The sequence below is a fragment of the Oncorhynchus mykiss genome, chromosome 16, assembly GCF_057628025.1.
Source record: "Oncorhynchus mykiss isolate SJ-2025 chromosome 16, ASM5762802v1, whole genome shotgun sequence".
Lineage (NCBI taxonomy): Eukaryota > Metazoa > Chordata > Actinopteri > Salmoniformes > Salmonidae > Oncorhynchus > Oncorhynchus mykiss.
Window position 1 is genome coordinate 10916543 of NC_143037.1, and position 72089 is coordinate 10988631.

The following is a 72089-nucleotide window of genomic DNA, read 5'->3' on the forward strand; positions in this document are numbered from 1 at the left end:
TGGTACCGAACTACATAATCTACAGATGGTACCACAATCCATAATCTACATATGGTCCAACACTCCATAATCTACAGATGGTCCAACACTCCATAATCTACAGATGGTACCGAACTCCATAATCTACAGATGGTACCGAACTCCATAATCTACTTATGGTACCACACTCCATAATCTACAGATGGTACCACACTCCATAATCTACAGATGGTACCGAACTCCATAATCTACAGATGGTCCAACACTCCATAATCTACAGATGGTACCGAACTCCATAATCTACAGATGGTACCGAACTCCATAATCTACAGATGGTACCGAACTCCATAATCTACAGATGGTACCACAATCCATAATCTACATATGGTCCAACACTCCATAATCTACAGATGGTCCAAGACTCCATAATCTACAGATGGTACCACACTACATAATCTACAGATGGTACCACACTCCATAATCTACAGATGGTCCAACACTCCATAATCTACATATGGTCCAACACTCCATAATCTACAGATGGTACCACACTCCATAATCTACAGATGGTACCACAATCCATAATCTACATATGGTCCAACACTCCATAATCTACAGATGGTACCACACTCCATAATCTACAGATGGTACCGAACTCCATAATCTACAGATGGTACCGAACTCCATAATCTACAGATGGTACCACAATCCATAATCTACACATGGTCCAACACTCCATAATCTACAGATGGTCCAAGACTCCATAATCTACAGATGGTACCACACTCCATAATCTACAGATGGTACCACACTCCATAATTTAAAGGGCAACACACTGTTATCTCAGTTGCCTGCAGTCATGGTAAATGTCTCCATCTGCCTGGATGTAATGCTTGAGCATAGTTCTAACAGGGTTGCATAATTATTATCAACATTAAAAAGACAAATGTTGAAGGAGGAAGGAGAAATCTCACAAACACTAAACATCACCAGGGAATGTATGAATCATCTCTGATAGATTACTTGCTGCTCTATTCAAGGGACAGATTTTGTGTGTTTTAAATTAATTAATCCTGTCTGTGTACACATACACAGATTCCCCAACAGCGTCGGAGATCTTGTCCCACGAGACCAGAGTAAAAGAAGAAACACTGCTCTTCAGGACTGCCTGTTTGTAAACTCATAAACTACGACTTCCCACTCTGTAAGAAAATGTACTTAAATTTCTCTCTCGGAGAGATGACTGAGGAAATACTGGTATCATTTCACCTGGAATCCTCCTCCGTCTATCCTTGAGTGGCTTGGGTCAGGAAACGAGGAAGAAGCCTTCCATCACTCCGCACTGTTGTTATTTTTCTATTTTTCTTCTATTGGTTTCTATCATTTGCTAGTATTGCTGTCGTTAGTTTATATACTGTGGACCCCTGTCCGGGCTGAATGTGATATTTCAGAAAATGCTCCTTGCTGACAACATGATGGCGGTATTGATCACAGTTAGCGGGCTGTAACATGCAAAGGCAATTACAGAGTCAAACAATTTCATTTGAAAAAGAAAATGTCAACCTGATAACTGGGGTGCTTTGTGGATTTGCTGACCATGCAAAGCGCTGGCTTGCAGTATGAAGACAATCTAAGTGGTTTCTATTTTGAAAGAGCATTTCCTCAATGTAATTTAAAGGTAGCTGTGAAAGGCTCCACAGGGAACTATTGAATGCATCAAACATATAGTAAGGTAATGGAGAAATAAAAGTGTCATTTCCGATTAGTTTCACATCCGATTTCATAAAGGGATACAGGCCCGCTTTCACAGTATTGGTGGCCTCAGATATTACTGGTAAACTCATTCGATTTCATTCAATCACATTTGATTAGAATTGTTGCTTTTGTTTGCTGCATTTCTTGTCAGATGTATTACTGTAACGAATTAAGAAGTTTAAATGAACTTGGTCGTTCCGTGTGTGGTAGCGGACTTGCATAAACTACACAAGGGAGACCTGTTAATGGGTGTTACCTTGAGCCTACCGGGTCCTGTAGGGCTCAGAAAGCCAGTTGTGTAATAAGAGAATGCGGAGGGCTCACACTTTGCTTGGGGATCGGCTTGACAAATATCACACCTTAGTGTCGTGTTAAATCTGAGATTTACCTCTGATTAAACCCCATAAACCCCAAATGCCTTTCTGGTCTCTCCTTAATATAAAAGACGATCAATAATGTCTGAGCTGTTGTCAAAGAAAAGCACTGGCACAGTCAGTACAGTACCGAGCAAATGGATGAAACGACTGGGGAAGACATATGCAAGACGTATCAGAAGTTCTGTAAAAGCCTAGAACCCGTTTTTAAATCTCCTCTGACAAGGACGAAGGCCATGCAGCCGAAACCCGTCAGAGTTTTGAAATCTTTGTTCCATTGAACATGTCACACAAATAAAAGATGACCAATTTACCCCTTTTACCAAAGAGCACCAATCTACAAAGACTTACTAATGAACCCAGCAGCGCTTCCCTTCCTTCTTTTAGTCCACCCCTCTGACAATCGACAGATACAAGTATAGTGTATGCACAAGACAGGCAATTGCAAGTGTCGAGGAGACCAGAGTTGATTTATATCAGCATTACCACTGTGGGAGTGAGAGTAATCCTGCAGATGCTGTCGGAGATGTTTACCTGTTTTGGAGAAGAGAAAACAGCGGCAGGTGAGAGAGAACACAGCTCCTATGTTCTTCCCTAAAGACTCAGCTTAGAGAAGTGCTGGGTAATAGTTTATTTGTGTCATCTAGTGTCACACAAGCAACAATTTAGTCCCTTTTGTCGCTTTGGACAACGTCGGGAAGCTCTGTAATATTTTGAAACACGTTGGTGTATCTTGTTTTTCAAAGTGTCTCCCTGTTAGATCTGATTTTGTGTTCCAGCTTTCACAGTACTACTCCATGGATCTTCTGCTGAGCGGCATGAACAAACGCAGGTGGCATGTAATTGGACATCTCTGCGTCCCATATTTGAACCATCTTACAAGATAATAAAGGATATATTTGTACCTCTGTACTTTTCCTTGCCGTTCCAAAAGAAGGCTCTTAGAAAACAAGTGAAGGCGAGGCATGCCTTGGGTTGAACATGACTGTTCCGCAAGTGTCACGTATACTGCAGTCTGTTAATAAAACTGCAAACATCCCTGTATTATTTGAGACCACGTAGGTTTAATACACTTTACAGTGAGTATAAGAGATATATCTCTCCATTGAAACTCCAAGGCCTATCCTTATTCCCCGCTGTCCCTGATACTGTACCTAGGAAGGGGGCCTATTATAATGCCCTTATGCGTCAGTCTGCTAACACAGCAGCCAACCCTGAGAGGGTGAGGTCAATGGAAGTCACTTCCCCATACACCTCCTGTTGATGCTGGATCAGTCAGAGAGGTCAGAGTTCAGACACCAGTGGAGGTCCTTCCTGTGTGCAGACAGGACCGGGGTTACCATGGAAACAGCTTTAAGAAGCAGGACTACTATTGATGAGACTGAGAAGCAGGAGAGGTCAGGGTGTTGTTATGGAATGGGATGGTATAGCAGTGTTATTAAATGTGAGTAGTTATTTAAAAACAATCATTGAGAGGTTCTTTGTATGTTTTCTACGTATTTTTTACATTTGAAGACAGCACCAGCTGTTCCGGGTGTCTGATCACGCTCTCCGTAGCTGATCTGAATAAGATCTTGAAACAGGTTAACATTCACAAGGCCGCAGGGCCAGACGGATTACCAGGACATGTACACAGAGCATGCGATGACCAGCTAGCAAGTGTCTTCGGTGACATTTTCAAACTCTCCCTGACCCAGTCTGTAATACCTACATGTTTCAACCAGACCACCCTAGTCCCTGTGCCCAAGAGTGACAAGATAACCTTCCTAAATGACTATCGTCCCGTAGCACTCACATCTGTAGCCATGAAAGACTGCTCATGGCTCACATCAACACCATCATCCCAGACACCCTGGACCCACTCCAATTCACATACCGCCCCAACAGATCCGCAGATGATGAAATCTCTATTGCACGCCACACTGCCCTTTCCCACCTGGACAAAAGGAACACATACATGAGAATGCTATTCATTGTCTACAGCTCAGTATTCTACACCATAGTGTCCTCCAAGCTCAACACTAAGCCAAGGACCCTGGGATAAAACACCTCTGTATGCAATTGGATACTGGACTTTCTGACGGGCCACCCCCAGGTGGTGAGGGTGGGCAAAAATACATCTGCCATGCTGACCCTCAACACTGGGGGTGTGTTTAGCCCAATTAAATTAGCTGACGACAGGACGTTGGTCGACCTGTTCATCATGACGATGAGACAGCCTACAGCGAGGAGGTCAGGGACCTGGCAGTGTGGTACCAGGACAACAACCTCTCCCTCAACATCAGCAAGACAAAGGAGCTGATCGTGGACTACAGATAACGGAGGCCCGAGCACGCCCCCATGCACATCGACAGGGCTGTAGTGGAAACGGTTGAGAGCTTCAAGTTCCTCTGTGTCCACATCACTAATGACCTATCATGGTCCAAACACACCAACACAGTCGTGAACACGGCATGACAACGCCTCTTCCCCCTCAGGAGGCTAAAAGGATTTGGTATGGACCCTCAGTTCCTCACAAAGCACTACAGCTGCACCATTGAGAGCATCTTGACTGGCTGCATCAGCGCTTGGTAATACAACTGCTCAACATTCGACCACAACGCGCTATAGAGGTTAATGCATACAGCCTAGTACATCACTGGGCCCGAGCTCCCTGCCATTCAGGACCTCTATACCAAGTGGTGTGAGAGGAAGGCCTTAAAATTGTCTAAGACTCCAGCCACCCAAGTCAGAGTGTGTTCTCTCTGCTACCGCACTGCAATCGGTACCGGAGCACCAAGTCTGGGACCAAAAGGCTCCTGAACAGCTTCTACGGCAGTAAGACTGCTGAACAGTTATTTATACGGCTACCCAGACGTTCTACTTTTCACCCTCTACCTACATGTATATAGTACTTCAATCAATCACCTAACCAAACCTACATGTACATATTACCTCAATCAATCACCTAACCAAACCTACATGTACATGTTACCTCAATCAATCACCTAAGCAAACCTACATGTACATATTACCTCAATCAATCACCTAAACAAACCTACATGTACATATTACCTCAATCAATCACCTAAACAAACCTACATGTACATATTACCTCAATCAATCACCTAACCAAACCTACGTGTACATATTACCTCAATCAATCACCTAACCAAACCTACATGTACATATTACCTCAATCAATCAATCACCTAACCAAACCTACATGTACATATTACCTCAATCAATCAATCAATCACCTAACCAAACCTACATGTACATATTACCTCAATCAATCACCTAATCAAACCTACATGTACATATTACCTCAATCAATCACCTAACCAAACCTACATGTACATATTACCTCAATCAATCACCTAATCAAACCTACATGTACATATTACCTCAATCAATCACCTAAGCAAACCTACATGTACATATTACATCAATCAATCACCTAATCAAACCTACATGTACATATTACCTCAATCAATCACCTAACCAAACCTACATGTACATATTACCTCAATCAATCACCTAACCAAACCTACATGTACATATTACCTCAATCAATCACCTAACCAAACCTACATGTACATATTACCTCAATCAATCACCTAAACAAACCTACATGTACATATTACCTCAATCAATCACCTAACCAAACCTACATGTACATATTACCTCAATCAATCACCTAAGCAAACCTACATGTACATATTACCTCAATCAATCACCTAAACAAACCTACATGTACATATTACCTCAATCAATCAATCAATCACCTAACCAAACCTACATGTACATATTACCTCAATCAATCACCTAAGCCAACCTACATGTACATATTACCTCAATCAATCACCTAAGCAAACCTACATGTACATATTACCTCAATCAATCACCTAATCAAACCTACATGTACATATTACCTCAATCAATCGCCGCAACTACCTGGTACTCCAGTACAACGTTGCCTTATATAGCCTCGTTGTTGTTATTTAATTGTGTTATTTTACTGTGTTACTATTTTAATTTTTTACTTTTTAACTGCTTTGTTGGGAAAGGGCGTTTCATGGTCAAGTCAACACTTGTTGTATTCGGCACATGTGAATAACAACATTTGATTTGATTTGAATAAAGTTTGATTTGAAGATATAAAAGTCTATGTTTAATGATAAGGGACATCATTATTGTGACTTAACAACTCGTGGAGCAAGGTAACCTTTCGTCCACGTGGTTTTATCTGCAGTACGCCACCTTGAACCATGAAGGGGAATCTCTATAGGCAGTGAACTGGAGGGATTGACGTAGGGAGGAAAGGAGGGGGGGGGGGGGGGTGGAGGGGGGAGGGATGGAGGGAAAGGAGGTGGGGAGGGAAAACGTAGTGATTAAAACAGGAGGTCTCTCCAGGAGAAACACTCACTGAAACAGTGTCAAAATCCTACAGAGACACACACACACACACACACACACACACACACACACACACACACACACACACACACACACACACACACACACACACACACACACACACACACACAGACACACACACAGACACACACACACAGACACACACACACACTTGCACCAGCTGACAGCTGAAACAAACCATAATTGGCCATTTCAAAAAAACATATTAAACATAGTTTCCACCCCAAAAGAAGAGATAATATGAAGCAGATCTTTTAAAAAACGGAAGTGAAAACCAATTTTTCCTGTTTGTATATAGGGAGCAGAGAGGAGGGGATAAGAGAAAGTCTCCATCATTGTTGTTATTCAGACTAGGCTGAACCGTTGGAGGAGAGGGAGAGCGACGATTATGGGTTGTTGCCATACATCACAGCCCCATGCATCTCTGGGTGGAAATTAGGGTGAGGAGGTCTATGCTACACTGTCATAACAACGTCAACATAACAACGTCATAACAACATCTATGTATGACAGCATCTATGTATGACATGCTACACTGTCATAACAACATCTATGTAGGCGTTGCTAGGGGAGTTGTTGATGTCGTTGTGACATTTCTGTGACTGCATGGATATGGAATTTCCTTATCGGAATAGGACTACACCAATGACTACTCCTATTGAAAACTATGTTGCTTGTTTTGATGCAGGAACATTATAAAGTCAGAATTATTATTTTTTTTTTATCCTAAAATGACCAAACAGATTAGTCGCATTAGGCCAAAAATGACACACCTCATCTACAGGTCCTACTAACTTTCAATGACAGTTGACAGCATACTGTAGCTAGTTGTTAGTACATGAAAAACGAACGTATCCCTTGGTTGTTTGGCTCAGATATGATGAGAGGGTACCTACAAAGGCTTGCTAACTCACTGACCGATGCCAAACCAAATTCACAACGTCGAGGCGAGGTCATTGATCCTTGTCCATTGAATTATTGAATAAACATGATGAGGAAAGAACTGCAGTGCTGTCGGTTGCCATAGTAACTGGCTAAGTGTGCGTTTGACTGAGGTCTTTTGGGTATGAACTCTCCCGGATCACAAGCAAGTCAAAGTAGCATACCGTATGGTAAACACTGTAACATTTCAAACAATGTCATGATTCATGTTTGATTAATTCATCAATGCATCAGTCAGTCACGATTCTCTGCCTTGCAATCTGATTTTATATTTATTTTTTCTATTGAATTTGTGCTTCAGGACCAGTAATGCGAAAGCATCTGTACATGTGATATACATGATGCCTGTTTGACTTTATTATATAACTCTTAGATACAGCCAGAATTCGACCCAACCTGGTGCCAAACGTCAGTGCTGTGCTACGCAGCGTACACAGTGATTTCTCAATTCATCCAGGCCAGTCAGTCAAGGTTCAAAGGGAATGGATGATCACCCCCAGCAGGCCTGGATGATCGCCCCCAGCAGGCCTGGATGATCAGAATGGATGATCACACCCATCAGGCCTGGATGATCGCCCCCAGCAGACCTGGATGATCAGAATGGATGATCACCCCCAGCAGGCCTGGATGATCACCCCCAGCAGGCCTGGATGGTCAGACTGGATGATCACCCCCAGCAGGCCTGGATGATCGGAATGGGTGATCACTCCCAGCAGGCCTGGATGATCACCCCCAGCAGGCCTGGATGATCGGAATGGATGATCAAACCCAGCAGGCCTGGATGATCACCCCCAGCAGGCCTGGATGATCACCCCCAGCAGGCCTGGATGATCAGAATGGATGATCACACCCAGCAGGCCTGGATGATCACCCCCAGCAGGCCTGGGTGATCAGAATGGATGATCACACCCAGGAGGAATGGATGATCACCCCCAGCAGGAATGGATAATCACCCCCAGCAGGAATGGATGATCACTCCCAGCAGGCCTGGATGATCACCCCCAGCAGGCCTGGATGATCAGAATGGATGATCACCCCAGCATGAATGGACGATCACCCCCAGCAGGAATGGATGATCACCCCCAGCAGGAATGGATGATCACCCCCAGCAGGAATGGATGATCACCCCCAGCAGGAATGGATGATCACCCCCAGCAGGCCTGGATGATCAGAATGAATGATCACCCCAGCATGAATGGACGATCACCCCCAGCAGGAATGGATGATTACCCCCAGCAGGAAAGGATGATCAACCCCAGCAGGAATGGATGATCTACCGGCACTCAGCTAAAGAGAATAGTCTATTGATTTAGTTTTTTTCTTGTCTCAACGAAAATGTGATTGGCAGCATGTTGATGGACATCTTGAGGACATGATGAGCAGCACATTTCCGAACACCTTGAGAAGGTGATAAGAAGCACATTGCCGAACAAATTGAGAAGGTGATAAGAAGCACATTGACGAACATCTTGAGAAGGTGATAAGAAGCACATTGACGAACATCTTGAGTATGTAATGAGCAGCATGTTGATGGACATCTTGAGGACATGATGAGCAGCACGTTGATGGACACCTTGAGGACGTGATGAGCAGCATGTTGATGGACATCTTGAGGACATGAGGTGTGTGTGTGTGTGTGTTTCTACGGTATTTTCTCTTCTTCTTTCCAAGGGAAGGGAGTGAATGAATTGTGATATTTATCCATAGATTTCTTGCGTAACACAGAATGCTTCCCGACCTCTGTTGACACGCCACCCAACACACAGCTCTGCTTCATACTGTACAACAGCCAACCTGCAAGGAAGTAGGGAAACCAATTATTAACATTTCTCTATATAATACCCAAAGACCAGTGCAGCCTCAGTAAAGGTGTCAGTCATATACCCATCAACTTTTCAGAATGACAAGCATATGTCTAGTTGACGTGTAGTTGCCATACGTATGTGAGATCGCTTCACAACTGATGATGTAGCTCCACTTCATGTGTAGGAGGTGTCAAACCTTTTGTTGTGGGCTTCATCTACTTGTGACAGGCATGTTGTTCTTAGTGGCAGCATCACCCTCTTATCCATAACCAATCACTGTTCAGCATGTATTAGATGAGATGTGTTTGCTTCCAGACAAGCTAAACACCTTCTTCGCCCGCTTTGAGGATAACACAGTGCCACCGACACAGCCCGCTACCTAGGACTTAGGGCTCTACTTCTCCGTGGCCGACGTGAGTAAGACGTTTAAGTGTGCTAACCCTCGAATGGCTGCCGGCCCAGACGGCATCCTTAGCCGCGCCCTCAGAGCATACCCAGACCAGCTGGCCGGAGTGTTTATATTGACATATTCAATCTCTCCCTATCCCAGTCTGCTGTCCCCACTTGCTTCAAGATGTCCACCATTGTTCCTGTAACCAAGTAAGCAAAGGTAACTGAACTAAATGACTATCACCCCGTAGCACTCACTTCTGTCATCGCACTGCATTCCGCCCTATACCATCTCGATAAGAAAAATACCTATGTAACAATGCTGTTCATTGACTACAGCTCAGCATTCAACACCATAGTACCCTCCAAGCTCATCATTAACCTTGGGGCCCTGGGCCTGAACCTCGCCCTGTGCAACTGGATTTTGGACTTCCTGACGGGCTGCCCCCAGGTGGTGAAGGTAGGAAACAACACCTCCACTTCGATGATTCTCAACATAGGGGCCCCACAAGGGTGTGTGCTCAGCACCCTCCTGTACTGCCTGTTCACCCATGACTGCGTGGCAGCGCATGCCTCAAACTCAATCATCAAGTTTACAGGCTACACAACAGTAGTAGGCCTGATTACCAACAATGCCTAGACACCCTACAAAAAGGAGGTGAGGGCCCTGGGAGAGTGGTGCCAGGAAAATAACCTCTCACTCAAGATCAACAAAACAAAGGATCTGATCGTGGACTTCAGGAAAGAGCAGAGGGAGCACGCCCCTATCCACATCGACGGGATCGCAGTGGAGAAGGTGGAAATGCCAGCCGATGTCACAGGAAGGCCAAAAAGTACATCAAGGACATGAACCACCAGATCCACTGCCTGTTCACCCCGCTATCATCCAGAAGCCTTGGTCAGTACAGGTGCGTCAAAGCTGGGACCAAGAGACTGAGGAACAGCTTCTAACAGGCCATAAGACTGTTAAATATCTGACTTCCACCTGGTTACGCAACCCTGCATCTTAGAGGCTGCCCTATGTATATAGACTTGGAATCACTGGCCACTTTAATAATGTTTAAAAAAGGTTTACATACTGATTTACTCATCTCATATGTATATACTGTATTCTATTCTACTATATTTTAGCCAATACCACTCCGACATTGCTGAAACTAATATTTATGTTTTCCATTATTTTACTTTTAGATTTGTGTGTATTGTTGTGAATCGGAACTAGGAACACAAGCATTTTGCTGTACCCGCAATAACATCTGATAAATATGTGTATGTGACCAATTACATCTGATAAATATGGGTATGTGACCAATAATATCTGATAAATATGGGTATGTGACCAATAATATCTGATAAATATGTGTATGTGACCCATAACATCTGATAAATATGTGTATGTGACCAATAACATCTGATAAATATGGGTATGGGACCAATAATATCTGATAAATATGGGTATGGGACCAATAATATCTGATAAATATGGGTATGTGACCAATAACATCTGATAAATATGGGTATGTGACCAATAACATCTGATAAATATGGGTATGTGACCAATAATATCTGATAAATATGGGTATGTGACCAATAATATCTGATAAATATGGGTATGTGACCAATAACATCTGATAAATATGTGTATCTGACCAATAATATCTGATAAATATGGGTATGTGACCAATAATATCTGATAAATATGGGTATGTAACCAATAACATCTGATAAATATGGGTATGGGACCAATAATATCTGATAAATATGTGTATGTGACCCATAACATCTGATAAATATGTGTATGTGACCAATAACATCTGTTAAATATGGACCAATAACATCTGATAAATATGGGTATGTGACCAATAATATCTGATAAATATGGGTATGTGACCAATAATATCTGATAAATATGGGTATGTTACCAATAACATCTGATAAATATGTGTATGGGACCAATAACATCTGATAAATATGTGTATCTGACCAATAATATCTGATAAATATGGGTATGTGACCAATAACATCTGATAAATATGTGTATCTGACCAATAACATCTGATAAATATGTGTATGTGACCAATACAATTTGATTTGATAACGAAGTGTAGTAGTGACATGAACCATGGAGGAGAGCCAGTCAAACGACATTTGTTTTGAAGGCCCACTTCTCCATCTCTCTCTCTCTCTCTCTCTCTCTCTCTCTCTCTCTCTCTGTCTCTCTCACATACCCTATCACTTTCCAACCTTCACTTTCACAAGCTCACTTGCTCCCTCCCTCTCCTCTCTCCTCGCCCCTCGTTCTTGTTTCTCATCCTTCTGCCATGAAGAGATTAATATCCAAGGCTGCAGTGTGCCCCAATTGGGAGATTATTATGCAAAACAATCTCTCAACTGCTGATCTGGCAGTTGGATGTGATTGGATATTCATGTATAAACATGGGCATATGCTTACCTTTATTGGCTTCACTTCTGCAATTACTCTTGTCCAATAGATTTTATTCTGCCTTAGAAAATGACATGGTAGTGCTTGTAACCTGAAGTATCACTAATGCTGAAGACCCTCAATGGGGATCTAGCTAATCAATATGACTAGGACAGTTTGATAGCTGCATCTTGACTCACCGCTGGTACCTAAATCAACTCAAATACACACACACACACATACACACACACACACACACACACACACACACACACACACACACACACACACACACACACACACACACACACACACACACACACACACACACACACACACACACACACACACTCTCTGAATTGCTCACGTACTATACCGGTCTTCGGAAGACCATACTGAGGCTGCAGTTCAAGTTCCACAGGTAGAAAAACCTTACTTTAGCGTGTTGCCTGTCATTGCATCACTGTTGCTTTCCGGTGCACAGTCTCATCACACTTTAATCCATAGATCAATAGGATCTTATGTGCCAGGTAATTAGCTCAGTCAGACATTAGAAACAGAAGAAGCTAAAGATAACGCATTGGGAATATACAGGGCACGCATGTTGAAGTGAATTTCTGGAGCATTATGCCACTGTGTTCATCGATATGGTGAAGCACATGTCATTAGTTGTTAGTGCCCCGTTAGGTAAACATGCTATGACCGATGTTAAGATGACCTAGTGCACATGCCCAGTAACCATGATGATGTTGACCCTGATATAAGCTACTCCTCCTTTCTCCTCCTCAGAGTAAGTATGCAAAGCTGCAGCTCATCCATAACTGTCCCACAAGGACAAATAAAGTTGCATTTTATTCAGTATTCATGCAAAGTGTGTCGCTCGGTAGTGAAACACTCTGTATTCCACTCGTAGCCTGAATTACGTGCGTGCTGTGTAGTGCGCAGTGCCCCCGAGCAGCCATACTCTATTGATAAGATTACTCATCATCTTTGGACGGCTTTTGTATTTGAAATGCCAGCGGTGATCCTAGTGTTGAGCAATGGTGACGATGCAGTAAGTCATAAACTTGAGAGTCCTTAATCCTACCTGCCAGTTTATCTGAGAGAGAAGCCAGCAGCACCTAGGCTCTGGCAGATCGGGACACTTTCCATTTTCTCTGCATAACTACCTGTGATCCTCTTGTCCTGCTGCTCAATTGCCTTATTGGAAATTGTCCTCTGACATTATTTTATATCAGAGGCGACAGTACTTTTACTGACATGGGCCCTTGTCTTTAAGCATTGAAAAAACAAGGCAACACTTATGCAGGGACACATTAGTTTAATAACCTTTTATTGCAGTGAGTTGAAATTGTATTACATTTTGAGATTGCATCCCAATATTACACTTGATATACATCACAGATGACTGAAATATAAAAATACTGTTTGACATAGAAACACTGGATTTTCTTAGGTAAAAAAAAAACAACATCTTTATTGATGATTAAGTATAGACAACTATTAATAACATTCCACCCATGAGGCCAAAGAGGCTTTTTGTCATTGACAGCGGGAAATGGCTACGCATTTACAGGAAACACGCCCAGTTTAGATAATAGATACCAAATAATGAGGGAGGTCTTGACTGGGGAGCTTCAGACGGACTGTTTCTATGCTTGTGTGCTTTGGTATCATTGTGCATTCACATCAGACACCACGTCTGAATCCCAAACAGATTGTTCACATCAGTCACCACGTCTGAATCCCAAACAGATTGTTCACATCAGTCACCACGTCTGAATCCCAAACAGATTGTTCACATCAGTCAGCGTGTCTGAATCCCAAACAGATTGTTCACATCAGTCACCGTGTCTGAATCACAACACAGATTGTTCACATCAGTCATCGTGTCTGAATCACAACACAGATCATTCACATCAGCCACCCCGTCTGAATCACAACACAGATCATTCACATCAGCCACCCCGTCTGAATCACAACTCAGATCATTCACATCAGCCACCCCGTCTGAATCACAACACAGATCGTCCTTTCACATTACAGGGAAACACTTAGAGGCACCACTATTATGTACTGGGGAATGAAGGATGGAAAGATGTGTGTGTGTGTGTGTCTGTGTGTGTGTGTGTGTGTGTGTGTGTGTGTGTGTGTGTCTGTGTGTGTGTGTGTATGTGTGTCTGTGTGTGTGTGTGTCTGTGTGTCTGTGTGTGTGTGTGTGTGTGTGTGTGTGTGTGTGTGTGTGTGTGTATGTGTGTGTGTGTGTTTTGAACACTGCATCTGCTCTCTGCTGGTCTCTGGGTCTTCAGCTTCAAAAGGAGAAGATAACAAAAACCTGAAAGATCAACATACACCCACATCGTCCGTCCGTGAAGAGCACTTATCCTTCATTAGAATCAGAAAAACAGCTGTCATCCAAACTCAGTCTAATCCGGCCAAAGAGCCAGCGAGGAGCCCACGGCAACGGCGGAATGCCTCGTCACCGTGGAAACCGATGCCAGATGTTCCAGGAGAGTTCAGAGGAGGGGAGCCATTTAACTGAGAGTCTTTGATGGTCTCCCCCATAGAATTAGGAATTAGAATACAGATTAATTGAATTAATAATAACTAATTAAATGTAATACTAAGTAATTTAATAGGATGTCTGTGTTCTCGTCCCTCTTCTCTTCCTGTCTGGCAGACAGGAGGCCATCCTCTTCCTGATTGGATCGCCGGTGTCCTGCTAAGTAATTACCTCTCCAATCACAGCCGGAGATCAGACAGCCTGGTAGAGTTTATAATCAGATCTTGTAGATTGTTGAAGTACTCAAGTCAAGGGCTCTCCAGGAACAGTCATTGAACTATTTTAGATTTTATAGGCAAACACACCCATCCTCTTGGTGCACTTACAGCTGTCAGAAGAAAGTTATTCAAAACACTTCAAAATACTTTCTGAAACAGCAAAAGTGCAGCAAGACTGGGAACTAGTTTATAGGTAGAGGTGGTACAACTGTTTTTGACCAATTATGATGTGTCATTGTTGACTCTATCACTAACTCTCAAGTCATTCCTCTGTGTGCATTTAAAGAGGTCTGAATTCTCATTCTGGTCATCCACACAGCTTTCATTTACAATTGCTGTCCCTGCTAATGCCTTTTTGACGGGTTTCCGTGGGAATGGCCCTGATTGCATAATTCCTGATTAGCTCACGCTGTCGCCTTCTCCACTCCAACTAGTCCAGGTTGAAAATTACAGGAAGCACAGCGTGTCACTGAGAGATCAAAACAACACGACCTTCTGACAAAGGGACTCTGATGAGCCTCTGTGTGCATACATCAGATGGATAGACATCTGTTTTATAGTGCTGCTATAACTATAGTGATACCATCTCTGTGTTCTGAGTTTTCCCTGGGGGAAAAAAGTAGACTTTTCCTTAAAGGTAAACTAAAATTGCATTGATTGTTGTCACCTGGAATAGCAGCAAGCTGAATGGTTGCGATCAGATAGGTCAGAAATGTTCCTTCCTGTCAATGAATTAGCTATCCTTTTACTTGTTGACAGAGTTGAAGCTACAGTTTGCAGCATTTTGGGAAATAATCTATACAACACCTGAATACTCAGAACAACGGGGTAGATGTTCTGCCAAGAAATAACTAGACACCCATACAAAACCTGAAGATACACAGTCAACAAGGTAAGTTTGGTGCCAACTGTCTGTTCCAAGTTTTATGTTGTGTCTACTCTCTGACTGGCCTAGTTGGCAATACTTGTCTGACAGAAACAGAGTATTTGTCAGGTGTCAGTGTGCAGAGGTGAGGACGGAGTCAGGGGCAGGACACAGAACTGAGTAAAATAATGTACTTTACTCGAAAAATAAACAACTACAAATTCCACGCAGGGAAAAGTTGTGACAGTACCCCACCTGACGCGCGGCTCCAGCTGCGCATCGACACCGGCCTCGGGTACGACCCGGAGGACGAAGGGCAGGGCGATCTGGGTGGAGACGGTGAAATTCCTGTAGTAAGGAAGGGTCCAGCATGTCCTCCACCGGCACCCAGCATCTCTCCTCCGGACCGTACCCCTCCCACTCCACGAGGTACTGAAAGCCCCTCACCCGACATCTTGAGTCCATGATGGCTCGCACAGTATATGCCGGGGCCCCCTCAATGTCCAGAGGGGGCGGAGGAACCTCCCGCACCTCAGACTGCTGGAGCGGATCAGCCACCACCGGCCTGAATAGAGACACATGGAACGAGGGATTAATATGATAATCAGGGGGAGCTGTAACCTTTATCATACCTCGTTCAGCCTCCTCAGGACTTTAAATGGCCCCACAAACCGCAGACCCAGCTTCCAGCAGGGCAGGCCGGTGACGACGACTGCCGAATGCCTCCCGAACAAGGAGAGGCACCAACTTCGGCGGAAGTCATGACAGTATTGGGAATTTACCTGGTAAACCTTCTTTCCCTAATTTCCCTTTCTGAGAACTGCCTGGGATTTATTTATCACACTTGTATCCATACAAATGGCTGTTTATTGTCTGTCTTCACTGCCTGGTGAGTTACAAACTGATAACGAAAAAGAAGGTAGAGTGCCTGTCACACTTTATTATGTCCTACTTTTTGACGTCATTCCAGTTGAGGAGACATTTCTACTTCAGTCATTTAGCAGACGCTCTTATCCAGAATGATTTACAGTTAGTGCGTTCATCTTAAGATAGCTAGGTGGGACAACCCACTTTTATGCATTTTTCGAGTGTCCTACATTACCTTTTCTTTGTAGTTCCAGTTCAGGAGTTTCAAGTTAATTTCCTGATAACTTTCTATACTATTGTCCCCGTCTTTAGACTGAAGAGAAACAAAAAGCTACTTTAATGGATCCCACCGTGGACATCAAATATAGCAGTTCCACTGAGAAGATTATTTTAAAGTGTTTTCATTTTCCTTCCTGCTCTGTCCTGACATGGTGACTGACATTCTCTCTTTATTAAATATTTAGATATGCTGCACACCACGCTAAAAGGACTCATCAATAATTTAACAAAACATGTGAGAAATCAATTGAAAATGTTGGCTTTAGAGAGCAAGATCCTTCAAGGTCAGCTAACATACGAAGAGATTTAACCCGTACCTAGGCAGAGTTTGTCTCATTTTATTACAAGCTAAAAGTTAACTGAAAGACATTTTAACGGCATACCAAAGAGAAATGTGTTTAATAATAATTTGTACTTTTGAAGTATTTGATCTTTCCACTTAAGATGGAATCTTCAAACACACACAGCATTCTAATGGGAGCGAAATCAGTATTTTATATAACACATGTATGCTTACACCACATTAATATAGTTCCTCTATCTTCGGTTATGACGCTCTGATGAGATGAATATCTCACAGCGACGCAAATTGCCTCGGGGACACAAAGTGTGGCACATAAATAATCATATTTATTAAATCATATTATACGACAGTTACGCTGGGAAATAAACTGCAGTCGAGCTCTGGCGAGAGTTAGCAAGGAGGTACAATTCATATTTCATATCTGTCTGAATAATAACTGTCTGGGTACAATTCTGGAGGCAGTATAGCCCATCCTTTATTCATTTTGCGGTTCAGCCCAGGTCAAAGATGACTGTCGGGGTTTGCCACAGGGCTGGCCAAAGGTATAGTGTCCAAGTATCTGACTTTTGCTTTATTCTGTAATGAATGAAACTTTGACTTGTCGCAGTGCACCTGCTCATTGGTTGGAGTTAGTTGCATAGTCACAGTGTCATCTTCTAGCTACCTCTCCTGAGCCTCTACATATCCACACAGAGACTCGGGTGGAAATGTGGAACTTCACACAAAAAGGGTTCTTTGGGAAGGGTGCTGGATCTCTGTGGAACAATACTGAGCCAAAGAACCCCTTTCAACCATTCAATGGTTTGTTGTTAAAAAAAAGGGTTCGTTCTTCTTTTAGTGATAAATAAAATGTAGTGGCCCATTAGCATATTTTGGGGTGTGGTTTGCAAACTGCTCTTTTTGTGTTTCCGTGAGTGAGAGTGTCATTCTAGTTCATGTAATTTGTTATGCTATGGATTTAGATGTTATACTTGACTATCTGTTCCATATCAAGGAACTCATTCAAGCAGTAAAATCAGATTAAGAAATATCAACTACACCTGATAAAAGACAAACACATGCACAGGTGATTTGGTAATAAAAATACCAAAAAAATGATAAACAGTGTCTCACATATGGCCTTGTGTCAATTGAGAACTGTTGACCAAGTCAGTAGTTGTCAGTTCTCTCCTCAGGGATCCCCAGCTGTTCCAGAGCTAGCACACCTGATTCAACTTCTTGATAAACACAATAATAAAACCTATGGAATTTTAACAATATATTTTTTCCCATTCCTCCTTGCAAAACAGCTTGAGCTCAGTGAGGTTGGATGGAGAGCATTTGTGAACAGCAGTTTTCAGTTCTTTCCACAGATTCTCGATTGGATTCAGGTCTGGACTTTGACTTGGCCATTCTAACACCTGGATATGTTTATTTTTGAACCATTCCATTGTAGATTTTGCTTTATGTTTTGGATCATTGTCTTGTTGGAAGACAAATCTCCGTCCCAGTCTCAGGTCTTTTGCAGACTCCATCAGGTTTTCTTCCAGAATGGTCCTGTATTTGGCTCCATCCATCTTCCCATCAATTTTAACCATCTTCCCTGTCCCTGCTGAAGAAAAGCAGGCCCAAACCATGATGCTGCCACCACCATGTTTGACAGTGGGGATGGTGTGTTCAGCTGTGTTGCTTTTACGCCAAACATAACATTTTGCATTGTTGCCAAAAAGATCAATTTTGGTTTCATCTGACCAGAGCAACTTCGTCCACATGTTTGGTGTGTCGCCCAGGTGGCTTGTGGCAAACTATAAACAACACTTTTTATGGATATCTTTAAGAAATGGCTTTAAGAAAATAGCCCCAAAAAGGGTTGTAACGATAGCAGGACTCTTTTTTGATGCTACTGCATATATAGCTGTTTATGTTTCTTTATAAAACCTTAGGAACCTTAGGAAAGGGTTATTTATGGCACCATACAGGTTCCATTTAGAACCATATGAGCATGTTTCTTTATAGAACCTTCAAAAAAAGGTTCCATATAGCACCAAAAAGGTTCCACTATGGTTACAAGCCAAAGAACCCTTATGTGGTACTATATGAACCATTTGTTTTTAGTGTGTACATCTCTCTCCCTCTTTCTTTCTCTCCCCATCTCCCCATCTCCCTCTTTCTCTCCGTCAGTACATCTGGAGAAATTTGAACTTTATTCATGTGAAAAATTGCTCTGCCTTGGCCGTGTAAATGAAGACATTCTTAAGTCTCAGAGTGGTGGGGGTCACGGGCGGAGGTCGCACAATCTTTTGATATTTATCTTCCAGCAATAGGAAAAACACTTCAGATGTGTCTAATGCAGTCACATGACATCCCCAACACAATCTGGAGGAAATCCAAATTCAATATTATAACTTTTTCTTTCTGTTCCCGGGTCTTGGGTCAAGTGAGGTGACCGTGGAATGGTGAGTGATGGTAACAGAGCAGGGATGAAGAGAATAAATGACTGTGACAACAACTTGCTAATGGTTGTGGTTTAATCAAAATGGGATGTAAAGAGGTCTGATGAGGTTGGATGAGGTTTAGGCAGAGTGGACTCCCACAGTCTTGTCAGTCTTTCACAGAGTGGTGTTCATAGGGAAGTAAGTAGGTAGGAGTGGCCCCTGAAAATAGCTTGGAGGTCACTTGAATGGCACAATCTCAGAGTATCCAGTGATTGTATTCCTTCCTCCTTGCTTAAAAACAGAACTAGATGACACAGCCTTGGTTGTGTTCAGAGGTGGTATTTTATTAGGATCCCCATTAGCTGTTGCAAAAGCAGAAGCTACTCTTCCTGGGGTCCAAAAGCTTAGTCCCCTTGCGAGGAAGTAAACTTTGTGAGCGGCAGGGGTGGTGACTGATCAATTACTGTACAATGAGGCCATGTGTTGGTAACCATGCACACCAGGTAATTTACTTCCTGGTGTGATGAATCACCCTGCCCCCTGCCTCCTGACACCACCTCTCTGACGAGCCAATTAACCCACTAAACCCATTAGCCCAGGTTCTCTCCATCTTTAGCGCTCTCTCTCTCTCCCACTCTCTTTCTCAAGCTCTCTCTTTTTTCTACATCACTCTCTGTTTCGACAACATTGACAGCACCTGACAGCATTGCTTCATCATAGGGCTGCAGGACTATTCCTCAACAGGCACTGGTTACACCAACCTTCCTTCGCATGTAAAAAAACACAACACACTGTTCCAGCACAGCAAAGTTTGTTCAAATTGCTGCATTTTATTTTATTTTGGGTTCATTTAGCAGAAGGTCTTATCCAGAGCGGCTTGATCTTAAGATAGCTAGGTGGGACAACCATATAGCATGCGCTGACCAGATGACAAGTGTCTTCACTGACATTTTCAATCTCTCCCTGACCCAGTCTGTAATACCTACATGTTTCAAGCAGACCACCATAGTCCCTGTACCCAAGAACACCAAGGTAACCTGTCTAAATGACTATCGCCCCGTAGCACTCACATCTGTAGCACTCACGTCTGTAGCACTCACGTCTGTAGCACTCATATCTGTAGCACTCACGTCTGTAGCCATCACATCTGTAGGCATCACATCTGTAGCCATCACATCTGTAGCCATGCTTTGAAAGGCTGGTGATCATTGCGGACACATCATTGGACCCACTTCAATTCACATACCGTCCCAACAGATCCACAGATGACGAGATCTCTACTGCATTACACACTGTCCTCTGTCACTTGGACAAGAAGAACACTTACGTGAGAATTCTGTTTATTGAGTTTAACTCAGCGTTCAACACCATAGTGCCCTCCAAGCTCAATACTAAGACAAGGACCCTGGGAATGAAAGACATTTTAACACCTCACTCTACAACTGGATACTGGACTTCCTGACAGGCCACCCCCAGGTGGTGAGGGTAGGAAACAACACATCCGCCAAGCTGATCCACAACACCGTAGCCCCTCAGGGGTTTGTGATTAGTCCCATCCAACACCATCATTAAGTTTGCTGACGACACGATGGTGGTAGGCCTGATCACCGACGACGATGAGACAGCCTATAGGGAGGAGGTCAGAGACCTGGCTGTGTGTTGCCAGGACAACAACCTCTGCCTCAATGTTAGCAAGACAAAGGAGCTGATCGTGGACTACAGTAAATGGAGGGCCAAGCATACCCCCTTTCACATCGACGGGGCTGTAGTGGAGCGGGTCGAGAGCTTCAAATTCCTCAATATCCACATCACTAAGGATCATGGTCAACACACGCCAACACAGTCGTGATGAGGGCACGACAATGCCTCTACGCCTCTAACGCCTCTAAAGATTCTCAGATCCACAAAAAGTTATACAGCTGCACCAATGAGAGCATCTTGACTTGCTGCATCACTGCTTGGTATGGCAAATGCTTGGCATCTGACCACAAGTCACTACAAAGGGTACTGCATATACTGCCCAGTATATGATTGGGGCTGAGATCCCTGCCATGCAGTACCTACATACCAGGCGGTGTCAAAGAAAATCCCCTAAAAATTGTCAAAGACTCCAGCCACCCAAGTCATAGACTGTTCTCTCGCTACCAAGTCTGGAACCAACAGGACCCTGAACAGCTTCTACCCCCCAGCCATAAGACTGCTACATAGTTGGTTAAATAGTTAACCAAATAGCTTCTCCATTGACCCTTTTTACACTAACGTATTTTTACTCATCACATACACCACTGCTACTGTAAAGTATCTATCATGTTGCCTAGTCACTTTAGTCCAAGTTAGACGTACATATCTATCTCAACTACCTCGCACCCCTGCACATCGTCTCGGTACTGGTACCCTGTGCATGAAGCCAAGTTATCATATCTCATTGTGTATTTATTATAACGTGTATTATTGCATGTTAAAACTTTTCTAACATATATTTAAAAAAAAATTTGCTCTGCATTGTTGGGATGGGCCTGTAAGTAAGCATTTCACTGTTAGCTATTCAGTCTCCATCTCCACCCCTGAAGTGGAAATGCGGTACCCTAGGAAGGAGACGGACTGTTGGAAAAACAGACATTTCTCAGCCATGAAAAAAAGGTCATGCTCCAACAGTCGACCAAGCACCCTGCACACCAGGGACACATGCTCAGTGCGTGTAGTGGAGTATATCAGGATGTCATCAATATACACCACTACACCCTGCCCGTACAGGTCCCTGAAAACCTTGTCTACAAAGGCCTGGAAGACTGATGAAGCATTCATCAAACCAAACGTCATGACGAGGTACTCATAGTGCCCTGAGGTGGTACTGAAAGTTGTCTTCCACTCGTCTCCCTCACGGATACGCACCAGGTTGTAAGATCCAATTTGTTGAAGAAGCGCGCCCCGTACATTGACTCAATCGCACTGGCTATGAGAGGTAGCGGCTAACTGTACCTAACAGGGATCTGGTTGATACCTCGATAGTCAATAGACGGGGGCAGACCTCCACCCTTCTTCTTCACAAAAAACAAACTTGAGGAGGCAGGTGAAGTGGAGGGCCAAATGTACCCTTGCCTCAGGGATTCTGAGACATATGTTCCATAGCCGCCATCTCCTCCTGTGACAGGGGATACACGTGACTACCAGGAGATTTATCGCACACTCCCCCCGTCGATGGGGTGGTAATTGAGTTGCCTTCTTTTTAAAGAGGCGAGAGCCAAATCGGCATATTCAGAGGGGATGCACATGGTGGAGACCTGGTCTGGACTTTCCACCGTAGTCACACCAACAGAAACCCCTAAACACCTCCCCGAGCACTCTCGGGACCCCCCGTGAGAGCCCTCTGCTGCCACAAAATAGTGACAGGCCAACCAGGGTATGCCCAGAACCACGGGAAACGCAGGAGAATCAATAAGGGAAAAATGAATTTCTCACTGTGATCCTCCCGCATCACCGGTGCGGTGGCCTCGCTAATTAACCCCAATGGTCGACTATATAGGGCATGAACTGGGAAGGGCATATCCACTGGAACAATAGGGATCCCTAAACTATGGGCAAATGATCTGTCATTAAAGTTCCCAGCTGCGTCTGAATCTATGAGTCCCTTAAGCTGGGAATGCGGGGAAAATCAATATACATAAACATGTGTGCAACAGAAGGCTCTGGGTGAGCCTGGTGCCGACTCACCTGGGGAGACACAAGCGTGCCCTGCCTGTTGCCTCGACTCCCAGAGGAACCTCTCCAGCACCGACCGGCAGTGTGCCCTCTGCGGCCACAGATGGTGCATGGACTGGCCCCTCCTCAAACTACAACGGTAGTGATCGATCAGGGCCCTGACGTTCCATCCCGCGCTGGCGGCCAGGGTCCAAAAGCCCAGAGAGAACTCCTGTGCGCTCCTCGTCCCCTGCCTAAGTTGGACGAGACGTTCACCTCATTCCTCGAATTGGTCCAACGCCAGACGGGGGGAAGGAGAAGCAGTGTTGGACCAATTCGAGGAATTCACCCGCCGCTCCAGGGGTTTCCCAGAGAGCGGAGACGAGGGCGGACACGCCCTCGCGGCCCGAATTAGCCGGGTGGACGGTTGCTAGGTAATGTTCCTACCGGAGAATTCCTTTGTCTTCAGAAAAGCACAGAAAAGAACGAGGTAACTATGTCGGTCTCATGAGATCAAGGCACTCTGCCAGACCACTGACTCAAAGAGGTCTCATGAGCCCCTTCTTTATAGTAGAATCCTCATTCAAGTTTCTAAAGACGGTTGACATCTAGTGGAAGTGCAACTTTATCCATATCTCAATGTGTATTCGGTAGGCCAAGCTTTGAAAAACTACAAACCTCAGATGTCCCACTTCCTGGTTGGATTTTTCTCTGGTTTTCACCTGCCATTTGAGTTCTGTTATACTCACAGACATCATTCAAACAGTTTTAGAAACTGTGTTTACTATACACTACTACTAATAATATGCATATATTATCATCTGGGACAGAGTAGGATGCAGTTCACTCTGGGCATGCTATTCATCCAAAATGAAAATGCTGCTCCCAAAAAGGTTAAATACATGAACATGTAATTGGGGAATGAAAACCAGGTGTGTAGAAAACAGAGATAAAACCAATGGAAAATGAAAGGTGGATCAGCAATGGCTTGAAGACCGGTGACGTCAACTGCCGAACGCCGCCTGAACAAGGAGAGGGACTGACTTTGGCGGAAGTTGTGACAGCACCACTTCCTGTATGAGTAGGGTCCTCTACAGATGTTGTAGAGCATGAACCTACAGGAGCGAGTCACTGCTTTAATGTTTGCAGAGAAGGGTGTTGTCCAGGGTCACGCCAAGGTTCTTTAACACTCTGGAAGGGGAACACTGTGGACTTGTCAACCATGATGGAGAGGTCTTGTAGTGGGCAGGCCTTCGCTGGGAGGAAGAACAGCTCCGTCTTGTCGAGGTTGAGCTTGAGATGGTCGTCTGACTTCCAAGCTGAGATATCTGCCATGCATGCAGAGATGTGTGCCACCACCTGGGTGTCAGAAGGGGGAAGGAGAATAGTAGTTGAGTGTCATCCGCATAGGAATGATAGGAGAGACCATTTGAGGATATGACAAAGTCGAGTGACTGGGTGTATAGAGAGAAGAGGAGAGGGCCTAGAACAGTCGCATGACATCCCCCAAAAATCTGGAGGAGTATAGATAAATAAAGCCCTTTTGGTGGGAAAAACAAATTCTGATTGGCTGGGCCTGGCTCCCCCGTGGGTGGGCCTGGCTCCCAAGTGGGTGGGCCTATGCCATCCCAGGCACACCCATGGCTTTGTCCCTGCGCAGTCATGTGAAATCACTGTAACTCTGTAAAAGTGTTGAAATTGTTGCATCTTTTGTTTACATTTTTGTTCAGTATAGTTGACACAGCCTTGATCAAGTTCAGATGTGTTTCAAATTGCTATGTCAATGACCTAAACTTTGTGAGCAGCATTGGTGGTGACTGATCAATTACTGCGCAACGAGGCCATGCGGTGGTAACCATGCACACCAGGTGAGTAATTTACTTCCTGGTGTGACGAATCACCCTGCCCCCTGCCTCCTGACACCACCGCTCTGACGAGCCAATTAACCCACTAAACCAATTAGCCCAGGTTTGTTTGTTCTTTCTCTCTCTCTCTCTCTCTCTCTCACTCGCTCTTTCTGCCTCGCTTGCTCTCTCTTGCTCTACAGCTTTGATGGCACCTGACAGCATCGCTTTATCACAGGGCTACAGGACTATTCTTCAACACCCAACACTGGTTCAACACCAATGTTCCTTTGCATGTGAAACATCCATGATTTATTCAGATGTCTTACTGTTGCAACACAGTTGTTTGTTCAAATCGCAGCATTGTATTGATTGACGGACTGATTGAAGTTCATTGACTGTGGGGATAAAAGTACATTTTAGATCTGAATTTCATAAAAATAAAAATGGAAACATAAAATTTTTTCAACATAAATAATTTTCAAATGCAGGTGTACAGTAGCTTAAACAGCACTCTGTAGGATAGCACCATGGTGTAGCCGGAGGACAGCTAGCTTCCGTCCTCCTCTGGGTACATTGACTTCAATACAAAACCTGGGAGGTTCATGGTTCTCACCCCTTCCATAGACTTCCACAGTAATTATGACAACTTCCGGAGGATGTCCTCCAACCTATCAGAGCTCTTGCAGCAAGAAATGACATGTTGTACACATGTTGTACAAAGGATCAGAGAATGCATCTAGTACTGAAAGCATAAGCTACAGGTAGCTGCAGTGCATGAAATGTGCTAGCTATATTTTGTTGTATTTTTTCACTTTCAGTTACTTAGCTAGTGTCAAATGCAGCTAGCTAGTTTAGCCTACTCAAACACCAGGCTCAAACAGCGAGGGATGCTATGTTAGCTAGCTGGCTATGGCAATCCAACACTGGAACTCTTCAAAGTCAGGGTAAGCTTTTGGTTGTATTTATTTATTGCCACCAGGGCCCGACGGTGTAAATGCTAGCTAAACTGATTGCTTACTGTACACTCATTGTACGTGGTTTACCAACGTGTTAGTTCTGTTAGCTATGTTGACTATGATGTTAGCTCATATAGTGACAACGATGTAGGCTGTGTTTAGTGGTTATGATATGAAGGTTTGGCTTGGAAAGGTTTTCTCGCCTGGTCACAGACAGCTGTTGTGCAATGAAGTCCACAAGCAAAGGGAAAAGGTGAGAGGAGGAGAGCGCGTAGATGCGAGAACAACTTATACAAGAGAAAAGTGATTATGCTGTTTGTATGTTGCTGCTATGAAAGTGAACTGTGTTTGCATGTGATCAGGTGTGTATTCATTTAGCTGGTTCTCTTGAAAAACACTTCTTAAACAGAAGCAAATGGAACGAAGCGGGAATAAACATATCGGAATTTGTCCAATAGAAACGCTCGTTTGTCCAATAGAAACACCCTAGATCAGCTAGATGCAGGCAAGAGTGTACAAAGAGGTATTGGATGTGTCAATGTTTGTCACCTTGATTACTCACATTTATCTCGCACCTACGTCGCAAACGTTCATTCATAGGCTTGGTTGTAGTAACCTCATGATGGGTACAGGGAAAGTTTGACTATCATTTAGTAGCCTAAACCTATCAATGTTACATTGAGCGGTGCAAATTGAATATGAATGACAGTCAACCAACATTCTGTAATAAAAGTGCTCATAAGAAAACGGCACCGACCGCCACTGTTTCTAGAAAGCAGGTTAACGCTCAAGCTACCAACATATGGGGATACAGCTCTCTGTGCAGATACAGAGCATATCTGAATTCTGTATCGCAGTATTTGGTAGACATTGTTTACCATTGGAAGATTTTTATATGAACAAACATATGGTGAATTAACTTTTGCACACAGTCATATGATAAAGTGCCTTTAGAAAGTATTCATACCCCTTGACATATTCTACATTTTGCTGTGTTGCAGTCAGAATTCAAAATGGATTACATAGATGTTTAACATCTTAGAATCACCTTTGGCAGCGATTACAGCAGCGAGTCTTTCTGGTTAATTCTCTAAGAGCTTTCCAGACCTGGATTGTACAATATTTGCCAATTATTCCTTAAAAAAATATTCAAGCTCTGTCAAGTTGGTTGTTAATCATTGCTAGACAGCCATTTTCTAGTCTTGCCATGGATTTTCAAGGGATTTGAGTCAGAACTGTAACTACGCCACTCAGGAACGTTCAATGTCCATTGTCCATCTCCAGTGTATATTTGGCCTTGTGTTTTAAGTTATTGTCCTGCTGAAAGGTGAATTTGTCTCCCAGTGTCTGTTGGAAAGCAGACTGAACCAGGTTTTGCTCTAGGATTTTGCGTGTGCTTAGCTCTATTCTGTTTATTTTTATCCTAAAAAAAACTCCCTAGTCCTTGCTTATGACAAACATGATGCAGCCACCACCATGCTTGAAAATATGAAGAGTGGTACTCAGTGACATGTTGGATATGCCCCAAACATAACGCTTTGTGTTCATTTCTTTGCCACATTTTTTGCAGTTTTTCTTTAGTGCCTTATTTCAAACAGGATGCATTTGGAATATTTTTCATTCTGTACAGGCTTCCATCTTTTCTCTCTGTCATTTAGGTTAGCAGTGTTGATCAACTACAATGTAGGCCAGTGACACAAAATCGGAATTTATTCATTATAAATTCAGCCTGTAAACACAAACAAATGTTGAAAGGGTCAAGGGGTGTGAATACTTTCTGAAGGCACTGTATGCAAAAGTACAATCATAGGAGAGTACATGAGGAGTTTATCTTGGTCAAAATCACTGATACAGGTCCCCCCCCACCCTCTGGCGGTATTGATAACTAATTATGTCTCTAGAGAAACCTAGATTTAAATGAAGGTCCTACCTATCAAATTACTATAGGCGAAAGTAGGTGTTTTTGGCTGGGGTCAAAATGACCCCTAAGGGTCATATTGATACAGAAAAACAATGATTTAGATTTGTTAAAGATCAAGTTGATTGAAAAAGTCATGAACATTTTGCAGAATTTAGCAAACCACATTTGGGCTATGATCAAAACTCTGCTTCTGGGTGTAGCTTGAGAGTGAAGTGCTCCATGGTGAGAGGGAAGTTGTCGCTCACACACACACACACACACACACACACACACACACACACACACACACACACACACACACACACACACACACACACGTGATGTTGATCAGAGGCTCTTGAAGAAAAGCCCTGAAACATGATGGAGATGTAGAGGTGAAGAGTGTAGGGACGCTTCATCAGGAAATAGGGCCTTTTGAAGACACACTCTATTCAGATGAGAGATATGTGCGTCATTGGAACTGAAGTATTCATGCTGGAACTGAGGATTTTCTGGGCAGAAAAATAACATTGAATGGGATCCAATCCTGTGCTGTACAGTAGCTATTGCAACCACCCTCTTGTCTCAACACAGTCTATTACTGTTGCTCATCATACAGCTTATTAGATCAGACAGTATTCTCCTCAGCTCTCTCTCTCTCCCTCCCTATCCCCCTCTCTCCCTTCATTTCTCTCCCTATCTCTCCCTCCTTCTTTCTCTCTCCCCATCTCCCTATCTCTCCCTATCTCTCCCTCCTTCTTTCTCTCTCCCCATCTCCCTATCTCTCCCTCCTTTCTTTCTCCCCCTCTCCCTCCCTCCTCACACACGCTGCCCATACATCTTACAGAATAATTAACCAAATTATAAATGGCCATGACAATTTAAGTCAAACACTCTCTCTGTGTTGATACACACTAATGATGATTGATGGCGCTAGGCCTTTAACGTATATGAAGTGATATATCACAGCCTTAAAGCTTCACTAACTCCACCATTATTATTTTCATATTTTATAGCTGTAATTAGGGCACCACTAGTAGCAGGGCTGGGAATAAAGCATCTCCTAGAGGGGCACAGGAAAACTTTCTGTTTTCCTAACGATAGACTTTTTCTGAGAACCTCTGTCTTAAAGGGACACTTCACCCAAGCTACAACCAAAATTCATCTTGTGGGTGTGTTGAAAGTAGTGTGGGTACGAGGAGGGCTGGCGAAGCAGCAAAGGATTAGAGTGCAGATCAGCGAATGGGGGCGGTAGAAGCCGGAAGACCTTTCTTAGCATGTTTTAAACAGCACACATTAAACACATTTCAGTAACAAGTGTTTGGAAATAGTAAGAATGTAAATAATCACATTGTTTGATGAATCGTTTTGAAAACACTGTAGCTACGACCTGCCTTATTTAGCTAGCTGAATGTGAAAATCTGACAACAAGATAATTCTGCATATTTACACTTGTCTTTCTTTTTCCTCTGTTTATTTCCCCATGAAGTTAACCTCCATAGTCAGACTTATGAGGCATTAAAGCAAGAAGACATTATGAGGTTGTTGTCTTTTATTCCCCCTCCTTTCTTTCAAATCAAATCAAATTTGATTTGTCACATTTGTCTTATTATGACCTCATTACGAGTGTCCCGGGGGAGGACTCTCTGTGATGGCACATCAGTGAGAGAGGGAGGAGAAAAGAGATAGAGGGATAGAGAGGGAGAGAGATTAAGAGAGAGGGATAGAGCAACGGACACTCCGCTGAGACCAGTGAGACACCCTCCCAGACCTGTAAGAGCCCCCCCTGAAGGACCAGCACCAAGATAACCCACGCCAAGAGGATCTACACCAAGACCACAGCATCACCAGCCTCACCCCAAACAACCAAGACCATCCCAAGCAAACCCTGGCCACACTCTATATAGGCCCCTCCATATCAGACCTATGCCCCTTCTGCCCACCTCATGCAAGGACCTCAGATGATAGCAGGACATTTGCCCAGGCTCTGAGTAGAGCAACAGGCCCAACCCCCACTATTACACCCGACCAAGCCCCATCCTGCAACCTAAGAGGTGTGCATCAGAAGCTCAACATGCTCTGTTCACACCTACTGTGATGGTCCGGACCTAAACGACACAAAAACAACTCTAGACAATATGGAACACAAAGCTTTTACTATCCTATCTTGGAATATACAAGGTCTGAGGTCATCTGCCTTTGGCCTAAAGAGCAGGAATCCAGACTTCATCAAAGAAATTGGAAATACAGACATTGTCATACTACAAGAAAATGGTATAAAGAAGACGGACCCACTGTTTGCCCTCTATGCTACAGAGAGCTGATAGTTCCATCCACTAAACTACCAGGTATGAAGCAGGGAAGAAACTCAGGGGGTATGCTAATTTGGTATAGAGCAGACCTAACCCACTCCATCGAATTAGTCTAAACAGGAACATTTTACATCTGGCTAGAAATGCAACAGAGAAAAATGTCCTCATGTGTGCTACCTGTATACCCCCAATCGAATCTCCATACTTTAACGATAACAACTTCTCCATCTTAGAGGGGGAGATCAACAATTTCCAGGCCCAGGGACATGTACTGGTGGTTATAAAATAGGTTACAATGAACTAATAACGAAGAGTAAATTGTCCAAAGAATGTCTGGTTCAGAGATTCTTTCAGGTCTTGTCAGTTGTTTTGAAGGAATAAGTTGCAACTAGAATTGTTTTTTGAAGTGGTAGCTCACATGCGCAGCTCCCAATGCCTCTCCACAGAATTGAAGATTCCACAATGAATACACTTACAAAATTGATTAGTCCTTTTTATAAGTAATTTTGTGGCGACCTAAATGTTAGAACTGGACAAGAACCCGACACCCTCAGCAAACAGGGGGACCAACACCGACCTGGAGGGGGATAGCATTCTCTCCCCCATATGCCCCCCTAGGCACAACTATGACAACATAACCAGCAGAAATGGGTCACAACTCCTGCAGCTCTGTCGCACGCTGGTTATGTACATAGTCAATGATAGGCTTCAAGGGGACTCCTATGGTAGGTACACGTATAGCTCATCTCTTAGCAGTAGTACTGTAGATTACTTTATCACTGACCTCAACCCAGAGTCTCTCAGAGCGTTCACAGTCAGTCCACTGACACCCCAATCAGATAACCGCAAAATCACACTCTACTTGAACAGAGCTTTGCTCAATCATGAGGCATCAAAGCCAAAGGAGCTGAATAATATCAAGAAATGCTATAGAAGGAAGGAGAGAAGTGTGGACATCTACCAAAAAACAATTTGGCAACAACAAATTCAATCCCTTTTAGACAACTTCCTGGACAAAACATTTCACTGTAATAGTGAAGGTGTAAACGTGGCAGTAGAAAACCTAAACAGTATATTTGACCTCTCAGCTTCCCTATCAAATCAAAAACCTAAGAAAATGAACAACAATGACAAATGGTTGGATGAAGAATGCAAAAACCTAAGAAAGAAATTGAGAAACCTGTCCAACTAAAAACATAGAGACCCAGAAAACCTGAGCCTACGTCTTCACTATGGTGAATCACGAAAACAATACAGAAATACACTACGGAAAACAAGGAACAGCTTGTTAGAAATCAGCTCAAATTAACTGAAGAATCAATAGACTCTAACCACTTCTGGGAAAATTGGAAAACACTAAACAAACAACAACACAGGGAATTATTTATCCAAAATGGAGATGTATGGGTAAACCACTTCTCCAATCCTTTTGGCTCTATAACAAAGAACAAACAGCAAAAACATATACATGATCAAATACAAATCTTAGAATCATCTATTAAAAACTACCAGAACCCACTGGATTCTCCAATTACCTTGAATGAGCTACAGGACAAAAATAAAAACCCTCCAACCCAAAAATGCCTGTGGTGTTCATGGTATCCTCAGTGAAATTATAAAATATACAGACAACAAATTCCAATTGTCTATACTTAAACTTTTTAACAGCATCCTTAGCTCTGGCATCTTCCCCAATATTTGGAACCAAGGACTGATCACATCAATCCACAAAAGTGGAGACAAATTTGACCCCAATAACTACCGTGGGTTATGTGTCAACAGCAACCTTGGGAAAATCCTCTGCATTATCATTAACAGCAGCCTGGTACATTTCCTCGGTGAAAACAAAGTACTGAGCAAATGTCATTTTGGCTTTTTACCAAATTATCAAACGACAGACCATGTATTCACCCTGCACACCCTAATTGACAAACAAAACAAAACAAAGGCAAAGTATTCTCATGCTTTGTTGATTTCAAAAACGCCTTCGACTCAATTTGACATGAGGGACAAATTGATGGAAAGTGGTGTTGGGGGAAAAACATAAACATTATAAAATCCATATACACAAACAATAAATGTGCAGTTAACATAGCCAAAAAACATACATTTATTCCCACAGGGCCGTGGGGTGAGACAGGGTTGCAGCTTAAGCCCCACCCTCTTCAACATATACATCAACTAATTGGTAAGGGCACTTGAACAGTATGCAGTACCCGGCTTTACCCTACTAGAATCTGAAGTCAAATGTCTACTGTTTGCTGATGATCTGGTGCTTCTGTCACCAACCAAGGAGGGCCTACAGCAGCACGTATATCTTCTGCACAGATTCTGTCAGACCTGGGCCCTGACATTAAATCTCTGTAAGACCAAAATAATGGTGTTCCAAAAAAAGTCCAGTCGCCAGGACCCCAAATACGAATTCCATCTAGACACAGTTGCCCTAGAACACACAAAAAACTCTTCATACCTCGGCCTAAACATCAGCGCCACAGGTAACTTACACAAAGCTGGGAACGATCTGAGAGACAAGGCAAGAAGGGCATTCTATGTCATCAAAAGAAACATACAATTCGACATGCCAATTAAGATCTGTCTAAAAATACTTGAATCAGTTTGAGAACCCATTGCCCTTCATGGTTGTGAGGTCTGTGGTCCGCTCACCAACCAAGAATTCACAAAATGGGACAAACACCAAATTTAGACTCTGCGTGCAGAATTCTACAAAAATATCCTCCGTGTATAATGTAAAACACCAAATAATGCATGCAGAGCAGAATTAGGCCGATACCCGCTAATTATCAAAATTACAGAAAAGAGCCGTTAAATTCCACAACCACCTAAAAGGAAGCGACTCCCAAACCTTCCATAACAAAGCCATCACCTACAGAGAGATGAACCTGGAGGAGAGTCCCTAAAGCAAGCTGGTCCTGGGGCTCCGTTCACAAACACAAACAGACCCCACAGAGCCCCAGGACAGCAACACAATTAGACCCAACCAAATCATGAGAAAACAAAAAATGGTTGAATTCCTAAGACTAGATAACCATAACACGTGGAGCATTGGCTACACAGCAGGAAATGGTTCAACTCTGAGTCTATCGATCCCTACAGAATAAGAGCAAATCTTACATATAATTAGAATGAGAATACCGACACCCGCCAAAACATCTGTTCTATGAACACTGGACGCCTGACATATTCATTCCAACAGACACTATCCTGAGACGCTGATAAAGCTACAACCATGAAAGACATTGTAACTTCTGGGGAAGAAACCAGAGACTCTCTGATGAGCTGACTCTCCAGCAGATGGACCGGTGATTCCAACAGAGAAGACAACAACGACATACGGGTGTAAATATATTTATGGCAATTATTCCCGAATGAGTGGCCGTGCATGTCTAAAGGATTAGCATTTCACTGAATATAATTACTCACTGTGTAGTGAAGCCATTTTGTCTTTCCCGCTCCTTTATCGGTCCACGCCCCCTTCCCTTTGTCCACCAAGCCGTCATATCGGCTTAGCCCACTAGGGAATCTTCCCTATCATTGTTACTAACCAATATCTACTGTTTGTTTGTTTATGCATTTCTGTGATTATTTAGCTAGTTAGTAAATCAATGGTTGAGCCAATTGGTGCATGGAAAATTCATGGTTTAGCCTGGGTTTGTGCAGATAACCAAAAATTACACAACATTTGAAATGAGACTGATATAAAGTTCATTAATAAAAAATTCATTAATAGAGGGCTAATTAAAATATCTGAAGACTTATATTTGTAAAATTATAACTTTGTAAGCTGCAGATTTTGCATGGTGCCCCGACTTTCCAGTTAATTAAATGTACATGATTAGTTTAATCACATAATAATTAAAGATAATTGATTTGATAAAATAAGTCTTCACATTTAATGATAGCTAGAAACACGACAACACATTGGAAAGAATTAACAAAAAAACAGAGAAAACTATGACGCTATTTGACCCTAAACAGAGTGGCAGAATACCTGACCACTGTGACTGACCCAAACTAAAGGAAAGCTTTGACTATGTACAGACTCAGTGAGCATAGCCTTTCTATTGAGAAAGGCCGCCGTAGGCAGACCTGGCTCTCAAGAGAAGACAGGCTATGTTTTCTTTGTATTTATTTTTATTTCACCTTTATTTAACCAGGTAGGCTAGTTGAAAACAAGTTCTCATTTGCAACTGCAACCTGGCCAAGATAAAGCATAGCAATTCGACACATACAACAACCAAGAGTTACACATGGAATAAACAAAACATACAGTCAATAATACAGTAGAACAAAAGAAAAAAAAAAGTCTATAGACAGTGAGTGCAAATGAGGTAAGTTAAGGAAATAAATAGGCCATGGTGGTAAAGTAATTACAATATAGCAATTAAACACTGGAATGGTAGATCGGCAGAAGATGAATGTGCAGGTAGAGATACTGGGGTGCAAAGGAGCAAAATAAATAAATACCAGTATGGGGATGAGGTAGGTAGATAGATAGATGGGCTGTTTACAGATGGGCTATGTACAGGTGCAGTTAATCTGTAAGCTGCTCTGACAGCTGGTGCTTAAAGCTAGTGAGGGAGATGTGAGTCTCCAGCTTCAGAGATTTTTGCAATTCGTTCCAGTCATGGGCAGCAGCGAACTGGAAGGAAAGACCACCAAAGGAGGAATTGGCTTTGGGGGTGACCAGTGAGATATACCTGCTGGAGCGCGTGCTACGAGTGGGTGCTGCTATGGTGACCAGTGAGCTGAGATAAGGCGGGGCTTTACCTAGCAGAGACTTGTAGATATCCTGGAGCCAGTGGATTTGGCGACGAGTATGAAGCGAGGGCCAACCAACGAGAGCGTACAGGCCGCAATGGTGGGTAGTGTATGGTGCTTTGGTGACAAAACTAATGGCACTGTGATAGACTGCATCCAGTTTGTTGAGTAGAGTGTTGGAGGCTATTTTATAGATGACATCACCGAAGTCGAGGATCGGTAGGATGGTCAGTTTTACGAGGGTATGTTTGGCAGCATGAGTGAAGGATGCTTTGTTGCGATATAGGAAGCCAATTCTAAATGTAATTTTGGATTAGAGATGCTTAATGTGAGTCTGGAAGGAGAGTTTACTGTCTAACCAGACACCCAGGTATTTGTAGTTGTCCAAGTACTCTAAGTCAGAGCCGTCCAGAGTAGTGATGCTGAAAGGGCGGGCAGGTGCGGGCAGTGATCGATTGAATAGGATGCATTTAGTTTTACTTGCATTGAAGAGCAGTTGGAGGCCATGGAAGGAGAGTTGTATGGCATCGAAGCTCGTCTGGAGGTTAGTTAACACAGTGTCCAAGGAGGGGCCAGAAGTATACAGAATCAGAGAATCACCAGCAGCAAGAGCAACATCATTGATGTATACAGAAAAGAGAGTCGGCCCGAGAATTGAACCCTGTGGCACACCCATAGAGACTGTCAGAGGTCCGGACAACAGTCCCTCCGATTTGACACTGAACTCTATCAGAGAAGTAGTTGGTAAACCAGGCGAGGCAATAATTTGAGAAATCAAGGCTGTCGAGTCTGCCAATAAGAATGAGGTGATTGACAGAGTCGAAAGCCTTGGCCAGGTCGGTGAGTATGGCTGCAAAGTAATGTCTCTTATCGATAGCGGTTATGAGCGTGGCTGAGGTGCACCCATGACCAGCTCTGAAACCAAATTGCATAGTGGAAAAGGTATGGTGGGATTTGAAATGGTCAGTCATCTGTTTGTTAACTTGGCTTTCGAAGACCTTAGAAAGACAGGGTAGGATAGATATAGGTCTGTAGCAATTTGGGTCTAGAGTGTCACCCCCTTTGAAGAGGGGGATGACCGCGGCAGCTTTCCAATCTTTGGGAATCTCAGACGATATGAAAGAGAGGTTGAACAGGCTAGTAATAGGGGTTGCAACAATTTTGGCAGATACTTTTAGAAAGAGAGGGTCCAGATTGTCTAGCCCGAATGATTTGTAGGGGTCCAGATTTTGCATCTCTTTCAGAACATCAGCTATCTGGATTTGGGTAAAGGAGAAATGGTGGGGGCTTTGGCGGGTTGCTGTGGAGGGTGCCGCGCAGTTGACCGTTCACACTGCCCACAAACTGAGGTGGAAATGAGGTGCACTTCCTAACCTCCTGCAAAATGTATGACCATATAGAGACACATATTTCCCTCAGATTACACAGATAGATACACAAAGAAATTGAAAACAAACCTGTTTTTGATAAACTCACATATCTACTGGGTGAAATACCACAGTGTGCCATCACAGCAGCAAGATTTGTGACCTGTTACCTCAAGAAAAGGGCAACCAGTGAAGAACAGACACCATTGTAAATACAACCCATATTTATGTTTCTTTATTTTACCTTTTGTACTTTAAACATTTGCACATCGTTACAACACTGTATATATACATAATATGACATTTGTAATGTCTTTATTCCTTTGGAACTTCTGTGAGTGTAATGTTTACTTTTCATTTTTATTGTTTATTTTACTTTTGTATATTACCTACTTCACTTGCTCTGCTGATGTTTACACATGTTTCCCATGCCAATAAAATTGAATTTAAATGAATTGATATATATATAGAGAGAGACAGAGGGAGAGAAAACGAGAGGGAGAGAGAAAGAGGCATGTAGAGAGAGGGAGAGAGAGATAGAGGGATAACGAGGGAGAGAGAGAGCGAGAGAGATAGAGACAAAGAGGGAGAGGGAAAGAGGGATGGAGAGAGAGAGAGAGAGAGAGAGAGGGATAGAGACAAAGAGGTAGAGAGAGAGAGAGAGAGAGAGAGGGAGAGAGGGATAGAGAGAGAGAGAGAGAGAGAGATAGAGAGAGAGAGGGAGAGAGGGATGGAGAGAGAGAGAGAGAGAGAGTGTGAGAGAGGGATGGAGAGAGCGAGAGAGAGAGAGAGGGCAAAAAAAGAGAGAGAAAGTTAGTGTGAAGGGGCTAGAGGAAAGAGACGGAGAGGGGAGATGAGAGAGAAAGGGAGAGTGTCTAGGTTGATCTGCTCTCTGAGAGTGTCTGGGTTGATCTGCCTTTCCCCAAATTAAATGTGGGGGTTGTTGGTGAACGGTGGAGGGATGTGGACTGAGGATACCTCGCTTCGTCTCCATCCTGTGCCTCATAACTACTTTAGGTGGTGGAGTGGGTTGTTTTGAATAGACTGACTATACCTTGCCTCATATTGGGTCCCATAATGACTTTAGGTAGAGGAGGGTGAAGAATGGTTGTTTTGAAAGGGATAGGAGACAGAGGGATGTGGAGAAGAGCCTAGTGTGGACTGAGTATATGTCACCTCATGCTGTGTCTCAAAAGGAGAGAGGGCGGGATGGATGGAGGGAGGGGCTCATCATGAATGGTATGGTGTTGAGCTGGGATTGTGGTGTAGGAGGTGAAAGACAGAGAGAAGGAGGGATGTGGACTGAGAAGACCTTGCTTCATCTCTCCTCATCCCCCGTCTCACACGTACTATATAAAGAATGGAGGGTTGATGGAGAGGAGATGGGGGTTGGTATACAAGGGCTGGTGTTGATCTGTTGTGGTGTGAAAGGAGAGAGAGTTAAATATATAGAGGGAGGAGAAAGGAGAGCGGGAGAGAAAGAGAGAGGGTGAAAGAGCAAGAGAGGATGTGGGATAATTGTCTCTTAGGTTGACTGTGGGGTTTCGAGTCGCATCCTGTTCTCACAAGGGCTTCCAGAAGAGGAGGGTAAGGTTAGATGGAGTGGGGGTTATTTTCAAATCAAATCAAACCAAATTTTATTGGTCACATACACATGGTTAGCAGATGTTATTACGAGTGTAGCGAAATGCTTGTGCTTCTTGTTCCGACCATGCAGTAATATCTAACAAGTAATCTAACAATTTCACAACGACTACCTAATACACACAAGTGTAAAGGGATGAATAAGAATATGTACATATAAATATATGGATGAGCGATGGCTGAACGGCATAGGCAAGACGCAGTAGATGGTATAGAGCACAGTATATACATATGAGATGAGTAATGTAGGTTATGTAAACATTATATAAAATGTCATTGTTTAAAGTGACTAGTGATGCATTTATTACATCAAATGTTTTATTATTGAAGTGGCTAGAGATTTAGTCAGTATGTTGGCAGCAGCCACTCAATGTTAGTGATGGCTGTTTAACAGTCTGATGGCCGTGAGATAGAAGCTGTTTTTCAGTCTCTCGGTCCCAGCTTTGATGCACCTGTACTGACCTCACCTTCTGGATGATACAATGAACAGTGAACTGTGGAACAGGCAGTGGCTCGGGTGGTTGTTGTCCTTGATGATCCTAGAGGGCAGGTAGTTTGCCCCCAGTGATGCGTTGTGCAGACCTCACTACCCTCTGGAGAGCCTTGCGGTTGTGGGCGGAGCAGTTGCTGTACCAGGCGGTGATACAGTCCGACAGGATGTTCTCAATTGTGCATCTGTAAAAGTTTGTGAGTATTTTTGGTGACAAGCCAGATTTCTTCAGCCTTCTGAGGTTGAATGATGCTGAGCGTTGGAGCAGATGACGTCTGCTTACTGGTAGCTTGGGCATGTAGCTTGGAGAGGGAAGGGAAGGGAAAGAGAGAAAATGAAAGGGAATACAGCGCATGCTGCTCTTCCAGGCTCATGTCTTGGGAAAGCCAGTGGGGGAATTTGTGAACATGACAGCAGATTTTCTTTCCCTCTCCCTCTCAGGTCTCATGCGGTTTCAGTGGTACATGGCAAAAACGTTGTTTACAATCCTGTCTTTGAAGAATTTGCTGTCCTTCCTCCCCAAATGACGCCTTAGTAACAATCCCTTAGTAACGACCCCTTAGTAACGACCCCTTAGTAATGACCCGTTAGTAACGACCCCTTAGTAATGACCCCTTAGTAACCACCCCGTAGTAACGATCCCTTAGTAACGACCCCTTAGTAACCACCCCGTAGTAACGATCCCTTAGTAACGAACCCTTAGTAACGAACCCTTAGTAATGACGCCTTAGTAACAATCCCTTAGTAACGACCCCTTAGTAATGACCCCTTAGTAATGACCCCTTAGTAACGACCCCTTAGTAACGACCCCTTAGTAACGACCCCGTAGTAACAGTCCCTTAGTAACGATCCCTTAGTAACGACCCCTTAGTAATGACCCCTTAGTAACGATCCCTTAGTAACGACCCCTTAGTAATGACCCCTTAGTAACGATCCCTTAGTAAAGACCCATTAGTAACGACCCCGTAGTAACAGTCCCTTAGTAACGATCCCTTAGTAACGACCCCGTAGTAACAGTCCCTTAGTAACGATCCCTTAGTAACGATCCCTTAGTAACGATCCCTTAGTAACGACCCCTTAGTAATGACCCCTTAGTAACGATCCCTTAGTAAAGACCTCTTAGTAACGATCCCTTAGTAACAATCCCTTAGTAAAGACCCATTAGTACATGCAGGTTCACTTCTTAACAGCAAACAGGGAGATGACCTGTATACAACAGCTCCTATGGCGAGTTACAAATGTCATGGTCATTAATTTATCTCAGTGTCTCCATTTATCTGACTGATTGAGGACAAAGGGATTGTTTATGCTGACTCTGTGAAAGAGAGAGCGAGATAGAGAGAGAGTCATCACTGCAGTCATTGGCGCTAACAACCGCATTCCCCCTTGTTACAAACACACACACACACAATGTCCTCTGAGATTGAGAACATGAAGTCAAACCAATTCTGACCGTATGATTGTATATGGAATGCCTTTTTCCTGACTTGTCTTGCTTAATCATATACCCCGTCTATTGGATAGATCATCAGATATGATAAAATGTCAGCAAATTCATTAGATTGTATCTAATGATTCATACAGCAGAGGGTAATTGTCTTTGTAAGATTATAAACATCGTAATGTGTCTATTACAAGGTTATATAGCTACTGTAGCCACTGTGTTTCGATTTCGATTTGAATACACCTGTCCATTTTTTTTGTAGTGTCTTATGGTCTGATCCAATGAGGAGGATAGTGCATGGCCAGCTGGCGGTTAGCTAAGATCGGGTTGTCGTCATTATCCTATTGTGTGGAGAGAGTCAACGACTACGGAGAAGTCGCCATCAGACGGCAGGGACAGCAAGGCGCCAATGAGACGCCTTCAACAGAGACTGCAATGTGCTGCCTGCTTTCAGAGGACCTGCTCATCTCCCCCCATTGACCACGTCCTCATTCTGCTCAAGCCGAGTGGTTCCCCCTTGACTGTTGCTCCATCTGTTGGAGGCTTTTGGAACGGAAAAAGTTCAACTCTGGCTGAAAATCGTAGTCCAGACCCACTGTTTAGCTTTTTTAAGTGCTTTGAGATTCTTTCTGTTAAGAAAAGTGCTTTTTGTGTGACGAGGCCAATTTTCGCTGTAGCGAAGCTCTGTCCACTGCAGATGCGGAAGGCCGACATCGGTGGATGCAGTGGATTGAGACCCAGCCCACACAACAAATTCTCCAAAGTAAACAAAAAACTAAACAAATTAACACTGCCAGTGTTAGGATCTCACTTGGTGAAGTCCATAGGACCAAAAATGGATGAATGTGGTAACTCTACAATTTACTCTGGGAAATATTTGGAGATGGTTTTACACTGAGCCTTGTGTTAATATGAACACTGTCCCTGTTTATCTATGGGTCCACAGACTCCATACTTTCAGTGTTGATTTAACACTCTCAGTGTTCATTTTAGTTGTTTGTTTTACACTGAAACATTTGCTGTGAATAAAAAAAAAATAGATGTCTCCAACTTAAACTGACAGCTTTTGATGGCTTTACATGTGGGCGTGAACATCGACCTTACGTGGTTAATGGTGGGTGTGGGCGGTAGCAGCAGGTCATTTTCTCAGCGGTGGCATGATATTAGATTAGGTTTGTGTGATGAGAGCAAGATAGTGCACTAGGGTAATAGAATAGAGAAACCTTCTCCTTTAGGTGAGATTGAATTGGTGTGCATAGTGGAATTTTACATTGTTCCACAGGAACTCCAAACAAGACTGTCTGGTAGTAAATAACATTTTCTGATTTCAGATCAGAAATACTGCAACATTCCTTAAGGCTTTTGTCTTTAATTGCAGCTTTCCTACGTAAACACTTACTCTATATTCGCTCCTGTTGAGAGTCAAGTCGGTTGGCTTTATTCAATGTTTGTCAGCACCAATACCTTTTTATATGTAGTTGACATTGTAAAGTGGTTTTCTCTGAATGAATGCAGACACCCTTTCTGGCATCATGTGTTTACCTTGACAACACAATCACACAAAGTTGATACCATGGCACTGGCAGAAAAGGTTTGGGTGAACAAATGTGTAATTTTCCAGTTTGGTTTTCAATGACAGAGACAAATATTCTAGCTACTGGCTGTGCTACTGGCTATGCAGGAATATTTTAAAAAGCCTAAACCAACAAGGTAAGTTCAGTTAAGTTCATCTGAAAAGGAAAGTTCACAAGGTAAGTATCATGCATGGTAAGTTCACCCCTATTACTACAAAAGTGCCATGATGACGCCACAGAACCAATGCTAATGTAGGATTCTCTCTCGCTGGAATCTAAAGTGTAAATGTAACTATGTTTCAAATGCATACAACATTATTTTTATTGTTAGCGATTGATTGCTAACAACAGCAAGCGAGCTGCAATAAAATAAACACAGTTCCACTGACCATATGACGATCATTTGAAACGTAATTTATTTTTGAAAGTTCATCTTGAAAAGGGTGAAGCATCAACATCCTCTTCGATAACACCTGCTACTGCAGCCGCCGCCGCTAGCCCAAAGGCCGTCAGACGGCGATATTGAGTCGTTTCATCTTACATACTAATGCATTGCATGCAGCCGGCAATACTCTCTGATCCCCCATGAACCAGTTCATACCTAAAACAATCTCCATTCAGGCTGCAAAGGCTTCAACTTTATTTAATGGCAAGAATATATGTCAAGTTGCTAAGGCCTAGAAATGTTACTTCCTGATGTTTACCCCAGGTTGAACGTGGGGCACAACAACAGAATGTTACAACATGAATAGCTGAACGCAATTTAATTTTGTGTGTTTCATAAGGAAAGTATGCATATTTCTCTTTTTTTTCCCACCTTTTCGTCATTAAATAAAGTTACCACTACCTGCCTGTAAGTTACTGTCAAATTCACAGCAACCCCTTCACAGTGTGTGAGGAGAGGGATAAATCACCAAGACATTAGGGCCGACCCACTTTAGTCAACTGGTCGATTGTTTGATCGATAGGCTGTTGGTTGACCAACATTTTTTAAGTGGTGCAGTAACATATATATATATATATGCGCCCATCTCAGTGAGCCAATCCATTGCGGATGCTTAGACTACAAGCCAATTTGTGCTTGATCTGTAAATGTGGTCGGTGGCTCCATATGGTGTGACGCAATTGCTGCATCTCCGGCAGCATGCAGAGGTCAAATTGAACTCTGTACCGCATCGCCATGTGCTTCCCAAATGTTGTAACAATGCAGAGGGCTCTGTATAGCTCCGCATTGACATGATTGGTTGACGGTAGGTAAGGGCGGTACATCCTGTGTAAACACAAACTCACTTCCTTGACAACTTATTTTCATAACTGCTCTGCATTGCTCCACGAAGCACAAGCAGTATGAATGCCCTGACTTCTGCTGAGACCATATCACCATAAATGCTGCATGGCCGATGCAGAAGTCGGATTGTCCGTGCACAATGCACTTCTCTCTCCAGAATGCTCTCTCTCCCACCAATTTGTGCACATTCATTGTTACATAACTTCATTGTGCACCTTGTTTCCATTTGTTAGTGTATGTCAATTCCCCATTACATATATAACCAGTAGTACATTTATTGTTGATTCCAATCATTTCTAATCTATAATGTTTGTTTGGTTATGTTCATTTCTGTTAATTGCGTTACATATATTACTGTTCCTCTTACCGTTCTCTATGTTAAAGTGGACACATTGTTTTGCACAGCACATAACCTATGCAACACTTGTGAGAAACAAGTTTTCATTTCATTGGCGAGTTTTGTTTGGAGCTCTCCTGTCAATGTTGAGTAAGGACGCGCACCTGATTACGCTTAGAAGTAAGCCTATAAGCTACCTGGCCTGAGTGGAAATGTAAGCATATAAATGTGCCCATTTGGAGATCTGATAGTATGTTTGATTGGTTTATTAACGCACATCCACTAATGAGCTGTGGAGCTTCTCAAGGTATAGTTCACTCAACTCAAACAGCAAGCAAACAAAGTTTGTTTTGACATCCATTGAGAATTACAATAGTTACTCAATATATTTGAAAAATCTTTCCAGCTGTCTCCCTTTCGATAGTAACTCAGCGTGAGGTAAAAATGTCATGCTCTGATCCAGGTGAAACATCATAAATAGGCCTACCTACCTGATTACTTCTTATCAGCGCTAGCCTTCTACTGAAAAAGGTTCCGGTACTCATATTGAGGGCTGGTACTGTTTATATCCAGGTGCAGGAGCTCCACAATACTGATGAGCTAATATTCTATAAAAGGAACAGGAGCTCAAGCAGTAGAACATTTGAGGGGCCGGGACTCAGCTCTGGTGAGCTCCTTTTGTCATAAATTAAATAAACTGTTCCAAAAAAATGTGCATATGAAATCCATAAGTGCCACGCAGATGAGCAGAAATGGTAAGATAAATTGGCATTCCAGATGAGAAAGGTTGTCGACTCCTCATGTAGCAACTTCAGGAGGTTAACGGCAGAATCTGTAAAAGCCACCAGGAGAAGAGGAGATGGGTTAGTCAGGTTAAAACTTCTTAGGGCTGCAATCCCGTTAACGGGATGATATGACAACAGCCAGTGAAAGTGCAGGGCGCCAAATTCAAAACCACAGAAATCTCACACTTAAAATTCCTCAAACATACATGTATCTTATACCGTTTTAAAGGTATTGTTGTTAATCCCACCACACTGTTGTCCGATTTTAAATAGGCTTTACAGCGAAAGCACCACAAACGATTATGTTAGGTGACCACCAACTCACTGAAAAACCCAGCCATTTTTCCAGCCAAAGAGAGGAGTCACAAAAAGCACAAATAGAGATAAAATTAATCACTAACCTCTGATGATCTTCATCTGATGACACTCATAGGACTTCATGTTACACAATACATGTATGTTTTGTTTGATAAAGTTTGTATTTATATTAAAAAAAAGGAGTTTACAAAAACATCCAGTGACTTTGCATAGCCACATCAATTCAACGGAAATACTCATCATAAATGTAGATGAAAATACAAGTTATACACATGGAATAATAGATATACCTCTCCTTAACCTCTTGAAACTAGGGGGCACTATTTTCATTTTTGGAAAAATAACGTTCCCAAAGTAAACAGGCTATTTTTCAGGACCAGATAATAGAATATGCATATAATTGACAGCTTAGGACAGAAACCACTCTAAAGTTTCCAAAACTGTAAAAATATTGTCTGTGAGTATAACAGAACTGATATTGCAGGCGAAAGCCTGAGAAAAATCCAAACAGGAAGTGATATTTAGAAACCTCTGCGTTCCTATGCGTCCCTATTGAGCAGTGAAAGGGTATCAACCAGATTCCTATTTCTATGGCTTCCCTAATGTGTCTAGTGTCACAAGACATAGTTTCAGGCTTTTATTTTGAAAAATGAGCACGAGCGACAACATTGCGTCAGTGGTCAGCTGGTGGCTTTCAGAGTGATTTGTGCGTAATAGACAAATGCCATTGTTTCTCTCGCTCCTTCTTAGAAGCCAACTGACCCGGTTGATATATTATGGAATAGATATTTTACAAACATCTTGAGGTTTGATTATAAAAAACGTTTGCCATGTTTTTGTCAATATTATGGATCTAAATTGGAATATTTTTCGGCGTTATCGTGACCGCAGTTTCCGGTGGATTTCACAACCAAACGTGAAGAACAAAAGGAGGTATTTCGGCTGTAAAAATAATCTTTATGGAACAAAGTGAACATTTGCTGTCTAACTGGGAGTCTCGTCAGTGAAAACATCCGAAGATCATCAAAGCTAAACGGTTAATTTGATTGCTTTTCTGATTTTGTGCTTTTCTGATTTTCATGACCAAGCTTCCTGCTGCTAGCTGGACATAATGCTATGCTAGGCTATCGATAAACTTACCCAAAGGCTTGTCTTGCTTTGGCTGTAAAGCATAATTTCAAAATCTGAGATGACTGATTAACAAAAGGCTAAGCTGTGTTTCACTACATTTCACCTGTGATTTCATGAATATGAATATTTTTTAGCAATATTTTTTGTCCGTTGCGTTATGCTAATTAGTGCCAGTTGATGACAATTCTCCCGGATTCTGGATGGGTAGTTCCAAGAGGTTAATGCAACCGCTGTGTCAGATTTTTTTTTAAATGTACGGAAAAAGCAAACCATGCAATAATCTGAGGCAGCGCTCAGAAAATAAATACAATTATCCGCCATGTTGGTGTCAACAGAAATAAGAAATCACATTTGAAATATTCCCTTACCTTTGATGATCTTCATCAGAATGCACTCCCAGGAATCCTAGTTCCACAATAAATGCTTGATTTGTTCGATAATGTCCATAATTTATGTCCAAGTAGCTACTTTTGTTAGCGCGTTTAGTACACAAATCCAAACGCTCGTGAAGGTTCATTTGATCGTCGGACGAACACTTCAAAAAGTTATATTACACGTCGAAGAAACTTGTCAAACTAAGTATAGAATCAATCTTTAGGATGTTGTTATCATAAATCTTCAATAAAGTTCCAACCGGAGAATTCCATTGTCTGTAGAGTAGCATTGGAACGCAGGTCACTATCATGTGAATTGCGTAGACCAGCCCTTGGCTCTCTGCTTGACACGTGGCACATTCAGCTTCCATTCAGCCCCACAAAGCAGTAGAAGCCTCATTCAAGTTTCTAAAGACGGTTGACATCTTGTGGAACCCCTAGGAAGTGCAACTTCATCCAATACTAATAATAATATGCATATATTAGCAACTGGGACTGAGGAGCAGGCCGTTTACTCTGGGCACCTTTCATCCAAGCTACTCAATACTACCCCTGCAGCCATAAGAAGTTTATTTATTCTGGTTATCTTGATCTGTGGCTCCCTCTTGAGTAGTTTGTGTTTTATTTAATCAAACAGTAAGCTTAAAGCATCAGACAAGCTCAATGCATATAGTTGATTTTATTTAAAAAACACAGGGTGTGTCTATATATGGAAAAATATACTTTTTATACTACTAACATTTTCCGACCAATCGATTGATGGAAAGGCCTACAAGACATTTTCATATGCTCATATGGCCAGTGCCCTGCTCATGGCAAATAGCCCTTGAACCACACTTGCAAGCTCTGTCTGAACATACACAAATATCTGCTTACTCACATGCACGTGCACTCACAGAGACACATGCACTTACAGTGCCTTGCGAAAGTATTCGGCCCCCTTGAACTTTGCGAACTTTCGCCACATTTCAGGCTTCAAACATAAAGATATAAAACTGTATTTTTTTGTGAAGAATCAACAACAAGTGGGACACAATCATGAAGTGCAAATCTACCAAGACCTGGCCGTCCCTCTAAACTTTCAGCTCATACAAGGAGAAGACTGATCAGAGATGCAGCCAAGAGGCCCATGATCACTCTGGATGAACTGCAGAGATCTACAGCTGAGGTGGGAGTCTCTGTCCATAGGACAACAATCAGTCATATATTGCACAAATCTGGCCTTTATGGAAGAGTGGCAAGAAGAAAGACATTTCTTAAAGATATCCATAAAAAGTGTTGTTTAACGTTTGCCACAAGCCACCTGGGAGACACACCAAAAATGTGGAAGAAGGTGCTCTGGTCAGATGAAACCAAAATTTAACTTTTTGGCAACAATGCAAAACGTTATGTTTGGCGTAAAAGCAACACAGCTGAACACACCATCCCCACTGTCAAACATGGTGGTGGCAGCATCATGGTTTGGGCCTGCTTTTCTTCAGTAGGGACAGGGAAGATGGTAAAAATTGATGGGAAGATGGATGGAGCCAAATACAGGACCATTCTGGAAGAAAACCTGATGGAGTCTGCAAAAGACCTGAGACTGGGACGGAGATTTGTCTTCCAACAAGACAATGATCCAAAACATAAAGCAAAATCTACAATGGAATGGTTCAAAAATAAACATATCCAGGTGTTACAATGGCCAAGTCCAAGTCCAGACCTGAATCCAATCGAGAATCTGTGGAAAGAACTGAAAACTGCTGTTCACAAATGCTTTCAATCCAACCTCACTGAGCTCGAGCTGTTTTGCAAGGAGGAATGGAAAAAATGTCAGTCTCTCGATGTGCAAAATTGATAGAGACATGCCCAAGCGACTTACAGCTGTAATCGCAGCAAAAGGTGGCGCTACAAAGTATTAACTTAAGGGGGCTGAATAATTTTGCACGCCCAATTTTTCAGTTTTTTATTTGTTAAAAAAGTTTGAAATATCCAATAAATGTCGTTCCACTTCATGATTGTGTCCCACTTGTTGTTGATTCTCCACAAAAAAATACAGTTTTATATCTTTATGTTTGAAGCCTGAAATGTGGCAAAAGGTTGCAAAGTTCAAGGGGGCCGAATACTTTCGCAAGGCACTGTATATAGACACATATACAATACACACCGACACAAACACACACATGTATGCACACCAACATATACACGAACACACATATGCACGAACATATGAACACACACACGCACACACACACACTTTTAATCGGTTATGGTTTTGATGTCTTGCAGTCAATTGAGAACTGAGATTAACAGTAGGTTGTATGGGTTGAAGTTCTTGAAGACAAAGCATTGTTTTTTAGGCAAATGTGTCACACGCTACCCACACACAAAGTCAAAATAAACAAGAATATCAGCCCACACAAAAAATCTGTCCAGGGATTTTTTCACACACACACACACACACACACACACACACACACACACACACACACACACACACACACACACACACACACACACACACACACACACACACACACACACACACACACACACACACACACACACACACACGTACCACCACAGAGAAAGTTTTGAGAAAGGTAATGTGAGGCTACCCTTTAGTACATAGAACATAGAACCTGTCCAGGTTGCTCTGGGGATGATCCTGGAGATACCAGAACCTGTCCAGGTTTCCCTGGGGATGACCCTGGAGAACATAGAACCTGTCCAGGTTGCCCTGGGGATGACCCTGGAGAACATAGAACCTGTCCAGGTTGCCCTGGGGATGAACCTGGAGAACATAGAACCTGTCCAGGTTGCCCTGGGGATGACCCTGGAGAACATAGAACCTGTCCAGGTTGCCCTGGGGATGACCCTGGAGATAATAGAACCTGTCCAGGTTGCCCTGAGGATGACCCTGGAGATAATAGAACCTATCCAGGTTGCCCTGGGGATGACCCTGGAGATAACAGAACCTGTCCAGGTTGCCCTGGGGATGACCCTGGAGATAATAGAACCTGTCCAGGTTGCCCTGAGGATGACTCCTGGAGAGCACAGACCATAGAAGCTGTCCTGATTATTGTGAGCTGGGATAGCAAGGCCCTTCAAAGTCTCTGTGGATCATTGGCATGGAGACGCTGCGTCTCCGGAGCCTAAGCGTAGCCGCTGGCGGACTCTGGGAAACCACTGCTCTGGGAGTTAATCAATTCCACCACCATGGCCCCTTTCCTAATTACATTTCATTTGAACAATCATTCATTTTTTTATTTGTAATTCAGGTAGTCTCCATTGTGACGCGGCTTATGACTTGTGAGCCCCGAGAGAAGGCTTGCCACATGTCTATCCTTCACCAGCACTAACAACCCAGGGAAAGAGAGAGAAAAAAGGAATTGAACCCTCAGTGATTATGTATATTGGTAACAGCTTTTATGATGGAAATGTATATCCACTCCTTCAGCCCAAGGGGTAAATCATCTGTTATTGTCTAGGGACGGGAACATCCCGAGTGGATTTAATTGTTATTGTCTAGGGATGGGAACATCCCGAGTGGATTTCATTGTTATTGTATAGGGACGGGAACATCCCGAGTGGATTTCATTGTTATTGTCTAGGGACGGGAACATCCTGAGTGGATTTTATTGTTATTGTCTAGGGACGGGAACATCCCGAGTGGATTTCATTGTTACCGTCCAGGGATGGGAACAGGATAAATGAAGATCATTGTAGAATGGAATTCGTAATGAGCAAATACTGTTCATTTAAATATTTTAATCATTGCGGGTACAGTTGGCGCACATTTGATGGTCCACATTTCTATTTTACCTCCATTCCGCCCTATCAAAGTCACTCTCTGAAGTGTCTGTTTATTATGAATAGAGTAAAAACAGGAAATCAGGAAGTAGGCCTAGCAATCATCCAAGTAAAAACCCACCGGCCAAACCCTCCCCTAACCCGGACGACGCTTGGCCAATTGTGCACAGTCCTATGGGACTCCCGGCCACGGTCGGTTGTGGCACAGCCCGGGTCTGTAGTAACGCCTCTAGTACTGCGATGCAGTATCTTAGACTGCTGTGCGACTCAGGAGGCCTGAGTGTTGATTCTAGTGGGGTTAATGCCAGTGTTATATCTGAGTGTTGATTCTAGTAGGATTAACACCAGTGTTATATCTGAGTGTTGATTCTAGTGGGGTTAACACCAGTGTTATATCTGAGTGTTTATTCTGGTATGGTTAACACCAGTGTTATATCTGAGTGTTGATTCTAGTGTGGTTAACACCAGTGTTATATCTGAGTGTTGATTCTAGTGAGATTAACACCAGTGTTATATCTGAGTGTTGATTCTAGTAGGGTTAACAACAGTGTTATATCTGGGTGTTGATTCTAGTAGGGTTAACAACAGTGTTATATCTGAGTGTTGATTCTAGTGGGGTTAAAACCAGTGGGATTAATATTGACACCACCTGTGGTGAATAAATGAAGTGTTATTTGAATCACAGTGGAATCACCACTGTGTGGTGTTGTTACTCAACTGTGTTGTGTTCGTTTCCATTAACTCTCTCAAAGTGAAAATTATTTGGAAGGGTTCTCATAATAATATTTCCCAGCATGCTTTGTTACAGGTTTTTAGAATAGTTTGTTTTAATATCTACGTTTCTGCATGAACATTGATTGATTGATTAATTGATCTTATAATATACAAAGATAAATATCTTAACAATCTGTAAGAGGTTGGACTTTTGCACCTGTTACTTAGTTGCTTTAGGTCATCTTATTTGATGAGCCCTTGACCTTAGCAATCATTCTAAATGCCAGTTGTGGGAGAAAAATATACCAATTGTTGAATTTTCTCCTTCTCTATGACTGGATTCTGATGGGAATTACTAATCAGTTCACAAACCACTTGCAGGTCACATGTGGCCAATGAGCCAAGAGTCTCAGGCCTTATAAAACATATAATATATCTACATAAAGGGCTTGTGCCACCCCCCCAAAATATATATATATATATACTGTAACACTAAATGTGTTACTCCCTAACACTCAGAAAGTGTAGGAGCATCAACACTAATAAAGTGTCACTCAAGGAACCAATACTCTAGAGGTGTTAGTTTGTCAACACTTTAAAAAGTGCTAGTTTAACAGGTCTTCAGTGTCAATCACACACACACAACGCAGAGCTACGGTGCTGCAATACAGCACTGGCTACAGCATAACACATGTCAAAGTATGGAATAAGTTAAACAATGGTTTAATTGTTTCATAAATTGGCCAATATTTCTAAAAACCTGTTTTCACTTTGTCTTTCTGGGGTAACGAGTGTAGATTGATGAGGAAAAAAATAGAATTTAATACATGTTAGAATAAGGCTATAACGTAACACAAAGTGGAAAAAGGGAAGAGGTCTGTATACTTTCCCGAAAGCACTGTAGGTATTTGAACAACCAACAAAACATTTGATGTGATGCGCAGGGAGTATAATGTCAAAGCATTTCTGTATTGAGCAACAGGCAATCAGTCATGACTGAAAGTAAGATGTGTGAATACGGGTTAGGGAAGCATGGATGCATGTGCATGTGGATGCAACAGTTTAATTTCTGGATTATTTTACATGTATTGTTAGCTACATTAACTACATTATATGTATAGTATACTTATTCTTTGATAAAAAAGACAGTGGTAGAAGTTTAGAATGACATTCATTTTAGGGCTAGGCGTCCCGCGAGCGAGACAACTTCCGATGAAACTGGAGGGCACGCAATTCAAATAAATAATCATAAAAATATTAAACATTTAGGTACATATAAGTGTCTTATATCTAACTGTACTGTCTGATTTACAGTAGCTATTACAGTGAAAACACCATTTTCCAGTCATGGGGGGTTGAACCAACCATGACTGAGCATTGTTAGTGTCAGCTATATGTAGTACTCTGCATTTGTGCAAAGATTAGTTTACTCTGTCCAACTCTCAAGGGAGGGAGGATTGGTTGGTTGGTTGGTTGGTTGTTGACCAGCCTCATTATTGCAATTAATTAACCGATATTAAGTAAAGATGATTGTTTGAAGAGATTACCAAATCTTTCTCAGTACTGAATTTCCATGACATTTTTGGCGACGAGGAGCTGGTCTGCAACTTCACCTGTTGACCACTCCTGAGGAGCTGGTCTGCAACTTCACCTGTTGACCACTCCTGAAGATTTGGGAAAACTGTGCACAGGGAATCAGAAATTGGGATCTCAGGGTAAACCACGCTTATTATTGAGCAGCTGGACCCGCCTATGATCTGAGAGGTAGCGAGCATGGGTGGATACCAGATCTTGAACGTAGTACTGATAGAAGTAGGCGTGGACAATCTATCAATAAGTGATAGAAGAATAATAAAAATAATGTAAAAAATAAAAGCACTCAGAGCAAGAGCTTCCTTAAGAGGGCCACAGCTGACGTAACTAGCAGGACTGAGATGAGTTTATAAGAGTGTTCTTAAGTGAGGTATCCTTGTGCATAATTGTTAATTAACCAGTTGCGGGCAACCAAAAGTCTGATCCGTGGAACTGACGTGATAGGAATAGGAACAGGAATAGGAACAGGAATAGGAGCAGTAGGAATTGGTGAGGTTAATGTAGAGTGAAGGACTAGAGCGCGGGTAATCTTGCGAGAAAAAAATTGTCTTGGTGAAACTCATTGACGCCTTGCGAGGGAATCTGACTTGAAGTTAAAATTTGAACATGTATGTAACTGATTCAATGTTTTGTTAAATTAGATAAACAGGTATGCCCTGGGTTACTATTGTTAGGTGTTACTGTAAGTGTTTTGTTATTCCTGATACTTTCCTGAAAATACGAGGTAAGGTTGGATTTTTTGGGGACCGTGCTACATAATTAGAAAGGAGGCATGGGTACTCTGTGGGTATTTTTGACATTTGGATAGATGGAAGATAATCTATACCATAATAATCGCAGCAGACGATATCCCAGTGTGGATGCAATGCCGCATTGCGGGACCACTAATTAGGCAATATTTTGATAGTGGTATGGGTTTCCCTGTTCATATAGACATGGTTTTGAAATCTAAAAACAGCGCTAACCGGTTTTCCTTGTCTGTCTCATTCCCCTCTGTTTTTTGTTTTTGTTTTCTACGAATGTGTGAATGAGAGTGTGAGGGCAGAAATAAGTATTTATCTTCCATTTGGATAATAAGATATCTAGCGTTATCTTGGGGTTCCGTTCGACGCTGCCCATCATAGAATATCACGGGGTGGTCATATTAAGTGCTAGATGTTATTCTATAATTTCTGGAAGACTAGAGAACCGTTGAGCATTATTCCCATAGGGCAACGTCCGAGAAACGAATGTTTTTGAGTTCCACTGGGAGTGTGTGAAGAGTTGTTGGAAACGCACATGGAATGATTCATTAATGTGAGTACCTAAGATTTCCTACGTTGTCAATTGATTCTGTGAAGACATGGGGAAAAAAATGAATGAGAAATTGTATGTGTGTATAATTGATTACTAAAGATTTGCTTTCTCAACAGATTGGGTCTGCTAGATGATCAGGATCATTTCCAGATCCTATGATGGTGCGATGAGGTTGACAGTGTGATAAGCTCATTTGAAACACTGTTTCAACAGAATGTGATGATATACTATTTAAAAAAAAATAATAATAATTTTTGCATTACGAATACTGGTATAGGTAATAATTTCAGGATTTCCTGGATCAGAAATGAACTGAACCTTATTGTTGTTCTGATTTTTCCTCTCGAGGTTATGGTGGAGATGGTATTAAAGGGATAATTTGACCAAACAGGGTGTGGACCTCAAAACCCCCTTTAACCGGCTGACGAAATGGCAATCACTACGGCCCTGTCCTGCACCACTTCTACTGAGAGACCTGAGTCTGAGCCAGCAACCGGTGTACAGCATCCAGTTGAAGTTATCAAATGCTTTGGGCTAAGCAGTGCAACAGAGGTCTGCATGGAGTAAGGATTATTATTATATATATATATATTTTTTTTTTTAATTTAACCTTTAATTAACTAAGCAAGTCAGTTAAGAAGAAATTGAATATATTGTTAATATGGAGGTACATTCTGCCAGTGTTGATGTATGTTAAATTGAGGGTTTTCATTTTGAGTGATTGCTCAAATCAAATCAAGGTTTATTTGTCACGTGCGCCGAATTGAACAGTTGTAGACCTTTCAGTGAAATGCATACTTACTTACAGGCTCTAACCAATAGTGCAAAAAAGTCATTAGGTGAACAATAGGTAAGTAAAGAAATAAAAAAAACAGTAAAAAGACAGGCTATATACAGTAGCGAGGCAATAAAAGTCGAGAGGCTACATACAGACACCGGTTAGTCCGGCTGATTGAGGTAGTATGTAGATATGTAGATATGTAGTATGTAGATATGGTTAAAGTGACTATGCATATATGATGAACAGAGAGTAGCAGTAGCGTAAAAGAGGGAGTTGATTCACATTGGTTTTATGTCATTCAAACTTTTGGTTGGATAATTAATTGGGTTTTGAATTATGATTTGGAAAATGAATGATTTTTAAAACTGACTGATTGATTTGAGTAAAATTTAGTATGATTTGAGTAAGTTTTAGTATGTTAACTATATGAGTGGAGCAATTATTGCATTATGGATGGATTGTCTTGATTGTTGTTATGCTAATGATGACATGGGTAAAGAAGTTGTGTACTATGTTGAGACTATTATCAGCATGCCTTGGTGAATGGAGGGTTGAACTCTGATCCTGAGAGTGAAACTTATCCTAAATCTATTTCATTTATATCCATTACCAAATTGAAATGTTTAATGATAATGCTCAGGAACTATAGCAGGTTTATGCTAATGGCACATAGAGTCCATAGGTGACGCCTTATACATAGGGGGATCATGATGCTTGTCCTGGGTCATGTTAATTAGGCACTAAATGGAAGACATTTCTTTTTAAACCTTATAATTTTACTTTTAAGTTGAGATAATTATCAAAAAGTGGCAACAAAGAGACCAAAGATAACCCTGAAGGAGCTGCAAAGCTCCACAGCGGAGATTGGAGTATCTGTCCTTAGGACCACTTTAAGCCGTACACTCCACAGAGCTGGGCTTTATGGAAGAGTGGCCAGAAAAAAAGCCAGTGCTTAAAGAATAAAATATGCAAACATGTTTGGGGTTCGCCAAAAGGCATGTGGGAGACCCAAACTTATGGAAGAAGGTACTCTGGTTGGATGAGACTAAAATGTAGCTTTTCAAGGAAAATGCCATGTCTATCACAAACCCAACACCTCTCATCACCCCGAGAATATCATTCCCACAGCAAAGCATGGTGGTGGTAGCACCATGCAGTGGGGATGTTTTTCATCGGTAGGTACTGGAAAACTAGTCAGAATTGAAGGAATGATGGATGGAGCAAAATACAGGGACATTCTTGAGGGAAACCTGTTTCATTCTTCCAGAGATTTGAGACTGGCACGGAGGTTCACCTTCCAGCAGGACAATGACCCTAAGAATACTGCTAAAGCAACACTCAAGTGGTTTAAGGGGAAACATTTACAGTGGGGCAAAAAAGCATTTAGTCAGCCACCAATTGTGCAAGTTCTCCCACTTAAAAAGATGAGAGAGGCCTGTAATTTTCATCATAGGTACACTTCAACAATGACAGACAAAATGAGGAAAAAAATACAGAAAATCACATTGTAGGTTTTTTAATGAATTTATTTGCAAATTACGGTGGAAAATAAGTATTTGGTCACCTACAAACAAGCAAGATTTCTGGCTCTCACAGACCTGTAACTTCTTCTTTATGTCCTCCGCTCGTTACCTGTATTAATGGCACCTATTTATCTTGCTCCTATCTACAGGCCTCTCTCATCTTTTTAAGTGGGAGAACTTGCACAATTGGTGGCTGACCCACTGTAAATGTTTTGGACTGGCCTAGTTAAAGCCCAGACCTCAATCCAATTGAGAATATGTGGTATGATTTGTTTAGTTTTCTGTTTTTCTTTTGTCTTATTTCTTGTTTGCTTCACAATAAAAAATATTTTGCATCTTCAAATAGTAGGCATGTTGTGTAAATCAAATGATACAAACCCCCCAAATTTGTATTTTAATTCTTAGTTTTAAGGCAACAAAATAGGAAACATGCAAAGGGGGGTGAATACATTTGCAAGCACTGTACAGTTACTCACAAACTGTCACGTGTGCATCCATGTGTGCTTGCACATGTGCGTGTGCATGTGTGTGTGTGTGTGTGTGTGTGTGTGTGTGTGTGTGTGTGTGTGTGTGTGTGTGTGTGAGAGTGAGAGGGAGAGAGTATGTAAGTGTCTCCCTAACCTATTGTCATAGAGTTTAAATAGGTCCTTTAGATAATTGATGGAGCTCATGGGGTGTGGGTTCTTTTTAATTACTTCGCCTCAATAAGCAATTTGCATTTGGTGAGGTGAGGTGGCTTACAAAGGCTCACCAATTAATTCACACAAATCCTTTTTAATTAATATGAAGCAGAATTAAAGGCACTTGGAAGAAATTGATTTATAGACATATAAACACAGCAAGTGTTTAACCCCTAATGTCTAAGGTTGCTCAAGTTTGAATGCTTTCTATTCCATGTCTGCACAGTATCTACATTCTTAATAAAAGGGTGATACTGTACTGTACTGTTGCTCTATGTGTATTGTCATATATCCCCATATATAGCCACGCTATTTTTATTTTATTTTTTAATTTATTTTTTCTTAACACTGCATTGTTGGTTAAGGACTTAAGTAAACATGTCACTGTAACTGTTGTATTCGGCGCATGTGACAAATACATTTTGATGTGATTTGATATCTAGAACAGAAAAGGGTTATTCGGCTTTCCCCATAGGAGAGACCTTTGAAGAACTCTTTTTGGGTTCCCTGTAGAACCCTTTCCACGAGGGTTCTACATGGAACCCAAAAGAGTTCAACACACAAAAAAAGAATAGTCCTAAATAGTACCAGATAGGGGTAATTTAGCTTGTAATCATAATGGAACAATTTTTACGTGCTATATAGAACCCTTTTTGAAGGACCTATGAAGAACCATGATCATGAAATTCTAAATGGAACCTGTATGCTGTTATAAAGAACCCTTTCATAAGGTTCTATAAAGAACCATTCAAAAGGTTATATATATAGCAAAAAAAAAGGGGTTCTGCTATGGTTCCAACCATTTTTAAGAGAATGGATCTATAAAGAGCCTTTCTCAATCTAAAAGCCTCTTTGTAGATCATTTTGAAGAGACATTCATGGATTTCATTCCGGTCAGCAATTTCATATTGTTAATTGTTTATCCACAGTTGTTATTGTACATCCTTTTCTTTGCATTCTTTTTAATATTTTTCCTAAAACTCAACTTCAAAATACTCTCCTGCAACCCGCCTCACCCAATGTGGTGTGGATCAGTTTTTTTCCTAAAGTATTTCTAATTACCTCCGAACAGAAACCTGCTCCTTTTATTCTCTGTTCGGAACGTGCAAGACGTTCGTATAGCATTTAGCCGTACCCTTATCCTACTTCTCCTCTGTTCCTCTGGTGATGTAGAGGTTAATCCAGGTCCTGCAGTGCCTAGCTCCACTCCCACTCCCCAGGTGCTCTCATTTGTTGACTTCTGTAACCGTAAAAGCCTTGGTTTCATGCATGTTAACATTAGAAGCCTACTCCCTAAGTTTGTTTTACTCACTTCTTTAGCAGACTCTGCCAACCCGGATGTCTTAGCCGTGTCTGAATCCTGATTTAGGAAAACCACCAAAAACCCTTCAATTTCCATTGCTATCTATAACATTTTCTGCCAAGATAGAACTGCCAAAGGGGGCGGTGTTGCAATCTACTGCAAAGATAGCCTGCAGAGTTCTGTATTATTATCCAAGTCTGTACCCAAACAATTCAAGCTTCTACTTCTAAAAATTCACCTTTTTCAGAAACAAGTCTGAACTGGGACATGCTTAACACCCCGGCCATCCTACAATCCAAGCTTGATGCCCTCAATCTCACACAAATTATCAATTAACCTACCAGGTACAACTCCAAATCCGTAAACACGGGCACCCTCATAGATGTCATCCTAACTAGCTCGCCTTCTAAATACACCTCTGCTGTTTTCAATCAAGATCTCGGCGATCACTGCTTTCATTAACTGCATCCGTAATGGGTCTGCACCAAACGACCACTGTCAAACGCTCCCTAAAACACTTCTGCGAGCAGGCCTTTCTAATTGACCTGGCCGGGGTATCCTGGAATGACATTGACCTCATCCCGCCAGAAGATGATGCATGGCTATTCTTTAAAAGTGCCTTCCTCGCCATCTTAAATAAGCATGCCCCGTTCAAAAAATTTAAAGCTAGGAATAGATCACTCCAGACCTGTCTGCCCTTGACCAGCACAAAAAAACATCCTGTGGTGTTTTGCATTAGCATCGAATAGCATCGATATGCAACTTTTCAGGGAAGTTAGGAACAAATACACACAGGCAGTGAGGAAAGCTAAGCATAGCTTTTTCAAATAGAAATTTGCATCCTGTAGTACTAAGTCAAAAAAGTTCTGGGACACTGTAAAGTCCATGGAGAATAAGAGCACCCCCTCCCAACACCCCCTTCCCAGCTGCCCAAATATTGGAAAGCTGCCACGGTCATGCCCCTCTTCAAATGGGATGACACTCTAGACCCAAACTTCTACAGACCTATATCTATCCTACCCTGTCATTCTAAGGTCTTCGAAAGCCAAGTTAACAAAAAGATTACCGACCATTTCGAATCCCACCGTACCTTCTCCGCTATGCAATCTGGTTTCAGAGCTGGTCACCTCAGCGTGCGCCTCAGCCACGCTCAAGGTCCTAAACAACATCATAACCGCCATCGATAAGAGACATTACTGTGCAGCCCTATTCATCGACTTGGCCAAGGCTTTCGACTCTATCAATCACCACATTCTTATTGGCAGACTCGACTGCCTTGGTTTATCAAATGATTGCCTCGCCTGGTTTACCAACTACTTCTCTGATAGAGTTCAGTGTGTCAAATCGGAGGGCCTGTTGTCCGGACCTCTGGCAGTCTCTATGGGGGTACCACAGGGTTCAATCCTCGGGCCGACTCTCTTCTCTGTATACATCAATGATGTTGCTCTTGCTGCTGGTGATTCTCTGGTACACCTCTACACAGACGACACCATTCTGTATACATCTGGCCCCTCTATGGACACTGTATTAATTAACTAAACTCCAGACGAGCTTCAATGCCATACAACTGTCCTTCCGTGGCCTCCAACTGCTCTTAAACACAAGTAAAACTAAATGCATGCTTTTCAACCGATCACTGCCCGCACCTGCTCGCCCTTCAAGCATCACTACTCTGGACGGCTCTGACTTAGAATACGTGGACAACTACAAATACATGGGTGTCTGGTTAGACTGTAAACTCTCCTTCCAGACTCACATTAAGCATCTCTGATCCAAAATTATATATCGTAACAAAGCATCCTTCACTCATGCTGCCAAACATACCCTCATAAATCTGACCATCCTACCAATCCTCAACTTCGGTGATGTCATCTATAAAATAGCCTCCAAAACTCTACTCAACAACTTGGATGCAGTCTATCACTGTGCCATCCGTTTTGTCACCAAAGTCCCATACACTACCCACCGTTGCGACCTGTACGCTCTCGTTGATTGGCCCTCGCTTCATACTTGTCGCCAAACCCACCGGCTACAGGTTATCTACAAGTCTCTGCTAGCAAAGCCCCGCCTTATCTCAGCTCACTGGTCACCATAGCAGCACCCACTTATAGCACACTCTGCAGCACGTATATCTCACTGGTCACCCCCAAAGCCAATTCCTCCTTTGGTCGTCTTTCCTTCCAGTTCTCTGCTGCCAATGACTGGAACGAACTGCAAAAATCTCTGAAGCTGGAGACTCATATCTCCCTCACTAGCTTTAAGCACCACAGATTACTGCACCTGTACATAGCCCATCTGTAAACAGCCCATCTATCTACATACCTCATCCACATACAGTATTTATTTATTTATCTTGCTCCTTTGCACCCCAGTATCTCTACTTGCACATTCATCTTCTGCACATCTACCATTCCAGTGTTTAATTGCTATATTGTAATTACTTTGCCACCATGGCCTATTTATTGCCTTAACTCCCTTATCTTACCTCATTTGCACTCACTGTAATATAGACTTTTTGTTTTATTTTGTTCTACTGTATTATTGACTATGTTTTGTTTATTCCATGTGTAACTCTGTGTTGTTATATGTGTCGAATTGCTATGCTTTATCTTGGCCAGGTCACAGTTGCAAATGAGAACTTTTTCTCAACTAGCCTACCTGGTTAAATAAAGGCGAAATAAATAAAAAATATTAATTGAGAAGTTGAATCAAGCTACCTCTGGATCTGCTGGGGGTCCTGAGGAGAGATTTGAGAACCACTAACTAGTGATGTTACGTTTTACATCAGAGCTCCGAGGCATTTGTTGAAATCGCCATGCAGCTAACTTCGAAGCAGTGTGCCGGTACATGTTTCACTTTATCAGGCATAAGTCATCAATGATGTTCTAAACTTTGTTTGGTAACGTGTTTTTCAAACAATGAGTTGCAAAAAGGTGAGATCCCACAGATTTTGTTGTGGTCTGGTGCTTTCTTCGCTTCCAAGCTGCTTTCAAACATCCAGCTATACTGCACACCATACTTACAAATATAGTTAGCGTTTTGTAAATATAGTTACACCTGACTGTTTGCACAGCAAGTAAAGTAGGGAACTATGGATCATTCAGGGATGTGAGGGTATAAGAGTGAATCCCGTTGAAGGCACAATGTTTGAAAATACTGTATATTTTATGTGAAACCACACTTTCTGCACTGTTGTTCAAAATTATTTGCTTTATTTAGTATAGTATAAACTTATGTCTTAAGCACCCTAAATAATTCCATAGATTCTGTTTTTGAAAAATAGTCAACTTGAAGGCAAAAAAGAGAAGCATGATGTAAGATGAGAACCTGGTATTCCAACTGATTATAAGTTGCTGAAGCCAACTACTTACCTCGGCGCCACAGAGTTTTGATGGAAACAGTGAGAAAAAAAAATAAGTCTATCTCATAATCACATATTTATTGCTAACCAGCAGATGTTACTATTTCACATTATGAACCGATAAAGAAGCTTTGAGTAATGAAAATACATCAGCATAATTTGGTGAAAGTTCAGAAGCCTTCAGAAAGCCTCAGTTTCCAATTACTACCACTAATTTAGTCAATTGTTCTCAATTAACACAAGGCCATATGTAAATCTCTCACAAGACACCATCACGGGCCATAATTACATATAATTATAGAACTGAACACATTAGATAAACTGGAATGAGACTCTCATTCACAGTTGCACAAAAAGAGCAGTGAACAAACCACACCCCAAAATATTTTAATGAGCTGCCTCCCCTAAATTTTAATTATCACTAAAAGAGCAAAGAACACTTTTGTGAACTGTAAAGAATCATTGAAGAGCTCAAAAGGTTATTTAAGTCATAATGGTTACCACATAGAACCATCACCCTTCCCAAATAATCCTTGAGGAACCCTAATTTTTTTGTGTGTGTACCTGGAACCAAAGATGGTTTTACCTGGAACCCAACATTTTGTTTCCTACAAACTGTTTTGAACTATTTTATCTATGAGTGTATTGCAGCTTGATCTATTTGTTAATAGCCATTCAAACCATTCATAGTGATGTTGTAATAACAGAGTTGTTTCTCATCATGTAATATCAACTATGTAAAAGTTATAATCTTACAATGATTCTTGAGAAGATGTAGTATTACAAGGAAACACATAAAAAAAAATCATTCAAACTGTTTTCTCTCAAGGCAAGACCCTTGTCTATTGGTTTTCCTTTACCGGAATGAGAACATGTGTAAATAAAACTTTATTCCTGTTTTCAGAATGTTGTTGAGCGGATTGATGAGTTTCCGTCAGCGTGCCTGGCCAACTGTGTAATCCTGTGTCATACAGCTTCTGTTCATGTGGGTGGCGAGAATACTAATAAAGCCCCTCTTGCGGGTAGGAGGAGACCTCTTCTTTCATGTTATTCAAAATCCTCCTAAAACTCTGGCTTACAGGTATGCAGTATCATTACCTACAACTATTACATGTGTTCAGTGGGTGAGTGTGTAGCTGTGTGTGAGTGTGTAAATTAAGGTTCAAGGTTTGTGGTTAAGGCCATGCATGTGCTCACATGTTGTCACTTGTATTTGCATGGTATCACATGTTGACATTTTGCATCCCTATTTTGTCTCAATTGTTTCACATCGGAAAATGATCTATCTCCCTCAAACTCAACTCTGGCTCTTCAAGCCAGTTCCACTGCACTTCTTTATTGTTCCCCTCTAATCAGGAACAACCAGGTGAGGGGAATTCCGTACTAAGACCTAGACAACCAGGTGAGAGGAGTTCCTAACTAAGACCTAGACAACCAGGTGAGGGGAGTTCCTAACTAAGACCTAGACAACCAGGTGAAGGGAATTCCGTACTAAGACCTAGACAACCAGGTGAGAGGAGTTCCTAACTAAGACCTAGACAACCAGGTGAGGGGAGTTCCTAACTAAGACCTAGACAACCAGGTGAAGGGAATTCCGTACTAAGACCTAGACAACCAGGTGAGAGGAGTTCCTAACTAAGACCTAGACAACCAGGTGAGAGGAGTTCCTAACTAAGACCTAGACAACCAGGTGAGGGGAGTTCCTAACTAAGACCTAGACAACCAGGTGAGGGGAGTTCCTAACTAAGACCTAGACAACCAGGTGAGAGGAGTTCCTAACTAAGACCTAGACAACCAGGTGAGAGGAGTTCCTAACTAAGACCTAGACAACCAGGTGAGGGGAGTTCCTAACTAAGACCTAGAAAACCAGGTGAGGGGAGTTCCTAACTAAGACCTAGACAACCAGGTGAGGGGAGTTCCTAACTAAGACCTAGACAACCAGGTGAGGGGTGTTCCTAACTAAGACCTAGACACCCAGGTGAGGGGAGTTCCTAACTAAGACCTAGACAACCAGGTGAGGGGAGTTTCTTACTAATTAGTGACCTTATTTCATCAATAAGATAAGGGAGGAGCGAAAACTCGCAAATACTCATTACATTTCATAACGATTTTCACAACACATTAAGCGTGTCCTCAGGCCACTACTCTACTATTACATATCTACAATACAAAATCCATGTGTGTTGAGTGCGTGTCTTATCATGTGTATATGTGTTTGTACCTGTGTGTATGTCTCTTCACGGCCCCCGCTGTTCCATTAGGTGTATTTGTGTCTGTTTTTTAAATCGGATTCTACTGCTTGCATCAGTTACCTGATGTGGAATAGAGTTTCATGTAGCCATGCCTCTATGCAGTACTATGTGCCTCCCAAAGAGACCTTTTGTGGTATGTATTGTGGGCTATGCATGGGTGTCTGAGCTGTGTGCTCATAGTTTAAATAGACAACTCGGTGCATTCAGCATGTCAACACTTCTTACAAAAACAAGTACTGATGAAGTCAATCTCTCCTCCTCCACTTTGAGCTATGCATAGTATTAATGTTAGCTCTCTGTGTACATTTAATGGCCAGCCATGCTGCCCTGTTCTGAGTCAATTGTAATTTTCCAAGGTCCCTCTTTGTGGCACCTAACCACAAGACTGAACAGAAGTCCAGAAGCGACAAAACTAGAGCCTGTAAAACTTGCCTTGTTGATAGTGTTGTTAAAAAGGCAGAGCAGCGCTTCATTATGGACAGACTTTCCCCATCTTAGCTACTGTTGTATCAACAAGTTTTGACTATGACAATTTACAATCCAGGGTTACTCCAAGCAGATTAGTCAACTCAACTTGCTCAATTTTCACAATAGTTATTAAAAGATATAGTTGAGGTTTAGGGTTTAGTGAATGATTTGTCCAAAATACAATGCTTTTAGTCTTGAAATATTTACGAGTAACTTATTCCTTGCCACCCACATGCTGAAACTAACTGCAGCTCTTTTTTAAGGTGTTGCTGTGATTTCATTTGCTATACTGGCTGACGTGTTGAGTAATCTGTATACGTAGACAGACTTGCTTTCCTCAAGGTCTGTGGCAAGTCATTAGTAAAGATTGAAAACATTAAAACCTCTTAGAGCTACCCCCTACTTTTTTTAAATTTCCGCCTGAAGACATACCCAAATCTAACTGCCTGTAGCTCTGGCCCAGTAGAAAGGATATGCATATTCTTGGTACCATTTGAAAGAAAACACTCTGTGTGAATGTGATTTGAATGTAGGAGAATATAACACAATAGATCTGGTTTAGATAATACAATGAAAAAAAACATATGTTTTTTCTTTTTATTGTTGTATCATCATCTTTAAAATGAACAAGACAAAACAAACATTCAGATAGGATGATGGGGACAATTTCAGTGAAAAATATAAGAGGGCAACAGTACTTGCGCAAAGTTTCAGAATGATAACTTCCAACATGAGTGTGCTACATGACATTTATCATGAAGTCACCCAGGTGTCCCACACAAGTAACCCAAATGTACCCAAGTGGCCAAATTGGTGAAGGTATACATTTAGAAACAAATGACTATATACAAAATGCCAAAATAGTATTCTAACACCCCCCCCCCCACCCCCACCCCCCCAAAAAAAAGAAATGGAGAAATAAATATGGGAAAAAATGTATGAAGAAAAAAATATATACATTTACAAAATAACGTGGGTAACTATTTACACACTTTCAATATTTGGAAGACCCTCAGTCCTCTATCAAATCAAATGTATTTATGTATTTCCCCCTTCTACATCAGCTAATATCTCAAAGTGCTGTACAGAAATCCAGCCTAAAACCCCAAACAGCAAGCAATGCAGGTGTAGAAGCACGGTGGCTAGGAAAAGGCCAAAATCTAGGAAGAAACCTAGAGAGGAACCAGGCTATGAGGGGTGGCCAGTTCTCTTCTGGCTGTGCCGGGTGGAGATTATAACAGAATATGGCCGAGATTTTCAAACGTTCATAGATGACCAGCAGGGTCAAATAATTATAATCACAGTAGTTGTAGAGGATGCAACAGGACAGCACCTCAATAGTAAATATGAACAGTTTAGGGTTCCATAGCCGCAGGCAGAACAGTTGAAACTGGAACAGCAGCAAGGCCAGGTGGACTGGGGACAGCAAGGAGTCATCATGCCAGGTAGTCCTGACGCATGGTCCTAGGGCTCAGGTCCTCCGAGAGAGAGAAAGAAAGAATTAGAGAGAGCATACTTAAATTCACACAGTACACCGGATAAGACAGAAGAAGTACTCCAGATATAACAAACTGAGCCTATCCCCCCGACACATAAACTACTGCAGCATAAATACTGGAGGCTGAGACAGGAGGGGTCAGGAGACACTGTGGCCCCATCCGATGAGACCCCCGGACAGGGCCAAACAGGAAGGATATAACCCCACCCACATTGCCAAAGCTCTACACAATATTGTGCTGCTGATGCCAGGTGCCATAGCAGTCTCTTTCTGCTATAAAGCAGAGGGTCACCAAGCATGTGGCGCAGGTGATGGGGGACTTAATTTTGCAAAGAACACAGCGACGCCTCCATGCTGTGCCCTTTTGGCCCTGAAGCACATCCTTGCCTGCAGAAATACATTTGAGGAGATGAACACCACTTGTGGCAGGAGCTGGATGAACCAGCTTCAGTGGGGGATGGCTCCCATTCGGAGTCATTGTCACTGTGAAAGAAAATGTTCAGTTAGAATAGTTTCACATATGAGCCCTGTATCAGCAGGTATAATAAACAGATATACAGTGTATATATATATATATATATATATATATATATATATATATATATATATATATATATATATATATAGAGTACAGGGAACATAAGGTTGAATATATTATTACAGACCTGCTAGATCTACTGTCTCTTTTATATTATGACATTTCAGCTAGATCTACTGTCTCTATTATATTATGACAGACCAGCTAGATCTACTGTCTTTATTATACTACAACAGACGAGCTGTATCTACTGTCTCCATTTCACTTTGGCCATTGTTGTGGAACTGCCCTCCCCTCAACAGCCTCAAATAGTCTATTTCATGTGGATTGGGGTGGGGCGGCAGACACATGCATCTCACATTTCATTACATTACATTTTTATATATTGCTTCTAAAATTTAAAAAAATAACAAATAATATTTCATTTCATTTCAAACAAGGGCATTAGCATGAGAAGAACTTACCAGTCCAAAAACGATGTCCTCTCCGTTCCAAAAAATATTCCTCCACTTGGGAATCGCTAAATGAATCGTCCTACAACAATCTCTGTCTCACTTTCCCGATCAATTTATTCAAAAATTGTGTGTACATCTGTATATCTAGACTTATATTTAGCTTTCCCTGACTTAGTCGCCATACTGATTGATATATAAACAGCTGAATCTGCGCATTTACCAAAACAATGCAGTGCGTAATATGCGTTGCTCCTTCAATAGCGAATGACTCTCTTTACGCCAGAGTTTACTACATGGGTTTGTCTTCCAACACATAACCATTACATATTGCCATTTACCTCAGCTCATTGGCTATCTACCCAGCTATATTTCAAGACGATCAGTGGTCATTGGGTTAAAATAGAGTCAATCAACGAAACAGTGGTCATATCATTGGTGCGCAGTGATGTCATCACTTGTTGTCTTCAAATCGGTTTCTTTCAGTCAATACGTCCCGCGAAATGGCCCATTACGTTTGATTGTGTTACAAACAAACCAGTTGATTGCAATGAAACCAAACATGACTGGAAAATCACGTTTTGTGTGGGTATTTACCCCGAATGTGTCGTCGAAAATGGAAGGAGACGGAATTCAAGACACAAGCGGTTCACAAAATGTTTCGTGTTAGGCTATAAAAATGGATTTTAGCAAACAAAAGATAATTTATTGTGTAACAATGAACATTGGGATTTTAAACAGACGAAGATTGTCAAAGGTAAACTATTTATTTTAATGCAGTTTGTGATTTTGTTACGCCTGTGCTGGTTGAAATTGTTGTTTTTTATGGGCTCTATCCTCAGATAATCGCATCGTATTCTTTCACAGTAAATCCTTTTTTAAATCTGACAACGCAGTTGGATTAGCAAGATTCTAGTCTTTCAATACATGTGAGACACTTGTATTTTCATGAATGTTTAATATGACTATTCATGTAGCGATCACCGTATGTTGTAGAATTTCAGCCCGCTACCGGGTTCCGTGCGCAGAGAGGTTTTAAGGGGCCTAGACAGCAGCCCTGCGGAATTGGATTATGTTGGAAAGGCTTCCATTTTAGAACACCCTCTGTGTTCTGTTAGACAGGTAACTCTTTCCATATTTCCATCAGCAGACTATGATCGATAATGTCAAAAGCCACAATGTCTAACAAAACAGCTCCCACAATCTTTTTATCATCAATTTCTCTCAGCCAAACATCAGTCATTTGTGTAAGTGCCGTGATTGGTGAATGGCCATTCTTATAGGTGTGCTGAAAGTCTGTTGTCATTTTGTTTATTTGAGCCAGTAAAGGGGGCTTTAATATTCTTGGGTAGCGGAATTACATTTGCTTCCCTCCAAGCCTGAGAGCACACACTTTCTAGGAGGCTTAGATTGAAGATATGGCACATAGGAGTGGCAATCTATTCCACTATTATCCTCATTAATTTTCCAACCAATTTTCCATCCAAGTTGATAAACAACAATCTTTTTTACACATCTTCCACACTCACTTTACATAATTCCAAATTACAGTGCTTGTCTTTCATAATTTGATAAGTTTTACTTGGATGGGTAGTTTCAGCGTTTGTTGCTGGCATGTCATGCCTAAGTTTGCTAATCTTGCCTATGGAAAAATCATTACAGTAATTGGCAATATCAGTGGGTTTTCTGATGAATGAGCCACCTGATTCAATGAGTGATGGAGCTGAGTTTGCCTTTTTGCCCAAAATATAATTTGAGGTGCTGCAAAGCTTTTTACTATAATTCTTTATATCATTTATCTTTGTTTCATAGTATAGTTCCCTCTTCTTTTTATTCAGTTTAGTCACGTTTTCTCAATTTGCAGTACGTTTGCCAATCGGTTGTGCAGCCAGACTCTTTTGCCATTCCTTTTGCCTCATCCCTCTGTTGTGTTTTTGGCATCATTAAACTGAAGACTTAATTTTAGTTTATCAAATCAATTCTCTGTAATTATTATTACATGATTAACTAATCAGGTAGATGTAATTAACTAGGAAGTCGGGACACCAAGGACAATATTCAGATTACAAAGTTATAATTTTCCTAATATAACTTTCAGATATTTTAATATCTGATCAATTAGTCTTCTAATTAATGATGAATTATTCTTTGCCTTACGTTAGTCTCATTCGAAACATCGTAAATTGTTGGTTATCTGCACAAACCCAGTCTTCACTATGAGTCATCCATACATCAATCGTCTTAAATAATTGATTTACTAACTAAATAATCACAGAAATGCATAAACAAACAGTAGATAGTTACAAGGAAATGATAACGGAGTTCCCCTAGTGGGATAAACCGGTATCGCGGCTTGGTGGACAAAAGGGAATTGGGGTTTGACTGAGATAAAAGACACTACAAAGTTGATAATCATAACAATTGAAATGCTAATCCTTTGCACATGAACGCTCACTCATTCGGGAATAATTGCAATCAATATATATATTTACACTCAGTGTGTCGTCTTGATCTCTGTTGGAAAGTTTATTTTTGTTGGAGAGTTTGTCCGCCCTCTCTCTCTCTGCCGTGGTTAGAATGGATGGTTCAGAGTATCATTCAGCAATGTTGTTATAGAGTAGATGTTTCTGCGGATGTCGGTCTTCGCGTTCAATTATCCCGAATTCCTAGCGGCAGACTAGTAATTAGTATCAAAGATGTGTTCTTATTCTGTCGGTTAGATAGTCTAAGAGTTTAACCACGTGGTATGGTTAAGAATTCAGCAAGAGAAATGCATGGTCTCTACTTAAAACTTCGCCCTCTGTGATGAGGTACTGGTCTGCAAATAAATTCCCACAGTGGGGGTTATATTTGGGAGAGCAGAAAGGGGCTGTCCCACGACGCCAGATCAATATCTGTACTCATGGGGCGGGCCTCTGATTTAGTTCAACTCTAAAGGGAATTGGAGTTTCCTTCATTAAACAGTCAAAAATCACATTACATAATTTCACAAAGAGTTTCATCTTTACTCATTCATCCCATACAACAACTAGATGCAACCCCCACAACCGAGAATCTTGTATAAACAGGGTAATGGTAATGTGGCTGTATTGTCTCTCATGAGTTTCACAAAATTGTACCAAATGGACCAGTTTGTAGCTGGCTGCTTCACTGACCTTTTATACATTCTCCAGAACATGAATATTGTTCAGTTCTCACATCCTGTGAGGTGGAAGAAATTATTTTGTTCTCTCTATGAATACTCACTCTCTCTATACTGTCTGGCCTTGAGGAAGAATCTCCTCCAGGAATTTATGACCTGCCTAACAGCAGCCTGGGTGTAGGAGAGCGAGATTCCTTAAACATTCAAATAAAATGTATAATACGATCACATTCTCCTTAACTGTATTCCATACCTTTTTAAAATCGTTTTTAAAATCAATAAAATCATTTTTGTAAAATAACTTTTTTTCTTACAATTTAATTTAACTGCATAATTACATTGTGTTCTATAATTATGTTCTTCAAATTCTAGTTTGAATTTGACTTGGCTGCTAAGACTTTTTCTTTGAGAAAACCCAGTTCATCATCAATCCATGGAGATGGACGAGCCCCAACTGGTCCATTACCTCAGCGAGCAAATCAATAAAACATTTTGTAAACATGATTAAAATCATCCTCTAAACCAAGCCTGGGCAAAGTCCATCCCTGGGGGCCGTATGCCGGCCCGCAACCAGATTGAATACGGCCCTCAGAAACATGTTCAAATTACGAAGATTTTGTGACAGTACAGCTTTGAAAAATGTATTTATTATTCAAATTAAAAGCCAAATGAATACTCACCTATGTGTAAGGATTTAACTCCCACTGCTTGTGGGAAATTTATTTTTGAAGGCATGTATAAATAACAACTGCACCAGGACAGAGAGTGACTAACAGGCTGACACACGTCACAGTTACAAATAGTAGCTAGCTAGAAATTGCACAAAAATGTGCTTTTCAAAAAGTTCTAAGAAAAGAAAAGTGGACAAAAAATGTAAGGTGTTCCAGCAAGAATGGACATCGAAATATCTCTTTATTGAGGTATCAGGGAAAGCTTGTGTGCTTAGTGTGCAAAGAGAGCATCGCTGTCTTCAAAGACTACAACTTGTCCCAACACTTCAAGACAACGCATGCAGAGAAATATAGGAGTGTGTCTTCTGAGCAGAGGGCGAGTGCATCGAAAGAGTTGCTTTTTCAGTGGCAAAGGCAGCAAGGATTTCACCTATTTCTCCTTGGCCCTGGATAAGAGCAGTGATGCACGTGACACGGCACAGTTGTTGATATTCTTACGAGGCATAACCCCAGACTTTGATATTACAGAGGAGCTTGCTTCAGTGTAGTCAATCAAAACCACAACCACAAGGAAAGATGTATTGCATGAGGTTAAAAAAGATGTGGCAAAAGTGGGAAGTGAGTTTTGAAAATGTATCCAGTGCGACCACTGATGGGTGCCCAAACTTGACAGGAAAAATGGTTGGTCTTTTGAAAAGGTTACAAATTCAAGTAACTGAGCCTAAAAGGATTTTCCTGCATTGCATTATTCATCAGGAGGTGCTCTGGAAATGTGTTCTGGAAATGAGTCATGTTGTGGAGACAGTCACTAAAGTTGTAAACTGCATAAGAGCAACATCTTTAAACCACAGACAGTTTGTCTCACTGTAGGAAGAGACAGAGACGGGTCATACAGATCTCCCCTACCTCACAAACATGAGATGGCTGAGTTTGGGTAAGGTGCTTAAAAGTGGGACCTGAAGTCAGAGATTGCTGAGTTTTTACAAATGAAAAGAAAACATGTGGATTTTCCTCAACTGCAAGATAAAGAATGGTTGTCTGATTTTGAATTCACGTGGACATCATGGCCCTCATGAGTGAACTGAATTCCAAACTACAAGGGAAGGGTCTTTATGCACATCAGATGTACAGCCTTGTCAAAGCCTTCAAGAGAAAATGACTCCTCCTGACCTGCCAAGTAGAAGCCATCAATTCCATCCACATTCCGACACTACTAGTCGGTTGCCTATCAGATGACCAGCGGGAGAATTATATGTAACTACTGCGAGCTTTGAACTGCGAGTTTCCCGTCATTTTGAGGAGTTTAAAGCGTTGGAAAATTACATGCTGTTGGTTTCCTCTCCTTCACCTTAATTGTGGATAACGCTTCCAATGACCAGCAACTTGAGCTTATCGATCTTTAGTCTGATGCATTGAATGGAGAATTATTCAAGACAATGTCACTGATGAGGTTCTATGCTCCTCTCAATGAACAAAACTTTTCAAAGATTAGGTCATGATGAAGATATTTGTACTGTTTGGGTCGACTTATGTATGTGAACAGACATTTTCAATTATGAAATATAACAAGTCAAGGCACAGATCATTTCTTACTGACTCTCACTTCAGAAACTCTACCTGACTTCACTGCTCTAGTCAATGTCCATCAGAGACTTCACTCCTCACACTGATTGAGTAGTTTAAATGTAATGTTGAGCTCTCTCTCTTTCTTGAGATTTTGTGCATACCCGTAAACAAGAGTTCTGTTCGTGGTGCTGAATGCATAGTGTACTTTTCCCTCCGTGTAGTTCATTGCAGGTTTAATAATGAAAACTCCTAACAAAAGGAGAACATGGATGTGGTTTATTTCTGTGCATGTTAAAAGTTTAAAACAATTAGCATATCTGGACGTGATTTACAGTAGATATATTTGTCAACACAGCCATAAACATGATGTATAATCCTGTAATATGATTCTGGCTCACGATGGCAAAATTAAATTCTAATGTGGCCCTCCACTGAGAATAATTGCTCAGGCCTGCTCTAGATAAATCAGCTCTTAAGGTACAGCAGCCAAGTCATTTTGAACTAGCTCATGATTAAATGTTTTAAAATGCAGCTTGACCACAATCGTTTGGGGTTTCTTTGGAACCTTTGTGTTCATGGTTATGGTCACAGTATTATGATCTGTCCAGCCCACTGGCATTGATCTGGTTTTAAGTATTG

At 41.9% G+C, this 72089-nt stretch overlaps 1 pseudogene; it reads left to right on the forward strand.

The window, feature by feature from the left end:
• Nucleotides 1–70460: 70460 nt before the first annotated feature.
• LOC149976544 (general transcription factor II-I repeat domain-containing protein 2B-like) overlaps nucleotides 70461–72089 on the forward strand; it is an 11735-nt pseudogene continuing 10106 nt past the window's right edge.